General features: G+C 43.0%; 1 protein-coding gene and 1 long non-coding RNA gene across 5 annotated transcripts in view; one reads left to right on the top strand and one right to left on the bottom strand.

Moving 5' to 3' along the window:
* LOC134358202 (uncharacterized) overlaps positions 1-312 on the top strand; it is a 20,081-nt gene extending 19,769 nt beyond the window's left edge. Inside the window, exon 3 of the long non-coding RNA XR_010020827.1 lies at positions 1-312. This exon is cut by the window's left edge and continues 2,058 nt beyond it. This is a non-coding gene — a long non-coding RNA (uncharacterized LOC134358202).
* Positions 313-16,103: 15,791 nt separating this feature from the next.
* marchf8 (membrane-associated ring finger (C3HC4) 8) lies at positions 16,104-63,243 on the bottom strand. Of its 4 annotated transcripts, none has more exons than XM_063070749.1 (7): positions 63,038-63,243; positions 30,314-30,388; positions 26,087-26,166; positions 24,514-25,338; positions 20,664-20,844; positions 18,981-19,128; positions 16,104-16,483 (listed from the first exon to the last, which is right to left on the bottom strand). In XM_063070749.1, exons 1-7 carry the CDS (start codon positions 63,065-63,067, stop codon positions 16,179-16,181), a joined length of 1,644 nt encoding a protein of 547 aa, XP_062926819.1. In that variant the 5' UTR covers positions 63,068-63,243; the 3' UTR covers positions 16,104-16,178. The 4 variants fall into 4 exon arrangements, with proteins under 4 accessions (XP_062926819.1, XP_062926820.1, XP_062926821.1 ...); XM_063070750.1 differs by having other exon boundaries at positions 30,338-30,388; positions 63,038-63,241; XM_063070751.1 differs by lacking the exon at positions 24,514-25,338 and having other exon boundaries at positions 63,038-63,233.
* Between the last annotated feature and the right edge of the window lie 8,846 nt (positions 63,244-72,089).

The raw sequence follows: 72,089 nt of genomic DNA, 5'->3' as shown, positions 1-72,089 counted from the left end.
GGGATAGACACCTTTCATGTACTTATCTTCTCAAGCTCTCCAAGTAATTTCTCTTTCAGTGAGGTCACCGCCTGCTGTTCCAACTCTAGAATTCCAGCTCAGTCTCTCTCCTCAAGTGACAGACCAACCACCGAAGGAAATAGTCTGGTGGATATTCTCAGCATCTCCTCTGTAAAATGATTTCCCACTTTTAGGTGAGAAGACTAGATTTGGGCATAATTCTTCATCTGTGGTATCAGCAATGCCCTATATAAGTATGATAAGATACCTTTCATTATGTACTCAAATCCCTTCGCAATAAAGGCTTTGTTAATTACCTGCTGCCTCTGCCTATTAGCTTTCAGTAACCTGGGTACAAGAGTATCAAGATTCCTTTGAATGTCAGTATTTGCTATTCTATCTTCATTTAAAAAGTACTCAGAACTATTTTTTTTATTTCAATACAGTGGATAAACTCTGCACTTCCCTTACCAGTCTCCAGCTGCCGTTCCATTACCCACATACTCTGCTTGTCTGTGTCCATTTGAAGCCTCTTCACTCACATTCCCACTTAATTAAGTTTGGTGCTGACAATGAACTACGATATTTGGTGCCGTTGGCCAAATCAATGGCATAGATGTTGAATAGGTGTATCCTAACCACTGATGCTGCAATACCCCCTAGACACGGCCCCAAACTGCAGGAGAGTTTATTCCTACCTTTTCTCTCTGTTAATTAATCCACATTAGTATCTTACCTCAAACCTTATTCCATCATTGGAACTTTGCTGTGAATCTAAATACATTACCTCTACTGAATACCCCTCTCCTATTCTACTAGATCCATTCTTAAAGTACTTAACAAATTAGTCAAATGTGATATCCCTGTCATAAACAAACGAGAGAAAATCTACAGGGTTCTGGTGACATCATCGTCCAGAATGGCAGCCTAAAATAATAGCTCCTCCAGAAAAACACTTATATTGCCCCGCTAATCCGCTAAATACAAGATCTCTCGAAAATATCTGAACTGGTAAGGGGGGCAAGAATGGGGAAAAGGAATGGAGATTAAAAAAAAGCATCACTGCGGAGCCTGTGGATGAGGGAGGTGCAACGAGCGGCTCTCCTACACGAGCACGTGGTAGCGAGGCTGACGCTGGGCCTCGTTCAGGCGAAGCAGCAAATTTAATAAAAATTCTGGAAGAGATACGGGAATTCCAAAAAGACATAAAACAGCAACTAAATGATATCAAGTCAGAGCTCACCAACGTTAATCAAAAAATAGCGGTGACAGAGACACGAATTGAAAAGATGGAAGATCGCGTTCAAAACGTGGAATGGATACTAAGTAAGATGATAAAAGTGTTAAATCAACAAAATAAACTACTCAACCAAGAAAGAAGGTCACGATGGAAGAATATCAGGATATATAATGTTCCCGCAAGAGCGGAAGGATTGTCTATGGTGAAGTTTGTAGAAAAGTTACTACGGACACGCTGGAGATTCCCTCAGCTACGGAACTTGACAATGAGAGAACACACCACACGCTTGTCCCGAGGCCTTCTGGAGACAGGGAAGATAAGCCACAGTCAATCGTAATTAGATTCCTTCGGTACAAAACCAAAGCAGAGATTCTGCGCAAGGCCTGGGGAAAGAAGGTATTTTTGAATGGGAAATTAATATATTTTGATCAAGGTTACCCCCCAGTGGTCCTGCGGAAATTTAAGGAATGTTCTGAAGCGAAGCGAGTATTAAAGCAAAGAAGGATTCGCTTCCAGACTCTGTACCCTGCTAAACTGTGAGTGTGTTATGAAGACGGGACGCAGCTGTATCAGACAGTGGAAGAGGCGACTGCAGACATGAAGGACAGAGGGTTGCCCGTCAGTGTGATCAAACCAGGGGAAAGCCTGGCTGAGCAGCTATCCCACTCTGATTGGGAAATAGTGAGAGAATCGAGAAAGCAGGGGACAGGAGGAGGGCGAGAGAAGAATATCAGGAAGAGACTGTGAGTCTTCAGAAGACAGTCTTCAGAAGACGGTCCTCACCCCCTCCAGAAGAGCCATAGGGTCTGACTAATTTCAAAAGTGTTGATAAGCTAAACAGAAGCAAAAATAGACGGTGCTATACTTATCCCAAGAAATACATATTATGATGTGGATTTTATATTACTCAATTATTTTTCATTCATTCATTCACTCCTTTTTCCCCAACTAAATGAGAATATATACATGGGAGGTCTACACAAGGAAGTCTTTTCTGTGTAGTGGACATAGATTTTTTCACTTACTTTTATGTGTACTGCAGTGGGGGTCCTCAACTCACAGGTAGGAGGGGCTATCCCCCACGGCTAGATGTTTCCTCTAGCTCAACCCAGGGTCATCTACTAGAGACCTCAGCCTTGGAATCACACCTTTGCTACCTTTTTTTTCCATTCGCATTTCTTGGTTCTTATTTGTTCAGGGAGTAGATCAATTAAGTTTTATTCTGCTAATTTCAATGATATACTGACAGATAAATACACATGGCTAAGGACAAAGTAAAATTAATTTCTTTTAATGTCAATGGGCTGTTAAATCCAATCAAACGCAGTAAAATTATATCAAAAATGAAGAAAGAACAAGCCCATATAGTATATTTACAGGAAACTCACTTAAGTGATAATGAGCATGGAAAACTAAAGAGAATGGGCTTCACTAATTTGTTTTTCTCCTCATATAAATCAGGACATAGGAGAGGAGTTGCTATTCTCATCTCAAGCAAGCTAAATTTTGAAAAAGTATTCAAAATGGGAGATAAGGAGGGCAGATATAGTCTGGTAAGGGGGAATATAGATGGAAATTCGGTTACTCTGTTGAATATATACGCACCCCCAGGAAGTGATATTAGGTTCCTTCCAGAAAATTACTAATATTATGGTAACGGTCTCTTGATATGTAGGGGAGACTTAAATTTACAATTACTACCAAAGTTAGACTCTTCCAATAGAAAACCTATGAAAAAAAGTCCTTACATAAGAAAGTTAACATACTTTTTGAGGATGTTAGTTTAATTGATATATGGAGGAACCTTTTCCCCGATAGAAGGGATTACACTCATTATTCTGCCCCCCATTCTGTACATACAAGAATAGACTATTTCATAACATTTGGAAAAGATAGAGACAAAATAAACACCTGTGGAATTGGGACAATAGATGTAAGTGACCACACATATTTATCTGTTGATTTTGACCTACAACCAAAGAATACTATTTGGAAACTAAATTCAAGTCTACTCAATGATGCCTATTTTAAGGAACAAATTAAAAAAGAAATTGGTCTTTACTTAGAATTCAATGATAATGGAGAGGTTTCACCTCCCATTCTATGGGATACTCTGAAGGCTGTCTTAATTTATATTATATTATAATTATAGCAATATCTTCATATGAGAAAAAATAAGGAATAAAACATTAGAGGAATTACAAAATAAGCTGAAGGAACTAGGAAAAAAACACAAATTGAGTTTGGCGCAGGATACATTAGAGGAAATTTTAAAAATTAGGAATGAAATTAATAGTTTGGCTAAACAAGAAATCAGGAAAAATTTAATGTTTCTGAAACAGAGACACTATGAAAGTGGATCTAAAACTAAGAAAGTACTGGCATGGAAACTGAAAAAAAAATAGCAGAAAATACAATTCATAGAATTCAGGATCCAAGAACAAAAATGATAAAAAAAAAATAAGCTAAGTGAAATTCAAGAAACTTTTGAAGAGTTTTACAAAACTCTATATTCCAAAGTTCCAGGGGGAAGCATAACCCAAATTGACAACTTCCTGAATTCTTTGGTTACCCACTTTAAGCAAAGAACAAAATAGAACAATGACTTCTGACATAACTGAAGCTGAACTAAAACCTGCAATTGGTTGGCTTAAATTAAGCAAGTCACCAGGATCAGATGGATATAAGGCAGAGTGGTATAAAAAATTTAAAAATGAGTTAATTCCTGTTTTACTCCCCACACTGAACTGGGCTCTAAGAAAGACGCAAATGCCACCCAACTGGAAGGAGGTGATAATCTCAGCTATACCGAAAGAAGGCAAGGATAAAATGGAATGTGGGTCACTTAGACCAATATATGTTCTTAATGTGGATTATAGATTATATACCTCCATCATGGCCAAGTGATTAGAAGAGTTTCTACCCACACTGAAACATAATGATCAGACAGGTTTTATAAAACAACACCAAACACAAGACAATATACGAAGGACACTTCACATTATGGATCATATACAAAAAAATTAAATTGAAGCAATGGTGATAAGCGTGGACGCTGAAAAGGCATTTGATTCAGTTAATTAGAATTTTCTTTACAGAGTTTTATATAGATTTGGTCTACATGACACAATTATTAAAAGTATACAGGCACCATACAACAATCCTACTGCTAGAATTAAAATCAATGGATATTTATGAAATAGCTTTACCGTAGAAAGGGGCACAAGACAGGGTCACCGCTACTCTTCGCATTATATCTGAAGCCATTAGATCAATACATCAGACAAAATGAAGATATCAGGGGATTTACTATTAAAGGGACAGAGCATAAATTGGCCTGTTACGCGGATGACATCTTGACCTATCTAGGGCAACCAACATATTCTTTACCTAAATTGATGCAATCCTTTGAACAATATGACCAATTATCAGGATACAAGATCAACATAGATAAAACCCAATTACTTTCATATAACTATAGCCCACCAAGAGAAATTGAAAGTAGATATCCCTGGGCATGACAAACAGAGTCTTTCAAATATTTGAGCATCATTATGCCAAAAGATTTGGCAAAATTATCAGAAAGCAATTATCCGCCTATATATAAAAAAATTAAGGAAGATATAACAAGATGGAACCTAATTCATTTTTTTAGTCTCAGTTCAAGGATTGAATCCATTAAAATGAATATATTGCCCAAACTATAATATCTATTTCAGACCTTACCAACAGAGATTAACCAAAATCAATTCAATGAATGGAACAAAATGTTATCAAGATATATATGGCAAGGTAAAAAGCCTAGAGTTCGTCTCAAAACTTTGCAATTAGCCAAGGAAAAGGGGGGATGGGGCCTACCTTCTCTTAGAGATTACTAATTTGCAGCACAGTTGAGAGCCGTGATATGCTGGTGCAACCCATCATATGATGCTCAATGGAAAAACATTGAAGAGAGGAAACTTTCCATCCCCATACAGGCAATTTTGACATAACAACCTACAAAGTTACATAAATACTATTGATAACCCATGGGTGAAAGGGACTCTTAAAATATGGAAAACTATTATAAAAGAATATAAACTAGAGGGAGATATTGCAATTCTTAAATGGTGTGCATATGACTTGGATTTTACACCGAATAAACTGGATCCTAGATTTAAGGGCTGGACAGCTAAAGGAATAACAGTTCTTTGCAATATAATGAAAGAAGAACATTGTTCAGTTTTGAAATGCTTAAAGAGAAACACATTAGAAAAACAAGAATTTTATCGGTATTTACAGATGCGACAGTATGTTAATAGGAGGGTTAAAAATGTAACCAAGGCAAGTACATGTTTGATAGAGCTATTTAGAAAAGCATATAATTCAGATAACGGTAGTAGAATCATTTCAAGCGTGTATAAGGGTTTGTCAAATCTTAAAAAACATTCGACTTCATACATTAAGACAAAACGGGAGAAGGAAGGAGGGATAATTATATCTGAGGAAGAATGGACAATAATATGGAGGTATCAATGGAAGTGTACCAGTTCACAGAAATGGAGGGAGTTTGGATGGAAAAAGTTGATAAGATATTTTATTACACCCTCTCAGAAATCTCATTATGATAGTAAGCCGCCCTGCTTGCTGGAGAAATTGTGGAAATCAAAATGCAAACCATAATCGTATTTTCTAAGATTGCTGCATTATTGAAGACTATTGGAGTGGGATACACAAAGCCCTACAAGACATCTTTAAATGTGAAATACGGTTAGAAAGTAAGACCATATATTTTGGGTATATACCTCAAGAATGGTTGAAAAGAGATAAATATTTAACAAATATTCTGCAGTTGACTGGTAAAAAGACTCTTACCAGGAAATGGTTATCACAGGAGAGCCCAATTTTAAACACATGTATGGAAATTACAATGGACATTTACAAAATGAAGAAGATAACAGCATCTGTTAATCATAAGTTGGAACAATTTGAGTCATACTGGGAAAAATGGTTTAACTACATAACACCTCATAGGCCTGATTTTATTCTCACAAATCAATGAATATGTTGTTAAAAAAGATCACTCCCTACTTGTACATACTTTTCTCCTTTTGCTTGTTCTTTCTTTCCTCCCTTTTCTATAAGTGTATACCTCAGATAAATATTATGTGGAGATTTGTGGCACATATGAATATATTATATATACACACACATACACACACACATTATCTCAAATACATCTTATGGAAATGTTTGTTTGATGATGAACTTCAATAAAAAATAAATTACAAAAAAAAGGAAAATCTACAGATTTTCAAATCTGAACACACACACACACACACTAAGTGCTGGAGGAACTCAGCGGGCCAGGCAGCATCTATGGAAAAAGGTACAGTCAATGTTTCAGGCCAAAACCCTTCGACAGGACTGAAGAAAAAAGGCTGAGGTGTAGATTTAAAAGGTGGGGGCGAGGGGAGAGAGAAACACTCGGTGATAGGTGAAACCTGGAGGGGGAGGGATGAAGTAAAGAGCCGGGAAGTTGATTGGTGAAAAAGACAGAAGGCCGTGGAAGAAAGAAAAGGGGGAAGGAGCACCAGAGGGAGGTGATGGGCGGACAAGGAGATAAGGTTATAGGAAATGGCGAAGGAGGGGGCCATTACCGGAAGTTGGAGAAATTGATGTTCGTGCCATCACGTTGGAGGCTACCCAAACGGAATATAGGGTTTTGTTCCTCCAGTGAAGGAGGCCATGGATAGTTATATCGAAATGGGAGTGGGAAGTGGAATTAAAATGGGTGGCCACTGGGTGATCCCACTTTTTCTAGCAGACAAAGTGCAGATGCTTGGCAAACTGGTCTTCCAATCTACGTCAGGTCTCACTGATGTACAGGAGGCCACACTGGGAGCACCAGACACAGTATATGACCCCAACAGACTCACAGGTGAAGTGTCACCTCACTTGGAAGGACTGTTTAGGGCCCTGAATGGCAGTGAGAGAGAAGGTGTAGGGACAGGAGTAGCACTTGTTCCACTTGCAAGGATGGTGCCAGGAGGGAGATCAGTGGGGTCAGATGAATGGACAATGGAGTGTCATGGTCCGGTCCGTGAAGTCCGTATTCGGTTCACGGTCTGGTCCATCGACCCTTGCTCCAGGTTTTCCTGTTTACCCTGTTTCTGTTCTTGTTTAGCTCTAATTGAGGCAGCTGATGCTAGTTGGGGCTGGCTGCATAAATACCTCCAGAGACCAGGGCGTGGTTGCTGGATTGTTCTTGTCCTTACTCCTTGTATCCCTTCCTCTGCCTTCAGTTTCCTCGCCTGAAGCCCTGCTTTGTCTTGCCAGTAACTCTCGCCTCACCTGAAGTTCTTGTCTCACCTTGCATTGCCTGAAGCCTTGTCTTGTCTTGCTGGTAACTCTCGCCTGCAGTCTTGTCCTGGAGCCACCCTGTACCTAGCTCCCTTCCTGTCCCTTTCCTCCGCCCAGGTAAGCCAGGCCATCTTGCTGTTACCTGCGGTTGGTTCTATCCCTTCCTGTTCCTTGCCTCTGTCAGGTGGTGATCCGCGCCCTGCCCAGGAGGAGCCTGCCTAGCCTCAAGCCTGAAGACTCCAGCCTCCTGCCTTCTGACAAGCTTCGCCCCAAGCCTCCTGCCTCCTGACAAGCCTCGCCCCAAGCCTCCTGCCTAGCCTCGCCCCAAGTCTCCTGCCTCCTGCCGAGCCTCGGCCCAAGTCTCCTGCCTCCTGCCAAGCTTCGCTCCAAGTCTGCTGCCTCCTGCCAAGACTCACCTCAAGTCTCCTGCCAAGCCTCACCTCAAATCTTTAAGACTCCAGCCTCATCCTTGCATAGTTCTGGGGTCTGAGCCAGAGGCAAGACCCAGGTACTGGGTCCTTGTCCAGTCTCCAGCTCAGAGTCCAAGCTCGGACTCCTAGCTCTTTTGTCCAGTCCTTTTCCAGTTTCCTGGTTTTCCTGTCTATGTTCTTGCCCTCAGCCTGTATCCTAGTTCTGTCCCTAGTACTTCAGTGTCTGTGTCTTGCACTTAGGTCCGTTCCTAGCCACCTCCTTATGACATGGAGTTGCACGGGCAGCGATCCCTGCAGAAAGCAGAAAGTTCGGAGAGGGAAAGAAGTGCTTGGTGATGGGATCCCGTTGGAGATGGTGGAAGTTCCAGAGAATTATGTGCTGGATGCAGAGGCCGGTGGGGTGGTAGGTGAGGCCAAGAGGAACCCTATCCCTGGTAGGGTGGCAGGAGGATGTGTGAAATGGAAGGGATGAGGTTGAGGGCAGCATTGATGGTGGAGGAAAGGAAGCCCCTTTCTTTGAAAAAAAGAGGACATGCCCTTCGTTCTAAAGTGGCAAGCCTCATCCTGAGAGCAGATGTGGCAGAGATGGAGGAATTGGGAGAAGGGGATGGAGATTTTTACAAGTAACAGGGTGGAACGTGTTATAGTCCAGGTAGCTGTGAGAGTCCATGGGTTTATAAGATACCAGTGGACAAGCTGTCTCCAGAGATTGAGACAATAAGATCGAGAAAGGGGAGGGAGGTGTCAGAAATGGACCAGGTAAATTTGAGGGCAGGGTGGAAGTTGGAGGCAAAGTGGATGAAGTTGACAAGTTCAGCACTAATGCACTCGTTAATATAGCATAGGAAAAGTGCGCGATGGTCACCGGTGTAGGTTTGGAACAAAGACTGTTCCACGTAGCCGACAAACAGGTAGACTTAGCTGGGACCCATGCAAGTGCCTGTGGCTACCCCTATTGTTTGAAGGAAGTGACAGGACCCAAAGGAGAAATTATTTAGAGTGAGGACAAGTTCTGCGAGGCGGAGGAGAGTGGTGGGGGAGGGGAACTGCCATAAACCCACCTTTACTTTACACAGTGATGTTTTCTAAGTGTTTTAATATCATTTCCTTTATTATATATTTTAGTATTTTACCTGATATTCCCAAAAAATTCAGGGGCAACCATTCAATAGTCACCAAGTGCATTAAATTTTGAAGGATAGCAAGGTACTGAGAAGAGGAAATTCATCTCTCCACAGAGCATAATCCTGAGAATTATAGGCCACCAAGTGAGAGGATTCGTAGATACAGGATGCATGAGGTTTTGAAGAAGCATAGTCCAATTAGGAATAGTTCACATGGTTTGTGAAAGGCAATTCATGCCTCATGAGCCTGATTGAATTCTTTGAGGAAGTGACAAAAAGGTAGAGCGGTGAATGTGATGCATATCGATTCTAGTAAAGCATTCAACATGGCCCATTCAGAAAGTCAGAAGCATGGGATCAGGGGAATCATGGCCGTGTCAATTTGGAATTGGCTTGCCACCAAGGCAGAGGATTGTATTAGATGGGGTGTATTCTGCCTGGAGATCAGTGACCAGTGGTGTTCTACTGGAATCGGTTCAGGGAGCCTGCTCTTTGTGACTTTCATGAATGACTTGGATGAGGAAGTGGAAGGGTGGTTTTGTAAGTTTGCAGATGACAATAAGGTTAGTATTGTGAATTGATGACAGAGTACAAAATTAATGGCAGGATCCTTAGCAGTGTGGAGGAACAAGAGACCTTGAAATCTGTCCATAGATCCCTCAAAGTTACTACACATGTTGATTGGGTGGTTAAGAAGATGCACGACGTTGGCTTTCGTTAGTAGGGGAATTAACTACAAGAGCGGCAAGGTAATATTGCAGCTCTATAAGACCCTGGTTAGACCACACTTAGAGTACTATGTCCAGTTCTGGTCACCTCACTATAGGAAGGATGTGGAAGCTTTAGAGAGAGTGCAGAGGAGATTTACCAGGATGTGACTTGGATTACAGAACATGTCTTATGAGGAAAGGTTGGGTAAGCTAGAGTTTTTCTCTTTGAAGCGCAAGAGATGGGAAGAGACTTGATAGAGGTGTGTAGGATGGTAAGAGGCATAGAGTGGACAGCCAGCACTTTTTTCCCCAGGATGCAGTGGCTAATACAAGAGAGCATACTTTTAAGGTGATTGGAGGGAAGATGTCAGAGGTAGTTTTTTCTTTTTAAACACAGAGAGTGGTAAGTGCATGGAACATGCTGCCAGGTGGGGAAGGAGGGGAGCAGGTGGCGATAGAGGAAAATACATTAGGGACATTTGAGAGACTCCGAGACAGGTACATGCATGAAAGAAAAATGCAATATGAGAGGGAAGGGTTAAATTGATCTTGGAATAGGTTAAAAGGTCAGCACATCATAATGGGCTGGGTCCTGTATTGTACTGCACTGTTCTATGTTCTAAAGCCTCTGTTATCAACTTTGTGGTGAATGTCCTACGAATTAAAAATGTCAAGGTAACCTGAGGCAGTACTAGTGCAACAGCCCCACCAGCTGCCTGAGGAGAGTATTGCAGCCATCTCACTATTACACACTCTCTCTCTCTCTCACTCACTCACTCAGAGTGTGTGAAAGGGAGAGAGTGAGTGAGACCGTGGGGGAGTGGGGACTTGGGAAAGTGGGGGAGAGGGGTGAGGGGGGAGTCAGAGAGAGAGAGATTGTGAGCGAGTGTGACAGCGAATGAGAGAGACAGAGACAGAGCGAGTGAGAGGGTGAGGGATAGTTACAGAGTGAGTGCATGAGAGAGAGGGAGATAGTGAGCAGGAGAGTGGGGGAGTAGGACGGGGGGGAAGAGTCAGAGAGACAGAGAATGTGAGAGAGCAAGAGAGATTAACAGATTGTGAGGTAGAGAGCACGGGAGAGCGAGCCAGTGAGAGAGTGGAAGCGCGAGAGAGGGAGAGGGATTGGGGAGGGAGAGGAAGTGGGGAGATTGTGGGTATGAGGGAGAGAGCGAGAGGGGGAGGGAGAGAGAGGGGGAGAGAGGGTGGGGAGAGATGGGGGAGAGAGAGGGGGAGAGGGAGAGAGAGAGCAGGGGGAGAGAGGGGGCAGCAGAGCCAGAGGGGGAGGGGAGTGAGAGAGTGGGAGAGTGAGAGTGGGATTGGGGGAAAGAGAGTGGGAGTGACAGAGAGAGGAGTGAGAGAGAGAGGGGAGAGTAAGAGAGAGAGAGGGGGAGTGTGAGAGAGAGAGGGTGAGAGAGAGGGGGAGTGGGTGAGAGGGGGGAGTGGGTGAGAGGGAGAGAGAGTGGGAGTGAGAAGGTGGGGTGAGAGGGAGGGAGATAGGGATTGAGAAGAAAGGAGTGAGTGAGAGGGGGAAGGGGTGAGTGAAAAAGGGAATGAGAACTTATGAGAGAGTTTGAGAGAATGTGAGAGTGAGAAAGAGGGTAGTGAGAGAGTGAAAAAGAGGGGAGTGAGAGTTAATGTGAGAGCGAGGGTGAGAGAGACAGAGTGTTGGAGAGAGTGGGGGAGTGACAGAGAGGTTGAGCAAATATGAGAGAGCGAGAAAGTATGAGAGACAGAAACAGAGAGGGGGATTGTGTGAGAGAGTGAGAGTGCGAGAGTTGCAGAGTTATGGAGAGAGAGAATGAGAGTGTGAGAGTAAGAGAGGGAGAGTGCGTGTGAGAGAGTGAGGGAGTACAAGAGTGTGTGATGGAGCTTGAGAGAGTGAGTGAGTGTGACAGAGCATGAGAGAAGAGTGAGTGAATCTGAGAGAATGAGTGATTGTGAGTGTAAGAGAGTGCGGCAAAGCGAGAGTTGTAGAGTGGAGAAAGCAAGAGACAGAGAGTGGGAGATGTGGAAAAAGTGTGAGAGAGTTAGAGAGAGAGAGAGAGAGTTAGAAAGAGAGAGAGAGAGATAGAGAGAGAGACACTAAATAAGCATGAGTTGTAGAGAGAGAGTGTGTGTGTCAGAGTGTGAGAGTCAGTGTGAGAAAGAGTGCGGGAGAGTGTAAGAGAGTGTGAATGTATGAGAATGTGACAAAAAGTGTGAGAGTGACCGAGCAAGAGTGACATTGTGAGGGAGAGGGAATGCGAGAGTGTAAAAGACTGGCAGAGAGTGACAGTGAGAACGAAAGCGAGAGACTGAGGGAGTGCGTGAGACAGCATGAGAGTGTGAGAGTGCGAGAGTGAGAAAGCAAGCGCGACAGAGAGAGTGAGAGTGCGTGAGAGAGCACGAGAGAGAAGCATGTAAACGAGTGAGGGAGTGAGACAAAGCACGAGAGAGTTGTAGACAGTGAGAGTGAGTGCGAGAGACAGAATGAGAGTCAAACGGAGTGAGAACCTGTGAGAGAAAGTGATAGAGTGAGTGTGAGTGTCGGAGTAAGAGCGAGAGAGGGCGAGACTGAGACAGTGTGAGAGTGAAGAAGTGGGAGAGAGGGTAAGAGTGAGAGAGAGACGAGTGTGAGAATGTGAGAGACTGAGGTCGAGAGCGTGTGACGTGGCCTGTTTTGCAGTTGTCATTGTTTGTTGTTCTGGTAGCAGTGTGACCACGCTATATTGGCTCACGAATGTGTGATAACTCTTGTAGATGCCCCCTGCACTTCCTTAGGCTGCGTTGTTCGTAAACACAAATGACACATTTCACTGTTTTGATGTACCTGTGATAAATAAATAAAATCTTAATCTGAACTACTCACAATACCTGATTGTACTAGTCCCTGGTTCATTCAAACTTCTTCCCCCCAACCGCACCAATACCACGTAGCGCGTCTTGAGATCATATGTTCCAGTGGTATGCATACTTCATAATGACATTACACGTTTTATAATTATAGAGTTTGACCTTTTAAGCAAGGTTGTGTGTTTCAGACAAATTATGTTAAGTACTTTTAACCTGTTCTTGCTTACACTTGCAGCTAATTTTGAAATGAGAATGGTTTCTGATATTACCAGGTATAAAACTACTTCAACAGGTAAAGATTGAAGCAAAGGTTAAAATATAACTCTTGTTCCATCATGTGTGTCTGCAAACTGGTTGCTTAATTTATGACAAATTAGTTACTGCGGAGGAGTTCTTTGCAAGCACAGCTCGGCTGGGGCAGTTCCTCGGACGCCAAGATTGTACACAAGGTGCCTGTCACTTCGCTTGTTTCTACGTGGCGTTGCATTTATCAGCACGACACATCCTCATCCCAAGACCAGTACCATCACTGAGCATGTCAAGGATGGCCCTGTTTGTAGTTTGAACTTTTCTTCATTATCTAGTGAATATAGATATGCCTGGTCAACCCATCTCTCCTCATGCAGCAGTCCCAGCACACAGGAATCTTTCTCACTTCCTCTCTGGCAAATATACCCTTTAGCCTACTGAGACTCTATAACAGCAGCAGCAAGACTTCTTTATGCCCGTATACAAATCTTGTGTTGAAGGTCAAGCACAGCATTCCCCCCTCCCACCCCCCCAAATGTTTGCTGCACCTGCTTTGTACCACTAACAAGCAAAGTTGTCAATATCTGTAAAAATGTATATTTTCCTTTGAAGTGACAGGATCCTTTATGCCTCTCCATTTCCCAATCTATCCTGATTTTAATAAAGCCAACTTGCTGATTTCACATTTATGCGCACTATTCCCTGTTAATCCCGTATTTACATACTCATTCAATCTGCCAAACCAAGTGTTCTTTAAAAAAAAGCAGAAGGGATCTTTTACTTTAAACCACGGAGCAGATAGGGCTAGCCTTGGTGCAACAATTAGTGGTCTTCACCAACAATGTCCTGGGTAGCACACAGGCTGCAGACCTGGAGTGATAGTCCTTTTCTCCTGCACCTTTGGATGAGAGTTGGAGCTTCTGCTGGTAGGGAGAAGATTCAGAGAAAATACAGAGGAACTCCCAATCATGAGGCGCTTGGTAGGATAAAGAAACTCCTCCCGTCAGGACAGACATCCAGAATGCAGCCATTTCATGCAACTGTCAACAAAACCAAAGACATGAAATAATGCTACTTTGATCCAGTGAGTCTGTACTGACTGCATTGGAACCAAATGGAATCTTCAAAAGAGAAACAGATGGGTACAATGGGAAACAAAGGGTACAGGAACTCAAAAGTAATATCAGCTGAAAACTGTCAAAGAACTAGTGGGGTGTAATGGACCCACTAATCCTGTATTAAGACTTGATAAGAGTTTTCACAACCACTGTTGTAGAGGGCAAAATTACAAGGATAGTCCCAGCAGCAGACAGCACAGATGGTGGAATGTGAAGACAGAGCAAGAGTGAATTGTGATTGGCTGAGACCTTGAGTGCATATGCCAGAATGTGTACTGGTGCCCATAGCACCCGAAGAGCCTGTACCATTAAGCAACCAACAATCTGCATGAAGACCTCAGTGGGTCGAGCAGTATCTGCGCAAGGAAAGGAATTATCAATGTTTCCAGTCGAAATCCTGCATAATTGCTTCCATCCCTACAAAGGACAAACCAGAGGGAGTGTGAACAGATGCCAGTCTTCCATCCCATGTTGAAAAGCAGAAAACAGCAATACAGGGTCCAAAAGTGTGCTCTCCCCATGAATGCTACCTGACAGGCTGAGCATTTCTAACTTAGATGCTGACTGGCTAAGTCGCACCAACATTTTGTGTGCGTTACCTTTTACCCCAAATTCCTTTTCCAAGCCATATCAATTATACACATACAACAAAGTCAACATTTATTGGGAAACTATGCAATAATATAGATGACACATTTAATACTGTACTCTGAAAAAGAACACAATGAAATACAAAACTATACATTTGAAATACAAGTGATGCACCAAGAAAACCCTCTTTCCCAACTAGTTAACTAGGTGGTGTTTCTACTTCATGTGGCACTGCTCATAAACAGCAGTAGGCAACAGTTCAAAAGAATCCTCCAATTTAATTTACATTTTTGTTTCTAAAAGTAAAAGCACAAAGTTCAAGTCTAGGCTTGTTCCACTTGTGGTGACGTTTCATCAAGGACTGTGTCCTCTGTCTCCAGCCTTTGCTGGCTGCATTGTAGTTAAAAAAATACAACTAAGTCTTTTGATTTTGATAGGTCATTTTCCAAATGAGTGTAGAATGGTCAGACTAAAAACAGAATATTAATCCAAGATTACATGAAGCATTTGCTAATAAACAGAGACACTAATTTTGTGGATGTTGTGGGAAAATGAGCAGAGATTGATCCACAAAATGTACTAGGTACAAGTCCTATCCTTGGTAACCAAACTGGCTACAGTCACAACAGCTTCCTGGTGGCTTGATAACACACCCACCTGGAAAATGCTGGCTGCTGAAAAGATCCTGTGCCTTGGGTTCAATGGTCAGCATTAACATGGTCATAGTGGGCCCATAGTTCCAAAGTCAGTGTTAAGCAAGCATACAGATTTAGAAACTTTCGATGCAAAAAGCTGATAGTTTTATAAATAGAAATAAATGGTATTATAAAATTTATATTAACTTCTAGAAGCAGTAGTATTGTCCCTTTCTTTGCTGCTCAAACATGCAGATAAAGGAAATCCGGTCTGATCCAGATTCCCCAAGTGCACCTTCTTAGACATTTTCTAATAAATAATTTTATTCCAAAAAAAAACAACAGGAGCTTGTTCCTAAACATGGAAAACATAAATCACTTAATAAAACAGGGAAGTAATTGCACTTTGCGATGTAGCCTGTGTGCAAGTGCCTTGGAGATTTGATAAGAATCCTCTAAAATAATAATTAAAAATGATAAATCCTAGTATCCTGTTATTTAATTGTCACTGCTCCATGTGTATTATTATTTTCTTTGAAAACTAGTTTTGTCTCTTCAGTATAAAGATAATTAGCAAAGGGATTTTTATACATTTTAATTCCCAGCTAAACATTTTGTCACAAAACATGGAACTTTAGAAGTTTAGTTGAAAGTGCTCATTTGCTACTGAAGTTAAATATTTCCAAAAACATTCGTCGTTTTTTGCAGTCGGTCATTGTATGGGATCACACTGATGTCAGCAAGAGATCGTTGGTTCTCAACGTCTCAGTCAAAAGTGGTTTCTAAATATCAGAAGACCATTTCAACCTGTGCTACCGGCTGTGTGAAGTCTTCAGGGTGGGGGTGTGGGGGAGACGGGGAGACAGGGGGAGGGCGAGACAAGAGACACCCCATATTATGTAAACTTCAGACATTCAGTATTCCCATCCCATGATCCTCAGGCTCTGTACAACGCAGAGAGTTGATATCTGAACGTTGAACTGATGGAGCTTCCTTGTTCTCAAAGCTTTGCTCCATCAATGGTGGTTTCTCCACTATGCTCTTCCTGCTGGTCTCTGGGCAGTTCTGTACATAAATCACTCTGTTGTATGCCTTCAGTCTCTTCCATAGTTGTATGTATACTTTACATTGGACGTACATAAACACAAGTCCTCCAATGAATCCAATCGCCACAACCACCAGCTTAGTCCAAAATGGCCACTCTAAAATACCTGTGAAAATATGTTCGGAACATTTCAGTAACATTACATCATTGTGCTTTGTAGCATCACTGTACCAGAGAAAAAGCACGAATGTTTCTTCTTGCATATGACACACATCTTTAATAATGTTCAGATAATGCAGTTCTCACCTCATTCCCACTGTGACTATTAGCCCATCGATTTCACAATAGGTACACTGACCACATGACAGCAGCTATAACCCTACTGGCAGCAATAGTTCAAAACTGACAGGTGTTATCTGTCATTCAGAAGAGGATTAACTGAAGTAATTAAATGACAAGTGTCAGGATTAAACAGCACAGAGTCAAACCCTTCAGCTCGACTCATCCATGGTGGGATCTTTCTGAGCTAGTCCTACTTGCCTGCATATTTCCTCCAGCCTTTCCTATTTGTTGCAAAGACCAAAGCCAGTCACTCAATTGTAGCCCAGGTTTTGAACCTCACATCACTCGTAAACAGAGATCGCCTGATTCCATCTCTATCAGCAGCTTTCTGCACCCTCGACACAGCCTAAACCACTACTGGAGCTGTCAGCCATGGCATGATTCAGGCGGGGCATCTACTCCACTACACTGCTGTCTCAGCTGTCTGTTCTGTTCTCTGCAAACAATCATTCAGTGTTTGCTGTTCCTTCCCCTTACACCTCCCTCCTGTCCAATGGCAGCCATTTAAGCAAGCTGTCAGTGTTAATACAGTCGGCCCTCCTTATCCACGAGGGACTGATTCCGGGACCTCCCACAGATATCAAAAAATGCGCATGCTCAAGTCCCTTATATAAAGTGACGTAGTACTTGCATATAACCTATGCACATCCTCCCGTATACTTTAAATCATCTCTAGATTACTTATAATACCTAATACAATGTAAATGCTATGTAAATAGTTGTTATACTGTAATGTTTAGGGAATATTGACAAGAAAAAAAACATGTTCCTCTCGCTCACAACACAAGCAGTGAACGAACGAGACGCAAGGCGAACAATGATCAAACAACGAGTAAAACTTTTAATCATCTCTAGATTACAGAACTTATAACACCTAATACAATGGAAATGCTATGTAACTAGCTGTTGCACTGTCTTATTTAGGGAATATTGACAAGAAATAAAAATGTACATGTGCCTCTTGCTCACAACACAAGCAGCGAACAAACGAGAACCCGATTCTCCCGTGATCTTTACCTTCTTGAGGCTGTAGCGCTTTACATAGCCAGCCATCCATCCCTTACTAGCGTTAAACTCTTTACTCTCGCTCTCATCAACCCTGTCACAGTAGTGCTCATAGAGATCAAAAGCTTTTTCACGTATAATTTGGCCATCGACAGGGATATGCTTCTGTGACATGTCCTCTAGCCACACACTTAATGCTTTCTCAGTCTTCGCAAACACTTTATCACAAACCAGACAGACCATTTTTGCCATTGTAGGGGAAGCACTAACACTTCCATGAATTGCAGCTTCTTTCTGCTTTATTGTGCCAATGCTCGATTCATTCTCACCGACCTTATGGCCCACTTCGGAAAGCAACATGCCACTTTTCAAAAGATCTAATATTTCTACTTTCTCAGCAAGAGATAGCACTTTCCGCTCGCTCTTAGCCTTTGAGGAATTGCTTCGACCACGTAATTGCTTCTTAGGAGCCATTTTTTCACAAGAACAACGTAACGAATGAGATTCAAGGCGAATAATGCTCATGCAATGAGTGCTGGAAGAGCACTTCCAGGTTTTCTTGATTCACCGTTGATTGAATTCGCGCATGCGGAACTCACGGATAAGGAGGGCTGACTGTATACTCACTACTTTCAACTCCCTAGCTTATACCTCCTGCACCCTTCTGAATACTTTTCCAGTGGAATCTGCTTCCACCTCCCTTTAATGCAGGGAATTCTGAATACAACACAAAAAAAAATCCACATCTCCTTTGCAAGTCCCTGAATGTAACAAAAATAAACACTTTAACAAGCAAAAAACAGTTTTGACTTCAGTTCTGCAAACTCCCTGTATTCACACATGACCACCAGTGAGCAGCTGGTCAACCACAACTACAGCCGCTTGTATTAACTGCTCACTCAAGCACCTTGAACTGCCACCTAGGATTTTATACACTTCAAATCCCCTCTCAGTCTAGCTGGGCTTAAAGGAAGCCCAAAAACGTTGCCCTGCAACAGAGCCAGAGGGAGACTCCACTGGGGCCCCCAAATGGGAAAGCAGAGGTCCCCCCGGACAACAGGCATTCCATCCCTCCCAACATACAAACTGCACAGGGCTCTGTTCCAACCAAAGCATTTCTTCATCCGGCTAGCAATTCAGCCAGGTGGCCCATGACTCACACAGCTACTCAATCACCAGAAACAAGCCCAAGAGATTGAAAGATGTCCACCCCATTAAGAATATTTAAGTTAATTCATCCCAGATGACAGATTTCCAAATGAATAATGGATTTTTTGAGGATCATGTACACAAGAGGAGGAGAGAGCTGTACCTACCGTTCGTCTGGCCTTGCTTAATCTCTTCAGCTGTCCGATCAATCAGGACGTACAATGACCACACCACACAGGTGATTGCAATGATATGGAATGTAACTGAACACAGGATCTTTCTCCTCTCACTCGCAGTCATCTGCAACTTCTCCCACTGTGTAAGGAAGGTGAGCATTATAAGACAGTGCAAAGCATCCGGCTAGAAATGGAGCCACACTGGACACGTGACCTGATCCCCCTCAGCTACAACAGGAGACAACTGCGAGCCCCACTCCTGAACTGAACTTGCTCAGGTAAATGCACACGCTATTTCACTGCACCCTTAGAATCAGATACCTCTTCAGCTGCTCTAGGACAAATCTCTCTCCAACAAAACATTAACTTGGATTCAACCTGAATCAGTAGATATGGGCATCATGCCAAAGACAGGTCTTGAGTGTGGCGATCAGCTTCAACCTCAGTGAATGTTAGATCGCCTCATGGGGCTGACATTCTCTTCCTTCCCTCCCTCCCCATCTTACCTGGTACTACAGCTGATTCTTAATTTTGGGAGCTTGCTGTGCACAACACCAGCTGCCAGGATTGCATTGTAACAGTCCTTCGCCAGCCACCAAGCCCATCTCAGAAGAAAGATTAAACAACAGGGATAGGTGGAGCCCTGGTTTAGCACCCACCACAACTCGGGATGCCCAATACAGTGTCCATATGTGACCCGACAATGATACTGGCATCTACAGCCAGTTACAGCACCATTAGTCTTTGGCAAGATGAACCCACCACTACCTAATGCAGCTTTATCTTTACCCAGATCCCCCACCCCACCAGTGGCAGCACTGGAATTGCCCTCCACTCTGTGATTCGGCCAAGCTTAGAACAGAGGAATCCTGCCATCCTCTGCCACAATTCCCCAAGTGTGAAGCTTCACACTGAATCTGCTGGCTTTCTACAATCCTCTGACTCCTTTCAACTAATATTTCAGGATGAATGTTGCTGCACAGAACAATCTTGTGGAATTTCCAGTATACACAAGCTATTCAGACCAACTTCTCTATGACAGCCCACTGTCTCCACAAGCCGCCTTCCACCTTCTAGACCTGCTAACCCCCAACCTCAGGTACTTATGGAGCAGCACCTTCGATGCATCAGCCTTATTTGCCCCTGCTATTCTCTGTGGTGGCGAGCTCTACAGTCCAACGTCTCTCTTATGACAAGAGAGACCATTCAGCCCATTTGACCCATGCCAACTCCCAACAGAGCAATCCCATCATCCTGTTTTACCCACTTTCCTAAACTTTATAACTTATTCCCTCTTGAGTGGCCATCAACTCCTCTGACTCTTTTGCCACTTAAAGATGATCTATAGCAGTCAACGAACTTACCAAGCATCAAGACCTTTTGGAAGGTGGAAGGAACCAGAGCACTGAGAGGAAACCCACATGGTCAGAAGAAGAATGTGCAAACTCCATACAGACAGCACAGAAATAGTTCATTTAGTTCAATTCCCCCAAGCCAACCAAAACACCTGGTTGAGCTCGTCCCATTGGCTTGTATATGACTATATCCCTCTACACATTACTTGCATTGTTGACCGTCTCATAATCATGGCCATACACTTTAAACCACAAGAAAGACTGGTGGACATTCCACAACATCAGGCATTTACCCAGCAACGCGCCATTCCTTACGTACTTTCCGCAGTGGTTTTAATTTGGTCTCCATAATGAACTCGTATTTGCAGAGCTCACAGCACCGTGTGTCTGAGCTCTTGATCCACTGCTGCAGACAAGCCTGGTGTACATATCGGAGGCTCCCAGTGCAGTGACAGGGCGTAATGAGTGGACCTTCATCATCTCCTTCACAGTGACATATTCTGTATCAAAGGAGAACAAATTAATTATAATCTGCACTGCCCAGATCAGTGAATTCCATCTGATATCAATACCCAAACAAAGCAACAACTCAATTCATTCCTAACATAAGCCCTGTGTACAAAGCTCCTTCTATCTTCACTGGGACATGGGCATAAGCTTGAGCTACAGTACAAGCACAGGAGTATGTTGCAGCCTCTTTCATCTAGTAACTCCCTTAAATGAAGCAGCCATTTCAAATTAATGGACCACTGCCTGCTGCTACTTGACATACAGATTTCCCCGGTTTCCCCAGAATGCTGAGCCAGGGGCATGTTCCCAAAACTCTGACACAGTAGAGAATATCCTAGCTGGTTGCATCAACTCCTGGTACGGAAACACCAATGCCCAGGAACAGAAAAGGCTGCAGAAAGTGGCAGACACAGCCAAGTCCATCACAGCCAAACTCCTTCACAGCACTGAAAACATTTACATGGAGCACTGCCACAAGAAAGCCGCACCTATCATCAAGGACCCCCATTATCCAGGCCACGGTCCCTTCTCGCTACTACCTCAGACAGGAAGTACTGAAGCCTAAGCTCCTACACAACCAGGTTCAGGTCCAGTTATTACTCTACAACCATCAGGCCCCTGAACCTCATGGATAACTTCAATCATTACTCCTCTGAACTGATTCCTGACCTAGACTCACTTCCAAGGACTCTTTACAAGTCAGGTTCTCAATATCTTTTGTCTGCAAGTTTGCTTCTTTTACACATTGGTTGTTCATGTGTAGATTTTCAAAAATTCTATTGTATTTTCTTTTTTCCTCCTGTAAATGCCTACCAAGAAAATGAATCTCAAGGTAGTTTACTCTGAACTCAAACTTTGAAACCAAGCCTATGCGGAAGTGATTGAGAAATGGGAAGAGAAAGCTGACAGAGTGACTGTTTCAGTACAAATGCTACCAGTTGGCAGAGGCAGTGTTTGCTAAAGCATTGGATTCTCACAACTTCAAGGCTGGGGACTCAAAGCCCAAGGGGAACAGCTTCTCATAATTCCATACACTATTCCATCCATCAGGGCCATGCTAGATCTCAGAGCAATCTCTACCCCCTCCCGCATCTTGATTCATCCAAAGTTGAGGTACCAGAGGATACAGGGAACCACCACTGGTTACCAGAAGAAACTGGAAACTGCACAGAGACCGCAGAGTTTGGACACAAGCCTGGCCCACTGGAATGGTGAGACAGCAGCTGTCACTCTGCGCTAGCTAGTGTCACTTGGAATATCACTCCCCTGCTCAACTGTTTTCTTGGTATATCTTCTTCTGCATAAAGTAAGTCCTCTGTAGTTTGTACAAATGCAAATGCAGCCACTGGGTTTGTTGAGAACATCCCATTCATTCTTGCAAATCGCCAAAGCTACAATTCTCAATGTTTCTCAGGAGATCCCAATTCCAAATTATTCTGAATTATCCTCAATCATCTTGAATGCCAAGTGAGGTTATAATTGCAAATGATGTTACAATCCCCAATAATTGGCTGAGTGCGGGTCGGTGGGACTAGGTGAGAGTAAGAGTTCGGCACGGACTAGAAGGGCCAAGATGGCCTGTTTCCGTGCTGTAATTGTTATATGGTCATAATTTCCCAAATCACAGATTTCTCAGGGTCATTCACTCTTGGGTTTTTTAAAGGATTGCTTCCTGAATTTGTTGAATCTTTTTTGCCATGTGCACAAGTACGGTGAGGTACAGGCACAGTGAAAAGCTTCCACAATGGTTCAAATTCACTTGGACAGTTGTACGTTGCTAGGATACTGTTGTACCTTGTGTCTGGACCACGAGGATGTTATTATAATTTCTGTCCTGTACACTAGAGACCAAGGCCAGAACTCTCCTCTGGAAGCATGGGCGTTTCAGCAACTCTGAGGTGAACCACTGAGGAAATGTGACAGGAAGGCACCTCACCAAATCCCACAACTGTAGAAACACCATCTCCTGAGTCATGTTCCTGGTCCCACTTCAGGGAATAATATTTCCATTATTTCAGTGGACATTAGATGGCTTCTTCACCTTTCTCTGTTACTTCTACCACATCGCAGGCACAAGAATTTGGTGAGGTCCTGAGTTACCCTGAAACTTGGTAGGAAATACGACCCTTGCACAAAACCCTCAACATTAGGCTGCACGCTGTGCTGGAATCCACACCCCATTGTTCTTGGCAGCTGCAAGTCACATTCCAAGCCATCCCTGCTCACGTCAGGTGGGATGTCACCACAAGAAAAATCCAGGCTTCAAAATGCTTGTGGTCCCAGGCAGAAATCACAGTTGGGTGCTTGGTGGTTGTTTATTCAGAGTTACAGTGAACAATGCCTTCCTCCGGCAAAGCAAATACTAAAAATAAAACCATAACCTCACCTCTGTCCTCTGGGACACTGTCAACCCACTTGCAACTAAACAGAACCACAAAAACTTTACATACAGGCTGTCACCCTGATTCAATGTCACCGCTTTGTCATCTCTTTCTCTGTGTAATATCTAGTTAAATGTATCACCATTATCACGTGATTCAACTTCATCATTCACACTCCTCTATGGGAAGAACATCCACCAGAGATCCTTTCAGATTTATTACTAATAATTCTATACTTTGTACACTCCAGTTTGTGTCTCCCTATGTGGAAGTGTACTCCTTGTATCCACGTTACGTCAAACTCTGACTTAAGATTCATACAGTTAGTGGGGATAGACAGGCCCCATTTTTATCACGTCCCAAGGCCAAACCCAATCTACTGTGACAACGGTTTTCTCAGCAGAGATGCAAATACTCAGCTGCGGCTGACACTGGGAAAAAGCTTAAGTACTGGGCTCAAACTACAGCTGGACTGTTAGCCCACTGGGGTTGGCTTAGAGAAGATGAGGACCAGCTAAAGTTTTGAAAATAAAAACCAGAAACGATAAAACCCAGTTGCTAAATATTTCTCACCCTCCTTGCAACATTGCATTTGGTCAAAGTTCTAGACTTTTTTTTTAAAAATGTCATAGACCAGTACCATTAAGCAAGGGGTCCATGGACACCAGGTTGGGAACCCCTGCTCCAAAGTGATACAGCATGGAGAGGAGCCCATCAAGCCCACTATCCACACCCACCAAACACCTACCTTTACACTAATCCTACCCGCTTTATTCGCCCCGTATTCCCCCCAACCCAATTCTATCACTCATCTGCGCACTAGGGGCCAATTAACCTACGAACTTCTGGGAGGAAGCAAACAGGGAGAACATACAGACTCCACACTGACAGCACTGCAAACCAAGGTCAAACCTGAGGTGCTGGAACTACATTGCAGCAGCTTTACTGGTGTGGCAATGTGTCAGTCTATGATGTTCACCCCAGGCCAGTGTCCAAGGTACATAGATATAAATGAGCCAAAACAGCCAGGTTAACACTACTTGGTTTTCACTTGGAAATGAGGCAGGAGAGAGGACACAGTGAGATGCAATACAACACAAGGTCAGTAATAGCAGACAAAGTGGTGTGTGCAAAAACAAGCAGCTACAAAGCAGAACTGTAGGCAATTACAAAGCAACAGTGCAGCAGAGGGGTGGGGGCAGAGGGGTTCCAGTTCAAGTTGGCACCACTAGGAGGATTAAGGAAAGTATAGGAGGAGCTATTATCTGAGGAACCAACCTGCACACCTCCCAGGATGGCGAAAGACACCATTTTACAGATGTAAGGGAGGGACCTTCTAGGTCACTGTCACCTTCAAATGAGCAAAGGGGGGCTCGCTGCTCTTCCTCGGTTACTTCCAGCCCAGGCACTCTGATTGCAGTATCTTTCTCAAACACATCATCGTCTCCAATTTCCTCGGAGCAAAAGGAGTCACTGGACAGCTTGGTAACGGGAACGTGGGCACCACTCCCCTCTGGTTCAGGAAGCCTCTTCAGAACACACAAGCTCGAAGTGTGCAAGGAAGGGAAGAAAAGTCGGTACAGGTAGGATCTTCTGTTGCTCTGCTCTGCTTCAGTGACCGTGACTTCAACCACACCAAGGCCATCTCTAGGCCCCTGGTTGTCTGAGAAACCAGACACAAAGGGCTGCATCTGAGAACTTAGGATATTTTGCAATGGTTTGTAATAGTCTTCTCTCTTCTTAATGTGATGTTGTTTCTTCATCTTTGAGCTCTTCGCTTGGACTGGTGTTAATTTTCCATCGGAGCAAGTCCTCTCAATGAAGCTCAGACTGCTAGCTGATCGATCAGGCTTCATGTGGACATCGTTGAGGGATTTGGAGTGCTTCACCTCTCCACTGTCTGTGGTTTGCTTCCCAGGCCAAAGGAGTTGAGCCAGATCTTCTCCAAATAAACTCTGCTTCCTTGTACTTTGTGGCATGTCTTGACAGGCACACGTAGCAACAACCTCGTGGACCAGAGATGATTTGCTTTTGGGCCTAGTCAGGACAACAACAGTCTGCAGTGGACTGCTTGGCACATGCTCAGATGGAATTGCATCCGAACTGCATGCAGAGAGAGTAAACAAGGAGGAAAGAAAGGGAGAGGGTAGTGGGGGAAAGAAAAGAAATGAAAATAACTCAGGATGAATCAATTCCACACAGGAATGGTTGTTCATAGTCATGGAACTTTATTAGGTTTTTGACAACAGAGATAAATAATGCTATAAATGTGAAAAGAAATGCAACTATAATTAATCAATGAACCCAAGTTATTCCCATTCCAACACAGACTGTTACTGCTATATGTGCCTTGTGCATATCTTGTTTGTGCTATATGTGCCTTGTGCTATGTATAACTGTTAGTACTGTGTTTGGCACCTTGGACCCAGAGGAACAGGGTTTTGTTTGGCTGCATTCATAGTATTCATGTATGGTTAAATGGTAATTATATTTGAGCTCAAAGTTTTCCTTTTACTTCTGAAAGGAGGTGATGAAACTATTCAACTGATTTAACATCACCGTCAACAACAATCTGAACCCTTGTACTATCTTCATCACTGGATTGAAGAAAAACAAGAGCCTTGCTCTCTTATCAAACACTTCAAATCCCAATCCCACATCCAAGCTCAGTCAGGCTGATCTTAACCATAATGTTGCCAATGTTAAGTTCCACCTGATACTAAGCATGGAAGAGTTATAGTTCATATGACAACCAATTCACTGGTCCCTCCTCATGCCCCAGTCTATCAGTGGTTAATTCTGTAATTGAACAAAAGAGTCTCGATGAAAGATTTGCCAAAGTGGGGATTACCTGCAGATATCCTGGTCCGAGGGGCTGACTGAAGTCCTGGAGAAGCTGTGAGGAGCCGTCACTGAGGTTGGACTGCCTACCTGTCAGCACAACACACAAACCACATTAGCCAAATTACTTTCAATATACCACACTTCAGCCAAACGTTCATACACAGATACCAGCAAATAACCATCTCCAACACTGGCATTACCACTGTCTAATCACCAACACCCTGATGGTGCAACACACAAGATGATGGAGGAAGCATCTGTGGAGGGAAATGGACAGTTGACTAGAAAGTCAGTGACAGACCAACTCACCCAATGGGATTTGGCTGATAGCATCAGGTCAATGAAGTCCTAAAGGTACTGGAGTGTTCTAAGCTGAGACAAGGCAGGCATCTCCAGCTGGGCACATTCATGGAGGTTCAATCATGTGACACCTTGACTCAAACTCATACAACCAAACTACCTTTTAAATGTTTTCCATTTAAAGAATTTTTTAAAAAATCAGATTCCAGAGTAATTTCCAAAAGAGAGCAAGATAAAGAGGGGGGCTGCAAGGGGTGGGATTAACTGGACATTCATGCAGTGAACACAGACACAGGCAAAACAGACCTTTCTACCTGTACAGCAGGATTCTGCACATTGGTTGGCAGCAGTAGATACGCACACGGCTATTGACGATTGGTGTAACTCTCAGCTCCACGTTCTCTCCCATTTATTTTCAGTGGTGGTTGGAGGACCAGACGTTCGCAGCTGATGTTCCCCTGCTTGCCAGTCAAGCATCCTTTGTTTCTAACAACCCTCCTTCCCCAGTAATTTACTCTCAAATTTTACCAAGTAGATTAACATTCAATTGCTGGAGAATCTAGGACAATCTGGATAATTGTTTTAGATAAATCAAAAATAACGGTTGTGTTGGGATTATAGCAAACACTCAGAAAAGAAAATCTCAGCCTGATCTGGAACTCGAAACACTGAGATATTACATCAGGCTGCTTTTAAACTGCTTGTTCTCCCCTTGTCAGTGAGATCCTGTCACAACACCCAGATCTGCCAGCATTGGTAAATCAAAATGTTAGCAAGTCTTTCACAACACAATCACAAATTACCACTGTGGGAGAGGAATGGCACACACTTCACTTCATAACCATCTCTCCATTATCCTTTGTCTCACTTTCCCTTAAGGTTTAAGCTGATTAAGTAAGGGAGGCTACTGGCAGATTTTAGGGTTTTAGGTTGATTTTGGTCTTACATTAAAGCCTCACCATTTCTAGTTTCTTTCAAGCAGCTCACACTCTCTTTGGGAGACAATCTGGATATGACCCAATGACACTTAGTAGGAGCCAATGCTCCTGCATTGCCCTGGGGATCAGTGGGAGTGAACAGGGAGTAACATTGATACTCGACTTCAGAACTCACATCACTCACATCCCTCTTTACATCGGCGGCACAGCCGTGGAAACTGCAAGCTGCTTCAAACTTCTGGGAGTGCCCATCTCGCACAAACTCTCATGGTCCCGAAACACATTCTACATAATTAGGAAAGCTCACCGACACCTCTACTTTCTGAGGAGGCTGGACAGAGCCAGACTATGCACATGTATACTCATGTTCTTCCACAGATGTGCAATAAAGAGCATCCCAACATGTTGCATCACTGCATGGTACGGAAACTGAAATGCAGCAGACAGGAAGCCTCTACAATGAGCAGTCAAAACTACCTAACCCATCACCAGCACCATCCTACCTGCCATTAAGGACATAAATAGAGAAAGGTGCCAGAAAAGGGCCAGTAACATCATGAAGCATCCCACCCACCCTGCTCATAAGTATGTGCAATATTTTCTCCGCTCCCATCCCGGCCTGGGGGTGGGGGGGGGGGAGGCTACATGGCATCAACACCAGGACCCACCAGACTCAAAAACCAGTACCTTCCACAAGCAGCAAGACTGATCAGCAACTCCACCGCCACTATATTATCATTTCTTGTCAGAGTCATCTTATGCACAGACACTCCTGTGCCTAGCTTCACTTTACAATATTTTAGTCCAACTATTTTCATCATTTCTTGCAGCTGTTGTCAGGTCAATGAAGTCTTAAGAATTGCAGGTGTGAAATTCACAGAAAAAAAAACACAGGTTCCTCACATTGACAGCTATTCCCAAGAGTCAACCAAACCATCTGGGGATGTTCAAAAACAAGTCAATCCAGTACACAATGCTTCAGGTCTGAGGCTAATCAGCCAGGGACAAGTTTTAATGAACTTAAGGTCAGAGCAAGAAGCGAAATGAGTGGTGGAGAGTGTGTTACCATCAGTATTTACAAAGTATCTGGACATGCAACTGAATCATCCAGGGATCAAAGGCTATGGACCAAGTGCTGGAAAGTGGGATTAACACAGATGCGTGCCCACTAGTTGGCATGTTACCATGCTGTACAAATCTGTGAGACAACATTCTGCAGATTTCCAGATTTTTAAATCTAGAATTCCACTGGTGGACCACAATCACCGTTCAAGATTTGATTCCTGCTACTGTCTATAAAGAGTTTGTATGTTCTCCCCGTGATCACAAGGGTTTTCTCCCACATTCCAAAGACGTACAGTTAGGGTGAAGGTGAGCAAGTTGAGGGCTTGCTATGTTGGTGCCAGAAGTGTGGCAACACTTACGAGATATACAATCCTCACCGATTTGATGTGAGGCAACGCAAACTTTGTATTTCGCTGTATGTTTCAACGCACAGGAGACAAATAAAGCTAATCTTTATTCTTATCGTTATATACTGAGAAACCTGCAGCAAACCATAGGAAACAGAAGATCACTTCGAAAGAGTGAGCAGTCTGAAACACACACACACATCCCTGTGGCCAAAGATTGTGGGACTCAGTGTGGTATTGTAGCAAGCAGTTTCTATTAGTCTCTGCAGGGTCCATTAGGTGGGTGTGCAGACAATGTTTCCTCATGCGTGGGATTCTAGAAACACAGGTCGCCATTTAAAATATACAGAGGTTCACTGGGAATTGCTGGTAGAAATAGGGTCAGCTGATGGTACCATGGAGAACTTGCACAGGAGCTAGCCCGGTTCACAGTTAACGTCCCAACAATGCAGCAGCAGAGAAAGGTTCCTGGAGCATTAGGGTAGGGTTTGGCCACCCTAAAGGAAAATGGAGGAATGATGCACCTCAGAAGAATCGACATTTGTCTTTGACAGTGGATTTTTCAACAACAGCTTTAAATGAAGTCAGTCCCAATGAGGAGACAACATTTGCACCTTCCTATTCCACCTGCCTGCTTGTGTGGGTCATTCACTGTGACATACAGCACTCTCATTCAAACCTTGCAGCACCAGAATGAATACCCTAATAGAGAATTCAAATTCCCAGCATGAACGATGCATGCACTTCTGATGGACACTGGGTGCCTCATCACAATTAACAACTGGTTTTGCACTTCCATTCCACAGCAGAAAAGAATATGCGCTGTGATGGAGCTCTAGCCAAGTACATTAATGTTACAGAACCATGGCAAAGAAACAGGACTTACAGTACATCTCAACCATTAAATCTGCCTTTTCCTGAATTTACTAAAAGAGACATGCTCTTGAGAAACAGTTTGTTAATCAAAACTTCAAAAATCAAAACAGCTGAATGAAATGCATTATGGGTCCTTTGCTGTTGTGAATTTTTATGCTCAAAGAGCTGTTCCCTATATTAAAATATGTTTGGTAATTCAAATGTTTCAAGATGCAATGACTAATAGCAAAAAATTGTAAACTACAATTGTAAATTGAAAAATTACTGTAACTAACTGGCAGAGCACACTTGACAGACTGGAATATTCTTTTGTGTTTTAATGAAAAACAGATCTCCAAATATGTCTTCTGTGCATATTTCACCAGCTGTATTTAATATGTGAGATATGTCAAAACTTCAGCTACTTGAGCAAGCTTCAGAAATTTCTGAAACTGCGCAACCTCGAGTGACATTTTTATTTAATTATACTAATGAAATACTGCCTCAGTTGGACAGTATGAAATTGTAAAGTAATTTTATCCTGCAAGACTATTGTGGCTTGCCTAACAGATCAATCCGCTGGACTCTTAATAGTCTAGTCTATTCTAATGAAGGGGGCAGTGTTTAACAGAAAATAAATTGCAGTTTACATGATGAGACAGCTCCATGCACAAATCAGTTGAGTTTAGATAAAGATTATCTTGTAACAGCATGTATTACCATCCTTACCGCATTTTCTGATTCAGCACGCACCTTAGAAATATTGCTGGAACGGCTGGTAGAATGGCCCAGAGGCTTCTCATTCTGTAACAGAAAGGTGAGGCATATTAACCTTGCTAACCAACAACACACTCAATGTAAAATAGCACTGCTGCTAACAAAAGCTTAGCATCTATAAAGCAAAATTAACTGTAGACTCAAAAGTAATTTGCACAGTAATATTTCAGCGAGGGGTGGGGGGGGGTAGAAAAGCATCAGAGGCGTCCAGCATCCACTCAGACTTAACAATTTACACTGACCAAGTACCCAGTTACACTGTTGGTCAGATCAAAAGTGGTGACAAATAGGTTTATAGGAGGGAGATTGAAAATCTAGTTGAATGGTGCCACAACAAAAGCTCTCACTCAACGTCAGCAAAAACAAATGAACTGATTATTGACTACAGGAGGAAGAAACCCAGGGGTCCATGAGCTAGTGCTCATTAGGGGAATGGAGGTGGAGAGGGTCAGCAATTTTAAATTCATTGGCATACTCATACAAGAGCATCTGTCCTAGGACCAGAATGTAAGTGACACAGAAGACACTACAAATCCTCTACAGTCTTGGAAGTTTGTGCAAATTTGACACGTCATCCAAAACTTCAACAAACCTCAGTAGATACGAAGTCGAGAATATCCCGACTGGTTGCACCACGTCCTGGATATGACATACCAATAACTGAAGTATTTATAGTGGAAGGGTTTCATGTGTTCAAAGTAGTTAGCTTCACATTTTTCAGAGACTTAGCTGAGATCTAGGTCTCCAAAATATCATATGCATGTGAAGTCACCCACGTGGGAGAAAACGGGTATATAATGAATATTATATTCATTATAATATTCGGAGCGTGGCCACTCCAGTGAATGATATTTGTTATGTGTCAAGTAGGGTACCGTGCACAATTCTGATTTGATGGAGACAGACATGAGAGTACGGAGGAACATCTGGAGAAACTTCTGAAATGCCCACTTCGCTGCCACTGCTACTGTGTGGTCCGGAATCTCCGGAGAAGGCCCCGAATCCTCGGCTTTGCTTGTTTCAGCGGCCGAGGCGAGGTCGAAGGCGCTCAGCAGGGGATGGCACTTGGGAGGCTGTATCAGAGGGGCTGGTCGGAGGCTCGAAGTTTTCGGACAGACGGACTCAGTGTCGGCTGTGGTCAGTTGCTTCCAATGCATCGGCAGTAGTCGATGCCTGGAGGTTTACGGCAGGGAGTTTCTCCCTTTTGCCACCTGCTATCGAGTACTCGGGAGCCGATTGGGACTTTGAGACGTTTTTTTACCGTGCCCATAGTCTGCTCTTTATCAAATTATGGTATTGCTTTGTATGCTGTAACTATATGTTATAATTATGTGGTTCTGTCAATGTTAGTCTTTGGTTTGTCCTGTTTTTCCTGTGATATCACCCTGGGGGAACATTGTATCATTTCTTAATGCATGCATTTCTAAATGACAATAATCGAGGACTGAGTGTTCTCATAATCTAAAAAAGTTCAGGTATATTAGGAATATGGTTGGAACATCAAGGAGAAACATGAAAGAAACACAAGGTGAAGGAAAATTAATTCACCCAGCTTCAGTTTCTGCACCAGACAATTTGTTTACAACTTACACTGGACAACAAATTTTTCTGTAAGTGTTGCTTCCCCCCGCAGTAATTTTTTTTTGTTTATGATAGGTCACGAAGCTGTACACAAATATAATTCCAGACCACTTGTATCATGTAGGAATTTGGAGAAACAAGAAATTAACTTTATTTGAATATAATGTGTTTAATTGCATAACAGCGCTAACAGTTTGCAATAGCTTAAGCTAAAAATGTTTTGTTGATGATTTTCGTTTGCATTCAGTGTCTGAGGCTTCTCACTTAAGTGTTCATCACAAGTCAGCCAGCATTAATGGATTCCAATTGCCCTGATACTGCTTCTCCATGACCACAATATCCTGGTGAGACCTTTCACCATGCTCACCAATGCCTGTACCAAGATTTGCAGGGAAGAAATCTAAATGGGAATGCAGAAAGTGGATCTTTAGTGACAGGTTGAATTTCATGGTTTTGTATGCTTGAAGCATGCTGTCAGCCAGCTGTATGTAGTTTGGTGCTCTGTAGTTACCAAGAAAATTTTCAACAACATCCTCGAATGCCTTCCATGCAATTATCCCCAGTCCCACTAGGAGTTCTTTGAATTATCTGTCAGATTTGCAGATCACAAAAATGCCTTGCTTAATCTTGGCATCAGTTATTCTGAGAAATACCTGTCTCAAACATTGAAATTCTTCACGGAAATGCTTGTGTCTGGTGACAGCAGATCCTATCTTTGCAGCCTTGAACCCAAGCCTCTGACCAGGTCATCTAACTCAGATTGAGTTACTAAATGAGGCTTACTCAACAAAGAGTCCAAAAATCTATAATCAGTATCAGTATGGTTTTCCCCGTTCCTGGCTCATGCGTCATGGCATCTTAATTTTCCTCCTCTAGACTCCAAATCCTGTTTTTCTTAAACCTTTCTTACCATACAGCATCTGCCCTACCTAAGCATGCTCAGGCATGCCTGGACAAGATAGAAAACTTTTCAGCTTACATTGTGGGCAACATTTAAATGATGAATTATGAATTGAAATAACAAATATTGGTGATTTTTTTTAAATGGTGCCCCAAAGTATATAGGAACAAAATCTTTATTGTCCAATGTTATTGGTATGTTCTTTAGTTAATCAGAATTGTACCAGTATTTCTGAAAATTCTTTGAATTTACGAAGTTCTTTGAGCTTTATATTTAAGAAATGCTTTGTGCTTTGGATATGTTTAGTGTTTTAGAAATGGCTTGTAATTTGGAAATGTTGAAGATAAAAGTCCTCCAAATATTAAATGTGTTTTTAAGACACATTTAAGACTGTTGTTTGGATTTAAGTGTGTATCACTGAAAATAAATGAACTGTGTTAGTCCTGACGAAGCATCTCGGCCTGAAACGTCGACTGTACCTCTTCCTAGAGATGCTGCCTGGCCTGCTGCGTTCACCAGCAACTTTGATGTGTGTTGCTTGAACTGTGCTCTGTACCAGTTTGTTAGCTGGAAGTACCTTGGCCTTAATGGGGAGAGAGGATTCACCTTTCGGATAGTGAGAATTGGCAGTTAAACTCATGGCAGAGAATCAACAGGGAAGTAAACTAGTTTTTGAAGGTTGGGTAGTTACAATATAATCTCCCTTTAGCGAGGGCCCTCATGGCAAATTATATCTGATAGGGCTTAAAGTCTGTTTGAATTTAGAACTTCGTGGCCAGCAAACCCAGTACCATCACAAGACAGCCTTCGATGCATCTGTAAGAAACATTCTTTGCAAGTCTAAATTATAATTAGCAGCAAATGCAGCCAGAAGGAAGAGCTACATTAGAACTGGCGTCACAGCATTGGCACAGGAATAAATTTAAGCTGACCTGCCAAGGTTGATGAATTTACTGCCTCAGTGTTTGGTTGTTTTTAAATCATAAATTAGTAAATTCTAACCCTACCCAGCAGCTACCAACCCCCAATCTCTAAACCTCAATCTAGGAGACTGATGATCCAAGTCACTGTGATGTCAGCAGGGATTCCATGTGGCCACAGCGTCAACCATCACTAGGACAATACCAATGAAGGGTTGTACTGCCAAAATTCCCTTTGCCAGCTGGCTCAATGACAACACATCATTTGTCTGCAACAAAACAAATGCAAACAATGCTTGCAGTATTTAAATCATTACATTCAGATGACTTGCAGATATAGTTGGCGAGTGAGAGGGGGAAGGACAGGAATAGAATTGGTTTGTGAGAATCAGGTTTAATATCACTGGCATATGTCATGAAATATATTGTTTTGTGGCAGCAGTACATTGCAATAAATTAATCTAAATTACAATAAGAAATATATATATTAAAAATTAAATTAAGTAGTGCAAAGAAAACTAAAAAAGAAAAAAGTAAGACCGTGTTCATGAGTTCATTGTCCAGTCAGAAATCTGATGGCAGTGGGTAAGAAGCTATTCTGAAAACGTTCCTTGATGGTGACAATGAGAAGAGGACATGTCCTGGATGATGGGGGTGGGGGGGGGAGGTCCTTCATTAACGATGGATGCTGTCTTTTTAAGCATTGTTTTTTCAAGATGCCTTTGATGCTGAGGAGGCTAGTGCCCACGATGGAGCTGGCTGAATTTACCAGCTTCTTCAGCTTTTTCCCGGATCTTGTGCAGTGGCTCCTCATACCACACAGTGATGTAACTAGTCAGAATGCTCTCTATGGTACAACTGCAGAAATTTGCGAGAGTTGTTGGTGACATGCCAGTTCTCCTCAAAGTCCTAATGTGCTTTCTTTGTAATTGCCTCAATATGTTGGGACCAAGATAGATCTTCAGAGATGATGACACCCAGGAATTTGAAATTGCTCACCCTTTCCACTGCTGATCCCTCAATGAGAGAGACTGGTGTATGTTCTCTCGATTTGCCCTTCCTGAAGCGCACAATCAATTCCTTGATCTTAACGACGTTGAATCCAAGGTCGTTGTGGTGACACCACTCAACCAGCTGATCTATCTCACTCCTGACCGGCGCCTCATCAGCATCAGAATTCTGCCAACAATGTCACTGGAAAATTTGTAGATGGTGTTTGTGCTGTGCCCTCCCACACAGTCGTGGGTGTAGAGTGCAGAACAGTGGGCCAAGCAGACATCCTTGAAGTGCGCCAGTGTTGACTGTCAGCGAAGAAATGTTATTTCTGATCTGCCATCATTGTCGTAAGTACCACAGTACAATGAAAACTTCGTCTTGTAAAATTGTTCATACAGATCAATTCATTGCACAGAACACTGAAACAGCAAGGTGAAACTTCAGGAGTGCAGAATAAAGTATAACCAACTACAAAGTGCAATGCAGGTGACAATAAGCAGCAAGGTCAAAAACGAGATCGAATGTGAGGTCAAAGGTCCATCCTATTGCACTAGGGAACCATTTAATAATCTTATAACAGAGAGGAAGAAGCTGTCCTTGAGCCTGGAAGTATGTGCTTTCAGGCTTCTGTCATTTCTGCCCGATGAGAGGAAGGAGAAGAGAATGCCCAGAGTGGCTAGGACTTTTGATTATACGGGCTGCTTCACTGAGCCAACAAGTAGAGACAGAGACCATGGAAGGGAGGCAGGTTTCTGTGATGTGTTGAGCTGTATCCACACACACGGCAGTTTCTTATGGGCACAGGCAGAGCAGTTGCTGCTCTAGTTGGACAGATGGCAAGGGAGCCCTGATGACGGAGGCAGACACAATTGAACAATGTCAGGAAGTCTTCTGTAAAAATCATGGTGGGTTAGAGTTTCCCCAAGAGACTCAGAGCGAAGATAGAATACCAAAGGCAGGAGAGGTATTCATGAAGATGATAAATAGGATGTTTGAGCTGGTTTTTGGATTGAGATCTGGACTCTGACGGCCACTCCAGGACATTAACTTTGTTGTTTTAAGCCATTCCTGTGTAGCTTTGGCTTTACACTTGTGGTTATTGTATTGCTGGAAAACAAATCTTCACCCAAGTCGCAGTTGTCTTGCAGACTGCATCGGGTTTTTCTCCAGGAGTTCCCTGAATCTTGCTGCATTAATTTTACCCCCTACCTTCACGAGCCTTCCAGAGCTCACTGCAGTGAAGCATCCCACAGTACAATGCAGCCACCATCATGCTTCACGGTTGGGATGGTGTGTTTTTGATGATGTGTAGTGTTCGGTTTATGCTGAACATGGCATATAGTCTGATGGCCAAAAAGCTCAGTTTTGGTTTCATCACACCATAGAACTTTCTTCCAGCTGACTTCAGAATCTCCCACATGCCTTCCGGCAAACTCTAGCAGAGATTTCATGTCAGTTTTCTTCCCCCCGCCACCCCAACAGTGGCTTTCTCTTTGCCATTCTCCCATAAAGCTGCAACTGGTGAAGCACCCGGCAACAGTTGTATGTGCAGTCTCTCCCATCTCAGCCACTGAAGCTTGTAACTCCTACAGTTCTGCTAGATTATGTATTGCATTGAACTGCTGCTGCTAAGTTAACAAATTTCACGACACATGCTGGTGATAATACACCTGATTCTGATTCTAATTTGGCACATTCCAGGAGCTATGTACTTGTACCCCTAGGTGTATCCATTCACCAACACCACCTTGGACCTTGATATTCATTATGTATGGCTTGCCCTGATTTAACTTCGCAAAATACATCACTACACATTTGTCTGAGTTAAATTCCACCTGCCATTCCTTTGCCCATTTTCCCAGTTGATTAATACCTTGGACAACCTTCTTCACTGTCCACTATAACAGGAACTTCGGTGTCATTGACCAACTTATTACTCGTGCCACTTATTGTACAATCTTATCCAGGTCATCAGTATACATGACTACAGAGAAGCCAGCAACAATCCCAATGGCACACCACTGGCCGTAGGCATCCAGTCTGGAAAAAAAACTTCCACTATGTTCTTAATTTCCAGAATTGAACACCGTCTGATATATTTGATTTGTTTTTCCAGTTTCTCTGAGTTTCTTTCTAATGGTCTGTGGCCAACATACTGACAGAGAACGATTACAAAGAACTGGCAGCACAGAAACAGGCCAACGAGTTCCTGCCAATGATTATGCTTCACGTAAATCTTCTCTCATCTAACCGAATATGGAATATAACCATTCCACATTTCAAATGAGTGTTAGGTGGACTTAAGTAACTGGCCTTGGGTTGTGCCTGTGTTAAAGGAGAATTATCTTATAAGTGCAATCTTGTTTCCCAGTGCAAAATCATTCAGGAACTGCTTACTGCAAATTTCTTTAGACCTGAAATCAAACACTAAATGTTGGAACTGCTCAGGAGATTAAATGAATTTCAAAGTTTCATTTTATTGTCAAAGTATGCTTGTATAATACAACTCTGATATTTGTCTACTCCAGATAGCCATTAATTACAGAAAGACCGTGGTGTTGAAGAAAGACATCACCTTCCCCCTCCCCCCAACCATCTCTGACCTCCATGAGGCAGCTCCCTGGACACAGCATAGTGCTGGATCCTTCAATCAAATTCAAACTGTACATCACTGCTGCAGTTTCCAAAATGCAAACAAGACAAGAAGAACAAGCAGAAGGCGTAGAAAAAGTGAAATGGGAATCGTTCGCTGGCACCATCCTGACTGGAATTTGACCTAATCCTCTGGTATTCCAACATTTCTTTTCACATTACTGAAGTTTGAGGATTCAAAGGGTAACCTTCAGAACACTATTTCAGAATAAAAGTAATCTTCTTTGTTGGACTTCCTTTACTAAAAAGCAGCTGACTCTCAGCTACCAGCAGTGGTTGGTACAGCAAGGTAGCAGCAGGTACACAATTCTTAAACATACAGTAACTATGTTACTCCCTCTGTAAAGTACTAAGCCCATACAAACATATCAATTGCAACACACACACACACAAAAAATACTGGAGGAACTCAGTAAGTCAAGCTGCATCTATGGAGGAAAATAAACAGTCAACATGTTGGCCAAAATCCTTTAGGATTAGAAACGAAGGAAGGAGGCAGAAGCCAAAATAATGTTCATTGTTTGCATATATAAAACTGTATAATTTCATATACATTAAGTTAACTGGTACAATCAACTCAGATATGTATGGTAAATGATGTATTGATTCATAATTTCATAAGAGCTTTTAATCCAATCCCCAAATATATATTTATTCATTCTTATGAATTAAAAGTTATTCACTTCGAGTAGGAGGAGTTGTTACTGCAGCATTCATTTCCAAGAATCAGTAATTCAGTTGACCACTTAAAGTCAGTCACTTACATGAAAACAAGCTCTTGGGCCCACACTAACCACGAAGCACCTGTTTACACAGTTACCACACAAATTATATTCACCACTCATCTTTATCTGGGACCAATTAATTGAGAGTCAGCAATTGATGCAGCAACCAGATCTTCTGATAGCAGGAGGAAACCAGAGCACCATACTCCTACATGTTTACAGGGAGAATGTGCAAACTGCTTACAGACAAAACCCGAGGTCAGTTTCAAACTCTGATCCCTGGCACTGTGAGCCACTATTTGCCATCTCCACCTCTACAGATAGGCTTCACACAAAACTGTCCTTACATCCTGCACTATAATCGTTAGCTTTACATAATTATTTCCATAATGCGACATTACAAGAAATACATTGCATTTTATATTTGCTAAATATTCTTGGATCCTGGTGACTCTGTGATCTATAGGTTCTTCAGAAGTCAAAAGATTGATATAAAACTAGGTGGTTACTGTTATGTTTTGTAGCCCCAAAATATTAAACTAACTGAAAGCAGAAACAGAGCTGGGAATAACGTATCATAGCTTAATTTTTACTTTAAGCGAGACACACGTGTATGACGCAGTGCTGTGATGACACGTCATTCACGTACTTTGTACATATAACCATAATGAATTATATAAACAAAGAATGCTTAATCAAATACATTTACAAGATTACACAAATATTACTTAAATATTAAATACAGTGCTCCTCCCTGCTGTTATAAACTACAATTTAATATAGAATGCATCTCAAATTATGTACATATATAGACAGATCCTAGATTTTTTAATGCAAATTTTATTTTAGAGATTTATTTTTTGTTTCCAACATTAGCGTCAGTAAAACGAAAACTTTAGATTTCCAAACATTCATTTTACAAAAATTTAAATGTTAGAGAAATTTTTGTACCATGTTAAAGAAAGCAACATATTAAGTAATCGATCAGTTTTCAAATAAAAATGATTACTTCGCACATAAATAGCCCAGTGCATGATCAAAGATAACAAACAGCTGCTAATGATCAATGACATGAGGAGTTGAATGAATTAAATTAAATGACTGAAACAGAAACCAGTATAGAAGGAATCAAACTAGGTAAAAGGTGAGGATGTGGCAGATGTGACTATTTTAATTCTTACGCCATGCCAGGAGAGAGAATAGCAACAAGACGCAAGGTGGTCATCCTGCATCAGCAAGGCCTCTCCCAAGCAGAAGTTTTGCAACATTCCAAAGTTGAGATGTGCTGTCCAAGCACTTCTGGAGGAGGACAAAGAAACAGGCAAGGTTGAGGACCAGAACCTCAGTGGCTGACCACGGAAACTGCAGATAAGAGATACATCAACTGACTTCTCTTCTAAATCGGAACAAGTTCAGCACTGCTATCAGCTCTGAACTCAGAAACCACTGCTACCCAAGTACACTCCTGTACAATCGGGAAAGTCTTGTCAGAAGTGGTCTTCGTGGAAGAGTTGTTGCCAAAAAGCCATTTCTCCAAAGTGGAAACACAGCCAAGAGACTCACCTATGCACAATAACACAAAGACTGGGGTGCTGTACAATGGCAGCAAGTGCTCTGTTCCGACAAGTCAACATTTGAAATTCTTGGCTCAAACAGGATGCAGTTTGTCCATAGAAGTACTGGAGAGTGCTACATGGATGAGTGTCTGCAGACAACAGTGAATCATGGCAGAGGTTCCCTGCAGGTTTGGAGTATGCATTTCTGCAAATGGAGTTGGCGAGCTGGGCAGAATTAATAGAACCCTCAATACTGAGAATCGGAAATGTTGATGATTAGAAATGAGGGTAAGCTCTCTCCCATACAAGTACCAATTGACATTCCAAACCAGACTCGAGGTGTCTCTGTCAATACGTGCACAATTTTTCTCTGCAGTTTTAAGGGAGCATGATGCAAAGGCTATGGGGTGTCATGACTGCACTTATTCCAACAGGAAAGCCATCACAGGCCAGCTTCACTGGATGTAATGGATTATGAGTAGTGTCTGACATCAATGTTTCTTTTACCTTTTTGAAAACCACCTCACATTACTTTGTCCATTCCTATTTCTTCTCTCTCTCTAGTAGAGTTCAAGAGATGGAGCACAGTAGCCAAGTTTGTAAGAACCTGTTACAGTAACTGACAAATCCTAAAAATGACCATAACTGACATGCCCTTTGGCCTTGGGGAAACTACCACCGCTTGAATTTTCTCAGCACATTTGTGTAATCCTTGTGCATCAATGATGTGACCACAGTAAATGATGCTTGGTTTAAAGAATTCACACTTGAGTCGTGCCCCAAGCCCATAATCTTCTATTCTTCTTAATACGGTCTTGAAATTTTGGAAATGTTCCTCGTCACCCTGACTGATAAAAAATGACGTCATCCTGGTAACACTGAGTGCCTGGGTAGCCTTGCAGCGCCTAATCCAGAGCTTTCTGACAGAGTGCAGGTGCAGATGCAACTCCAAAAATAATCCTATTATAGCGATAAAGCCCTTTCTGACTGTTTATGGTGAGAAATACTTTGGACTCTTCTTCAATCTCCATCTGTAGGTAAATCTCAGTCAAGTCCACTTTGCTAAAGTGTTTTCCTCCAAAAAGACTTGTAAAGATATCCTGGGCAGAGAGTATTGATCTACTTTCTGTTCTAGGTTGATGGTGACACTAAATTGCAACAAACCCTAACAGACCCATTCTTCTTGGTTACTGAGCCTGGCATTGCCCATGGACTCCACTCAAACTTGGAAAGAATTTCTTCAGCCTCTATGCAATCTAGCTCACTGGCTATTTCATCATGGACGGTAAAAGAACGCTTTGCAAAAGTTGGTTGTGGCATTTTCATTTAACATTTTTGCTCTTGATATATTTGAGTTTTCCAATACCATACTGTGCAGCATCTAGTACATTTCTTAATTTGCTTTCAGCTGACTGTTGAAGGGGATGTGGTATGCAAATGGTGGATGGAGCTCCAATCAAGTTGCAATTGTCTCAACCAATTATGTCCCCACAATGCTAGCCCTCCTGTTTTTACGACATACAAGTCCAATATGGCTTGTTGGTTTTCTATTTCACTGTTACAATGTCATTCCCACAGGAGTTATCTTTTCTCCACTATAATTTCAAAGGAGGATATCTGTAGGCCTCAGTTCAGTATCTTTGAAATGCCACTCAAACTTATTTTCTGGAACGACTGAAACAGCCGAGCCAGTGTCCAACACCATTTTAATTAATTTACCATTCACTTCTGCTGCACGCCATATTGCTTGTTTATTGTTAATTTTCACATTGTAAGTCTCAAAGCTACCAAGTCCTGTGTCCGTCTCATCACCCAATTTTTCATCAACAGCATGCAGCACGCTCTTTGAAACTGCAAATTGATTTTTTTTTATATCTTTTTCTCTTCCCTGTACAGTCCATTTATTTTTGTCTGTCTGACATGCTCTTTGTAGGTCTTCTACTTCGTTACATTTTCTGCAAGTTTCGCCTTTAAACTTTCATTGGTTTGGTGTATGTGAGCCCCTACCACAACGGTAACACTTAATTATAATTTTTCATATTTGATACATTATTAAATAGCATAAACTCCCATACATCCTCTACTTTGATTGTTTCTTAATGCTCTCCATTTTCTACATACTAACTTCTACTTGACTCCTATAGACCCTAATGAAGTCATACAGCTTAGAAAAAACCCAGCACATTCATGCTGTCCTTTGAATATCTCTGAACTAATACAACTTATCCGCATTAATTCTTTAGCTTTCTACATCTTACTAATTCACTTATCTGCATGTTTTGTAAATTCTGTTACTTCTCTTTCCTGCTGCCATGGTCAAAGTCACTAATCTTCTCAGACCACCACTCAGCACCTCCTCCAAAGTTACCAATTCTGCTATGACTGTTCATTCTCGTCTCTCTGTACTGGGCTGACGCAAGCTCTGCCTGTATAGAATCTTCAGAAATTTGAACTACTTCCACATTGCCCAACACCCTGCTCCAACTGACCTGGAGGCATGCCACTCAATTATGCTGTAAACAACACAAGGTTTGTGGATGCTGGGCTCTTTCCCAAAACACAGTCTCTACTTCTGCAGCAGAATCACCCAATTGAAACAACCCGTGCAGAGCAGACAGTTTTCTACACCTCAAATTATCTAGAGACTTTTAATGGCCACTCTCTACCCTGAAGCTCCAGTGATCCAGCACTGACACACTGCCCACTCAGATTCAGGACATTTCCTCAAACTGCCCACTATCAAGGTTGTGACTATTGCTAAAAAGAAGAAATTCTGCACATGCTGGAAATCAAAAGGCTGGAGGAACTCAGGTCAGGCAACATCCATGGAAATGAAAAAACAGTTGATGTTTTGGGCCAAGACCCTTCTTCAGGATTGGAAAGGAAGGGGATAAGAAGATGGGGGAGGGAGAAAAGGACAGCTAGAAGGTAAAGCTAGGTGGGTGGGAAAGGGCTAGAGATGAAGGAATTTGATAAGAGAGGAGAGTGGGCCATAGGGGAAGGAAGGAGCGATACCAGGGGGAGGTGAATTTAACAAAGGAGTGGGGGGGCGGGGCGGAGGAATTTTTTTAACTGGAAGGAAAAGTTGATATACATGCCATCAGGTTGGAGCCCATTAGGTGGAATACAAGTTGTTGCTCCTCCACTCTGAGGGTGGCCTCATTGTGGCACAAGAGGAGACCATGGGCTGACACATTGGAATGGGAATTAAAATGTTGGATCAACAGGAAGTTCCACTTTCGGCTCCAGTCCCCCAATTTATGACGGATCTTACCACTCTAGAGAGGAAACATTGGGAGCATGAGACAAAACAGATGATCCCAGCAGATTCAGAGGTGAAGCGTTGCCTCACCAGGAAGGACTGTTTAGGGCCCTGAATGAAGGTGAGGGGAAACATGAATGATCAGATGTAACACTTTGGCCATTTGTAGGGATAAGTGCCAAGACGGAGGTTGGTGGGGAGGGATGAATGGACAAGGGAATCATAGAAGAGGCCTTCCCGACACACGTGGTCCTCAAGGAGACTCAGAAGATCCCACTGCACTGTTTAGAGAACAAAGCGGTTCTCTCAGTATATTGGCCAGAGGTTATTATGCAACCAACACTCAAATATTGAGCACCTGGTCATGACCTCAGCTCTACTTGTGACAGCTCAATCCAGTTCCTTGGAAATTTTAACCCTTGCATTGGTGAGGCATGTGCAATCTTGATGCCGGAGTCTACATCTGTGAGCACACTTCAATGCAGCTCATTGAATGTACAATTTACTGAAACATTCAGATGTCATGAAAGAGTACAGATTGTTATCTTTTCACACAGTTCCCCATTTTGGTAAAAATGTTCCCAAGAGGTCACATTTGGGGAGATACACAGATTTAATTCCTGTTAAAATGTCGTAGCACAGCAACCTATTTGTCAAAATGAAGACAAGTATTCATCAATAAGCTAACCTTTTACTCATTGCCTACATAGGCCATACTAGCATTTAATACCAGGAACTCAACAGTACAAGTTCTTAACAAAATATGAAAATACAAAGGACAAATAAACTCTTCTCGGGATTCCAGCTGCGTACGGGCATTGATTTTAACTGACATTTCGATGACAAACTCTGCCATCTTCATCAGGGATGATGCCTGGGCATGTCTAGTCCAGTGGTATTTAACTAAATGGCAGAGTTTGTCATGGAAACATTGGTTAAAATCGATACCTATATCAGGCTAGAAGCCCGACAAGAGCTTTCTCGTCGTATAAACCACTGCTGTAACTTGCCTCGTATGCGGTTCCCCACTACGTCAGAGAGGCGTGGAGGGAAATCGTCCACTGGAGAAACTCCGGATACGACGTACCTTTCCTACTCTAGAAAAGCACTAGATTCTTTTCATACAAGACAAGTTCAAAACAAGGTTATCCCCTCTTTATTCAAGATATCTTTGCCATGTGCCCCCCGGAACTATTAACCCTTCTGCAGTTATTCACAAGGCACAATCCTTAAATAGCCATACAGCAATTTCTGCTATCAACAATTAACACAAACAGGTCAACCCTGTGTTACAAACACCTATGATTTACATTTTGACGGTGTATTTTTGGGCCAATTCTGCAATCTGGCACTTTGCTGTCTCCAAGGGTGTTCGGTGAGGTTTGGAGCAAAGTGTGCAGCTTGGAAGACAAGAAGCCTGGAGATAGGGTGTGAGCCCATGATCAACTCCATTTCTCGCTGATCTCACCAACTAAGAGCGTCAAAAAAGACAAAAGTCAATGGGAATGAGAGCAGAAGGCAAGCAGGTATTCAACGCCGTCTGCCTGTGTTTGACTGATCTCTCTCTCCTTCCTCTCTTGCCCCAGAGGAAGGTGTCTGCATTTGACAGTTTCTCCCTCTCTCTCGTGATGCTGCCAGAGCCGTAGCTCTCAGCTCGGACTCCGCAGTTCATGTCATATGTGTTTCTGGGAACTCTCCTTTTTTTGCTATTTTGTGCAAGTTTGATCAGCGCAGACTGGCTCAGCTGCCAACAATCTGTGGTTTGATGTTTTATATTCACTGTTTATCACTCATTTTCTGATGGTTGCGCAGTTTGGGTATTTTTTTCTGCATGTTGGGCTCTTTGAATGGGTTCCATGGTGTTTCTTTGTTTACTGACCATCTGTGGGAAGCTGAATCTCAGGGCTCCATACTGCTCACACTTTGATAATGAATGTACTTTAAACTTCAAACTTGCAGGCATCCCTACATACAAACTCATAATATTAAATTCAAAAGTCTGACATACTGGTACACAGCAGACAACCAGTATCCTCTCTCTCTCTCCTTCCAGTAATTGCTCTTGTGTCTTACATTGATGCCATTCATTACGATAGTGTGGAGGCATGGTTGCTATATTAAGTGACTTCTGTGTATTTTCTGACATATGGACAAAATCAGCTTTGGGCACCTGTAAAAATCAGAACCCATTCTTTCCCTGAGACGGTACATACAATGCAGTTACAAAAGGAACCCTCAACACTACAGTGTTAATGTGAATGCCGTCTGAATCTGGAATAGACCTTCAAGGAAATCCTCTATGCAACAGTTGCTAGGAGACGGTAAATCCCAGGAGCAGTTATAGAGATCACAATATGAATACCACAACTTGCTAATAGGCTTAGTAATTCCTCTAAAGTTTCCAAGGGGGTACAATACCTTTTGAAGAAAAAGCACTAAGCTGATTACCCTACACATTTTTTTCCTGCCTCTGAAACTGATATCCTGTCTCCCTTGAAGATACTAATATCAAGATCTAGATGCAGTGCTTCACAGACTGAGGCAATAAGCCATTTGACCACAGGATGCACATCACAACTCTTCTCCTTCCCAGCCTAGACTTATTTACTGAATTTGTATACCCTTAATAGTTGCTGTAGGATTTGAAGTCATTATCAGACCACCAATCTAGCCATCTGGATTGCTAGGTCTGCAAGCTAATATTTTTCCCAGTACAAAAAGGATACATAATTCAAAGTCCAGGAATGTAAACTGATCTATGACTCATTCCCATGTGGAGCATTGTCCATTGAACCACGTTAAGGGACAGAAAAAAAAGCTTCTCCTTTGCTGTCCGCTCTCACGACCACAGCTTGTTCCACAGTAGTCTGCAGCCAATGATGTACAGTTGAAGTTTAGTCACTGTGTGCCACAGAAAAAACAGGATAATTTGATTCCAGCAATTCCTCTGAATAGGCACCAGACAATCGGCTTCAGCCATGGTGGCTAGCAGACATCCGGCAGAGAGCTAGCAGATCTCTCTGATGTTGAGCTGTGGGATCTTTCACACCCACTCAGATTCCATGGCCAAGGTTTGCCATAGCACCAACAGATAGCACCACCAGGAGCAGTGGGGCTCAGACCAGGCAGATAGTGAGAAACATATCCCCATGTTACAAGCATCTAAAAGCAGCAGGCACAAGTTTAAAAGGGTTAGTGGGGACCCAAAGAAGATCTTCCTTCCCCCAGCCAGAGGGTCGTTACAATCTGAAAGAATATGGTAGGTATTCTCAACATTTAAGGAGCATCCTGAATTAAAAAGCATAGAAAGCTATGGACCAAGTTTATCTGGATTAGTGCAGATAGGTATTCAATGACGGGCTGAAGGACTTATTCTGTTCTGTATGGCTCTGTGAGCACTCCACTGGAGTTACACTCCTCCCACTTTCTAATCACCCTCCTCCCCTTCTTCTGCCCCCTTTTCCTCTTCCTCTACTGCTGCCCACTCTCACCCCTCCCACCACCATGCGGAATCCTTTCCACTATTCAGGAGTGCAGGTATTAAACAACTGTTGAACAATGTGACTAAAATTGCAATTAAATTAGGTTTTAATTTCACAATTAACTGTAATTGTTTCAATTGTGTGATGGTCTCATTATGAGAAAGATGTTGATAACATTAAATTATGTTGCAATATTTTACTGCACATTTCTTTTTACAGATTGCAGACAAAAACAAAAATCAACATTTTCACCTTTCATATTATATGTCATGATGTTACATTGCTATATTATAATATGTAGACTTTGCTTGAATCACAACCAATTTTCTTAAGGGTTTAGTTCTTTAGAGATTGAAAACACACAAGTAGCAGGTATCCCAGTCTAGAGTTGACATGCTTTGAAGATGTCTGTCACAGACTGATGAGCCTTTGATCTGCTCTGGAAGCCAATCCATCTCACTGGCTCTCCAGTTCAGTTTCTCATCAAGTGAGACCTTCGTCTCATGCTGCTAAAAGATTTGGCATCAGTTCTAGACAACGTGTTAGCTTTTTAAAATTCATTTCAAGGACACCAGTGGCAACTCCAGCCCTTAACTCACTACCCCTTAACTAAGTGACATGGACTTTCAGAAAGAGACCATAAACTGTAGTCTTTGAGTCACATGATAGACAATAGATTTCCTTTCCTAAAGGGAAATAATGAATCAGCTGTCTCATTACAACAACTGGCCATTCTGTGGTCACCACTAATTTCCTGCTTAGTTACCGATCATCAAACTCACAGTTTAAATACACTGGCTGCACGAGAGATTGAAACAAAACTACTGACAATATCAGCAATGTACCATCACCCACAGAGACCCCAGCATCTTACAGATATCCAGTGGGAAGGGATCTAGTACATCAGATGTACCATTGCAACAGCTTCCACTAGCAGAGCTGACTAAAGTTACCACAAGCCACTAGGAGGAACACAGACCTGAAGGCCTAGACTAGAGGCAATAATGTCACATTAACAAAGTACTGTATGGAAGGATCACTGCTTAGGGTGTTAGGGTGTGCAACCCTTGTGAATGGTGGGGTTAATAGTCTTGATGTTGCATGGGGTGGGGGGGGGATTGTCCTGTTGGTTGTGCTGACCATTACTGTAGGGCCATCACAAGGGCTCAAAGCCCAGCCCTGTTGCTCAATGACTTCCCTTTAATGAAGCCACAACCTTTGACCCAAGCTGCCTGCAGACTGAAGATTAGAATCAAATACAGCACATTGTGCACAGTGTGCCAAACCCATTCCTGACAAATATAAACACAGGCTAGCACTGGTTAGCATTAGAACCTGGAATGGTAGGTCGGTCACCAGAAGTTAGGACTCTATGACAGTTTGAGTGCAAAGAGTCAGAAACACGGAGCTAATACCCTCATCCCAGCTGTTCCATGCTGACAGATGGTTCAACTTATCTCATCACCTTATTTCTTGACAACTACAAAAGTCTTTTTTTTAAAAAACACAAACACATGCAAATGACACTATTTAACAGTTCAGTCTAATCACAGTGTAGCGTGTAACGGCACACAGGTGTGCATGACTGACACCAGTTAGAACCTGCTCAGCTATAGTCCTGCCTCAATCAAGTGGCATAGTGTCCCAAAGAAATGAAGGGAAGCTCAGCTATTTTCCCATTTAGCTTTTGTTTTTTTTTAAAGAGTTGTCCCAAATAAGCAACTGCCCCGATTACTCGATAGCCCAATTATCCAGTAGCCACTGTACTCACCAACTTTTGTGTAAAGATGCCCCTTAGGTCCCTTACAAATCTTTTCTCTCTTACTTAAACCAAGGCCCTCTAGTTTTTTAATTTCTTTTCACTGGGGAAAAATTCTGTTTGTTCACCCTGGCTATGCTCCTCGTGCTCTGAAACACTTCTATGCTACCTCTCAGTTTCCAAGGAATAAAGCCCTGGCCCACCCAGTCACTCTCCATAACTCAGTTCTCGAGTCCTGACAACATTCTCATAAATCATAACCAGACAGTGTGAGCTTTAGCTTAGCGTTGATTCACAGAAGACATTCTTCTCCATAGGACAGTAAGTCACAAGTTCACATTGTACTCCAGAGATCAAGCTAATAATCCAAGTTAGGAGCTGGGATGTTAAACTGCTCGCTCCAGCCCCCAGCACTCATTCAAAGAAAAGTATGAGCAAATTTCCTGTTTTCCTAGAAAACATTTTCTCCCCCCGAACATGACATTGCTGTACACAAGTTGGTGGCCTCATGGCCTCATTTCCCATTCTTAAACATAGACTACACCTCTACAAGAACTTCACAGTTACACGCTGAAGCAGCCCACAAAATGCAACTCTTTCTCTCTCTTGGATTGAAGAGAGGAATATCTCCACAATCTCCATGCTGATGTTTGGTGTAATTTGAGATAGGATGCAAATTTTCATCAGTCTAGTCAGAACACGAGCCCATTTACAAATGCTTCTGATGCAGATACAACCCTGTTGCTATTACGCTTACAGACAAAAATACGATTGTCACCACAAACTTCTGGATTTAGATAATAATCCAATCAACATCAAACATCTCACTGCAATCAAACTTCTGAAGTTAGATAATAATCCAATCAACATCAAACATCTCACTGCAATCAAACAGCAGAGGTGGGGTGTCTCATGTGGTACCAGCCATGGGATTCTCCAATTACCTGGCTGCTTATCAGCTTGCATCAAGAGGCCGCTTCTTTGCCAAGAACTTACAGTATACTGCACCTAAACCTGTACAGGCATCATTGGTTTCGCTTTTGACATGTGGGGGTGTACTGCAATGAGAATCAGATGCCGAAAAGATCCCTGTGAAACCACAACAGAATTCTAGCCCCATCATTGCCAGTGGGTTGGACATTTCACTTAGAAAGTCCCTAATGAAGAATGAGTGGGGAGGGGAAGTGGTGTTGTGAAGACCTCCCCCCATTTCCTATTGCATAGTGTGAGAGCTTTACTCTGGACCTAATCTTTCACATGGGATGCTTGCTGCAAGGGTGGTGAGTAATGAATGAGTTGCCTAATACCCAAATGTATCCTATCCTTGGCTTAGTAAGCACAACAATCACGGCCAACACAGCTAAAGAAATGTAGGAAGTTATGTCTATACACAACAAATGCTTCCTCTGAGAATCGTTGCCATAACTTGGCCCTCTTCCATCTGGACTTAGGTTGACCAACCATTTGAGGTGGGAATATCTGTTGCTGTTTCACAGATCTCTCTGGGAGTTCTGGTTTACCTCCCCCTACCACAGTTCCAGGAACCAGCTTGTACCATTAACTTGGGTCATATGACAACCAGACCAGATTTTTTAAAATAAGTTACTAGTCTCAGAACTAAAATAGAATAAAGTATAATATTTTACATGTTTTAAATAAAAATTCTAACCTAAAATTACTGATGGAAATACATAGTAGTAATATTCAGGTAATTCCACCAGTCTGTCCAGTCCCACAACATTCCTCTGGGCTTTGGGGCACACCCTCCATAACTCCTATCCCGATGTGCACATAGCAGGGCAAACTACTTGATGGTCACCAAGTGAAAGCTGGCTCGCTGTTCACTGGACTGTTGCTCTCTATCACAGATAGTTCACAGGGAGAGGAGGAGAAGACGGCGGCACAACGCAGCGCGCGCTGCCGCTCCAAATTGATATCGTATTTGTTAAATAGGGGCCATGCACAATCCTGATTTGGAGACGGACGTGAGAAGCCCGGAGGAACATCTGGAGAAACTTCTGAAATGCCTGCTTTGCTGCCGCTGCTACTGTGCAATCGAGAATCTCCGGAGGGGAAGGCCCCAAATCTTCGACTTTGTGCCTATTGCTGGGCCGGGGTCAAAGCGCTCGGCAGAGATGGTGCTCGGTGTTGGAGGCTCGAAGTCTTCGGACAGACTCAGAGTCGGACTGTGGTCGGGTGCTTCCAGGATGTTGCATTGGCAAGTTTGTGGCGCTGGAAGCTCATGGCAGGGAGAGTTTCTCCCTTCAACCGTCTGCGTGAGATGATGGGGCTTTCGAGAGATTTTGAGACTTTTTTTTTACATGCCCATGGTCTTGCTCTTCATCAAATTACGGTATTGCTTTGCACTGTTGTAACTATATGTTATAATTACGTGGTTTTTGTCAGTTTTTTTTTGTCTTGGTTTGCCTTGTGTTTCTGTGATATCATTCTGGAGGAACAAATTGTATCATTTCTTAATGCATGCGTTACTAAACGACAATAAAAGAGGACTGCATGTCCTCATAATCTAATCGACCAATGTCCCATTCCAGGGATGTGTTGTGTCCCCCAAAATGCTGCACTTCAAAAATCATCTCGTCAGCTGCAGAACCCTTTGGGACGTCCATAGGTCGTTTTATGAAGGCAAGCTTTTTCCTTTTGTCATTCTACTTCTTGCCCATATATTCTGGACGAATGAGCTGCAACCATTAATCATCCAAAAGCAGCACTGATACATAGCAGAACTCCCATCTGCTTCTTATTGATCAGCATGCCCACCGCAAAGCTTCAGTTCTGGGAAGGAGGGGCCATGGGCCTTTCAAACAATTTCTCTCAGTCAGCTTCCTGACATTCTCTATAAAATGGGCCTGGATGCAGGAATTCCCGAGGGCAGATTTAGTACCTTGACTACTGACCCAGCTGAAACAACAGGCTACTGTAAATCTCAACAACGTAGGAACAGCCGGCAGGGTTCCTGGAACAGTACGCAGCCCTAGTCACTGTGAATATCAGAAAATATCAAGGCATCAGAGTGGCTGCAGTAGATCTACCAGCAGCAGATGGTTCCATAAAAATCAGGAACAGGTATCAAACAAAGGTGATACAAATCCCTGAGATGTTAACAAAGGAATCCTGATGTAGGGTCTTGACCTGAAACAGACTACCCTCCACAACACCTCCATCTCACACACTGAAACTGCTCAACCTGCCGAGTTCCTCCAGCAGTTTTTTTTGCTCCAGATCCCAGCAGCTACAGTCATTTGTGTCTCAATGTTGCACAGCGTAGACAGTTCAGGAGCCTATTTCTAGCTTTCCCTGTGTACAACCAGGGCTTCTGGGGAACCATGGGATTTTAAAGGTCAGTACCCAAAGTATTATAGCAATTAGTGCAATCCCTTTCAAAACATCGTGGGCTATCCCAAAGTGTCTAAGAATTAAAGAGCAACTGCTGAAGGATGAAAATCATTAGACACTTTAAAAAGTGAGATTACAACATTTTCCTTTTGCATAGTGGCACAAAATTGTCAATGAGACAAAAGCCATTTGACAGTTGAGTCATTGAACCAGGAGACACCAGAGTCAGCAAACGCTGGGATCCAGAGCAAAAAAATTAATTATGAACCATGAAATGAAAAGAACTCAGTGAGTTGGGCATCACAGAGGGAAATGTACAGTGGATGTCTCCGGTCAACACTCTTCATGTGGACAAAGAATAGAGGGCAGATAACCAGTGTAAAAAAAAACTCTGCCATGAATGGCCCCAAGCCCAGCTGCAAAAGGAGGGTTGGGCATGGAGCTAGAACCCCATGCCATAAAAACCCAGTGTTACAGAAACAGCAACAGAAGCTCCAAAGACCTCATTCCTGGGAGAGGAAGGGTCTTCACTTGGCAGATGTATGAAGTCGTGTGGTGAAAGCCAAAGCCACAGGGCTAATCATCCTTCTGTTGACCCAGGACAGAGGACTCTGGTAAGCTGCTGCTGGTGGCCTGTGCCCCACTAGGAGTGACGGGCTTAAGGAGGAACCAGTATAAAGAGGTGAAGGGGAGGAGTGGGACAAGAGTTGATAGGCTGATCCATATGAGGAGGCAATGATTGGCAGATAGAGTCAGGTAGGGAAAAGAAGGGTGGAAATAATGACAGAGATGTAAAGGAGAAGGGGGTTGTTGGAAAGAAGAGGTTATGTGAGAGAACCACAGTAGAAAAGGAGAGAGAAAGAGAAATGAGAAGCAGTTAACCTGAAAGGGGAGAACTGAACCACTGCCTGCTTGGATTTCAATGAATGCAAGCAGGCAAGAAGATGAGGTCAAGTAACCAATTGGGGCAGGGGGCAGGGCAGATGATGGCAGGCAGACTCAGCCCCAACACATTATGAGCACACTCCTCCCTATGATCGGTAGTATCTGCAAGTGGTCTAGCTTCAAAGAAGCACCATTTTTGTTCTAATTGTGTTCTTTCTTGTATAATTTTGTATGTTTTACTTTTCTTGTGAACGTTGTGTATCTGATGCCATGTGCCTGTGACGCTGTTGCAAGGACATTCTTCATTGCACTCGTGCATATGACAATAAACTCGAATTTTGCCATTTTTGTACATTCATCACATACAGGCAATCAGACCTCACTTTCATTACTTCTGCTTTTGGGCATCAAATGTTTGAGCACTTACTCAGTTAACAACAGATTTCTCCATCCCCCTCTCTGCTGCTCATTTGTTCAACGCACAAGAGCAGAAAACATAGGAGCAGGACGACTCTGGTTGCCAGCAAATTTCATCAGGAGGCCACCTGCCACCAACTCCCCACGGCCCTCTTTGCTGCCTCACCTTCTGTTGTTGATAGGGTGGTGACGCAGAACCAACCAGGCCTCAGAGCTAACCCAGGCTACAAACACCAGGCCTCCAGCGGCAAAACACCCTGACCAGTCAAGGCAGAACTCAAAATAGATCGGTGTGAATTATTTGGGGTTTTGACAAGTTTTCAGTTTCAAGTGAGCATGTTAGCTCATAGAACAGATGCAGTATCAGGAAATACTGTTTACTGGTTCGATGGTTTTGCCATAGTTGTCTCCTTTTAAGAAACTTTCTACTTTATACAGCTCGTGAGTAATACATTACTGGAAACTGGATTTTATTTCCCGAACTGTTGTTTACATTTTATTTTAATTCCTTGTGGACTTCCAGAAGCGATCATGCTGAAGGCTGTGATGTGATGCCCCTTTTCATGACCAACTGAATCACACAAGGAGCTTAAACCATCTGGGTTATATTTTGTTGCTTGTCTTCAGTTATTAATGTGTAGCAAAACCCAGGTAATTTAGTTTTTTTTAAACAAAGTTCCCTAGGCAAGTGCATTAACTTTCAGTATTGGTAATACAACGCAACTGACTGATAACAACAAGCACAAAATTAGTGTCGCCGCCCACATTTGTATTATTCTGGGTTCACCTTCCCTAAGTTACCTAGTCATTCACCTACTAGTGCATCTACAGACAAAACAAACCTTCGACTGAAACATTCAGGGTTTCATCATCTGTGGTTATCTGAAAACAGAAAAAAAGAAAAACAACAGGAATTCTGCAGATGCTGGACATTCAAGCAACACACATCAAAGTTGCTGGTGAACGCAGCAGGCCAGGCAGCATCTCTAGGAAGAGGTGCAGTCTACGTTTCAGGCCGAGACCCTTCGTCAGGACTAACTGACATGTCTTCCTTGCTACGTAGGAGGCCATTCAGTTCATCGAGCTCTCAAAGCAACCCCATTCTCCGCCATTTCCCATTCACCTCCTTGTCACCAATTCTCTCACCGGCTCAGCGCCTCTCACCTCTATTGCTCAACCCACACATCTTTGGGACATGAGTGAAAAATCAGAGTGTCTGGGATGGGGAGCTCACCTAGTCACAAAGAGAATCTGAAGACTCCCTAGCGACAATGTCTCAGGATCATAGCAGATCTGCCCTCTCTGAAGATCATTTTCATGCCGTGAAAATATTCATAGCTTTCAAGATTGTTTATGGCCTCATCCCTCCACAACCCTCCACCCCCAACCGTTCACCCCAGTTTTACAACCCTCCACCTTCTTTATAGGGCCTCTGCCCCTTCCCTCTTCAGTCTTGACGAAGGGTTCCGGCCCGAAACGTTGACTGATCGTTTCCACGGATGCTGCCCGACCTGCTGAGTTCCTCCAGCGTGTTGTAAGTGTTGCTTTGACCCCAGCATCTGCAGAGTATTTTGTGTTTACAACCCTCCACACTCGCTGTCAGTGCAGGAGGAGGTGCACAAGAGGCATTCTCAAGATAAATTAAGGTTCTGATTAAATCTAGACCACAACAGAAGTAGAATCTAACATACAAATAGAAAATTCTGGGAACACATTGTAGGTAGGAGTCAACATAACAGGCTGATTCCCATTAGTACAGTGGTCACATTACTGGACAATTAATCCAGAAACCTGGAACAACAAGTTCAAATCCCACTATGGCAGTGGAGTAATTGAGTTAATTAAATAACATGGAATAAACTCTAATACCAGGGCTGCCGACTACAAACCTACCAGATTGCTGTAAAGCCATCTGCGACACTAGGAAAGAGCATCTGTTGTCTTGAGTGTGGGGTGAACTCCTAAACCAATGTGCTTGGCTCTTAACCAGCCGTTGAGGTGGCCCAACATGCTGCTCTGTTAGGGGCAGGCTGGCAGGGATGTCAATATCCCATGACAGAATCAAAACAGGGTGCACGGGTGTGGATGAAATCACAAAGGGATTATAGAACACTGACACCATTACAGGCCAAGTTCTCACAGGTGAAATGGCAGCAAATAATAATTTGGATGAGGTGCGTTAACCATGGTTATTAGCAATGGTTTCCAGGCAACAGAGCAGGAGATTTAAGACTAGATGGGATCCCCGCGGAGATTTGCCTATTGTTGCTGAGGAGCACTGACTGACACAAGCACATCAACTCCATCTGAGCCATGGCACCCTCCCACAACATTCAATATATGCAGCAGTTTGTAAGACACAACTCCATTAACATCTTGCCTTTAATGTACTTATGCTCATTCCAAAGATCTTTCAAGCCAATGAACTGAAGTGCAATGTCTGGTGTAGAGTGGGGAAATTTCAATTTGCGCACTGCTAGATCCCAAAAGTAGCAAAATGATATAATCAGGTTTTTTTAAATATTGATTTATGAATAAAAATCAGTCCTGTCACACTGGGAAAGAGACTAAAGTAGGTTCTTTAACCTACTATGGTTGATTTTTTTGATTTTCCTTATCCGGACAGAATTACAAGTGAAAGCTGCATTTGAAGAGGCCTCCCCAGCTCACCTCAGAACCACATTGACGAGACACCCTGCAGTGAGATGTGTTCAAACCTCCCCTGTTGGTACCGTTTGAGCAATAGCTAACTCCTAAAGTTCAACCATGACAGATCAGTCGTGCATTTGGCAGTTTGACAAGTTTCACCTCCAACGCCCAAGATCAAGGGCCAGGTCAAAGACTGCAGACGAAAGATCACAAGCTCCTGCCTCCCCCGCATAAAGCTAACACTCTCACATCCCAGTCAGAGGATTCTGCATTCAGGGTCCACTACAGAAACAGAGTCCAGATCATCATTATCAGCCAAGACCCTTCATCAGGACCGGAAGGGAAGGGAGTAGAAGCCAGAATAAGAAGGTAGGGGCGGGAGGGGAGAGAGGAAAGGAGGACAAGCTGGCAGGTGATAGGTGGGGACAGGTGAGGGGGAAAGTGGGTGAGTGGGAGGGTGGAGATGAAGTAACAAGCTGAAAGGGGACAGGTGGAAGAGGTAAAGGGCTGAAGAAGGAACCTAATAGGAGACTACAGTGGACTGTGGAAAAAAAGAGAAGGATGAGGGAAACCATAAGGTGGTGATTAGCAACTGAGGAGAAGAGAAGGAATGAGAGGGTAACCAGAATGAAAAATGCAGGGAGGGAGGGAGAAACTACTGGAAGTCAGAGAAGCCAAACGTTCATGCCACCAGGTTGGAGGCTACCCAGGCAGAAGATGAGGTGTTGTTCCTCCAACCTGAGTTGGGCATCATCACTGCAGTAGAGGAGGCCATGGACAGATATGTCAGAATGGGAATGGGAAGTTGAACTGAAATGGGTGGCTACCAGGAGATCCTGCCTTTGTAGCAGAAAGAGCAATGGTGCTCAGTGAAGCAGTCCCCAACCTGCATCAGGTCTGGTCTACTGTCAACAATTAGATTCCTCCTCTTTCAACCCTGTGCCATTTCTACCCATCACTTCCAAGCTTCTTTTCATCCCCCGCTTCCCCTGCCTCACCACCTATCTCCTTTCTCACCTACACCAGCCAGTTTACACTCCTCCTCCTCCCCCCCCACCTTATTAATCTAGCTTCTGTCCCCTTCCTTTCCAGTCCTGATGACAGCTCTCAGAACAAAATGTTAATTATTTACTCCCCTCCATAGATGCTGCCCGACTTGCTTTGGGGGGGGGGGGTGTCTGTCTGAGGATTTCCAGCATCTGCAGAATCTCTTGGGTTCAACATTTCAAGTGTTCAGGGCGTCATGTTTTGCATGAGAAATGGCCCATACCCTCTCAGAGGGATGCAGAAGATTCTGTGCCCCAAAGATTTCAAGTAGCATGGACACCGTCTGCCCAGGTCTACCAGTCACCCAACACCGCAAACCAGAACAAGGCAATTGTTGATTTCATACCTGTATTCAGAACATGACTATACCCATCAACAATAGTGATGAATGGGTGACAGCCCTGATAAACCTGTCAAACATCATGCTTGTCCAAATAACTCTCCTCCGCTGCTGCATTTCCTGGGAAACCACCGTATCATAGAAGGGGATTGCTGTGGTTTCAGTCACAAGTTCAATTCAATGTAGACTAGTTAAAAAGAGAAAATAAACTATTTGCTGTGTGGCACAGTGTTTGTTGACAGACCTTCCCCGCTTAAGTGGTGTCAGTGGACACTACTGCATCGTCGTGTGTGGAAGCCTGCAGTGTAAAGTGCATTGCTGCACTTCCTACAACAGCGACTGCACTTCAAACAAAGCTGCGGTGGCAGTGGGCTCTTCATGAAACTCTACAACTTAAGGCAGTGCACTTTCTCTGATCAGAATTAGCCATGTTGGCTGAATCTCACCCACCTCTGACAGCCAGCTCTATTTTATCTTACTCCAATAGTAAACCTGGCCCGTTGGGTATGCCCTGCACCCTACATTTGTAAAATGTTACAACATCTTCTCTGTATTGCTAAGTGCTGCCATTAACTACCAAACACTACATATTCCCTATGGCAACAGTGGCTTCACCCCATCACATACATTCCTTATCTTTGCATTTCTTCTTAGAAATAAAAGAGATTGCAGATGTTGTTTGTGTGCTGTTCCTTTTCATCTTGCCTGACTGTGAATAGAATTGTTTGTGATTCCTTCCACAAGGTGCTTTGGGAAATTTTCTATAGTTCTAGTGTGGTAAATAAGAACCATGTCAACTGTTTCTCTTTTTGCAAGATGCTGTCTGACCAGCAGAGTGCTTCCAGGATTTTCTGTCCTACTCCAGATTTTAAGGATGTACGGATTTTATTTTTGAAATGATCAGACTTCTGAAAGGCAAAAGTGTGATACAGAATAAGGGACAAAGGAGGGTGATGGAGACAAAAAGAAGCAAGGCAAACTGTGAAGATGGGTGATAGGGGAAAGAAAATCAACTTCGGCAACGAGAAGCTAGTTGGCTAAAACAAAAACTGCAAATGGCAGAAACCCAAAATAAACACAAATAGTATTTGGAATACCCAGGAGGTCAGGCAATATTTGTGGAGAGAGGTAGAAATTTATCAATTTGTTTCTCTTGTCTCAGATGCTGCCTGGCCTGTTAAGTATTTTTAGTTTTTTTAAATACATAAATTGCCTGCCCACATTGTTTTTAGGTAACATAAGAATATGCCTGTCTGTTATTATCCTTATTAATCACCAGCTCAAGAATTCTAATAGCCTTCTTGTGTGAGGAAATGCATTTACAATCTATGGACTAGAAGTGCTAGAGATTTTAAGACTAGAGAGTTAAGACAAAAATATGCCCAATCATCAGAATGGTCGTTGGATGAAATGGCCCATTTATGTGCTGTAAAATCCTATCTACTTCACCAGAAGCACAGAGAAAATGCCCAAAACATTAATGAAGGGATATCAAACAAAATTCACCAGAGTCAGGGAAAATAGTACAAGGGCCGAGCTTGGTCAAAGACTACATTGTAAGGTGTGCCAGAAATCCATTAGCACTGGGCTTTCTCCCCATTATGATCCGTATTTGAATTGTGACTCCATCCTGCAAGCTCCCACTCTTCAATAACACGAAGATTTCAAACTGAAGGAAATGACAAACTGCCCAACAACTGACCATCCAGAGGAACGAACTCAGCACTCATTAAAATAGCTCATCAGTGAGAGCACCAAGCTACAGGTTAATGAATGTGCTAATTTTACTATAAGTTGGTTAGAGTTATATTAGCAACTACACAATAAAACTTGATATTGCTTTATCAGTGTCTGAACCAACAGTTGATTAATGTTATATTAGCAAAAACAGGTTAATTATCACTGTGCTTGTAACACCTGTCAATAAATTGAGAGATGGTCAGAACTACCAGTTAGTAATATACTAGAATCGAAGTAACATAACAGCGATTACAAGCAACAGCAATGGCATTTACATCCTAGGATATCTACCAATATCTGAGGGTTGATTTTCAATGTTTATTAGGGAACACAGGTCCTCCCCAGCTTACAAACACCTTACCTGTGTACAACCCATATATATGAATTCGGGAGTCCGGCAAGATGGATTTGCCAGTTACTTCAAGAATTTTCTGCCATGTCGGAACTCGGTCCACAGCCGCATTTCTGACTTGTTCAGATTATTAACAGCTGTAACCAGGGGCAGGACCTGTAAAGCATTGTGACTATACATTGCTATTTCAAAAAAAAATTACTGATAAGTCCAGATACAAAACAGGGAACTATCATAATATTATAAGAACCCAAGTCTCCCACTCACTGGCTATGGCTTAAATTAGTGCAGTCCTGGCAAGATCAGGAATAAAAGAAAATCCAGGTTAACCGGTGATGATCCCAAAATACCAGCTGACTGACTCCATCATCCCCAAGAGACTCCATGGTTTAGAATGTGTTTATTAGGAGTTGGCCCTGTCATTTCACCGTGCAAGCCTGCTCCACAATTCATCAACAACTTGGCCAATCTTCTACCCCAAGGCCATTTTCCAACACCATTCCCATATATCTCAATTCCCTTAATATCTAAAAATCTACCAACATCTGCTTTGAATGAACTCAGTGACAAAGTCTCCACAGCTCTTCAGAGTGGAGAATTCTGAAGATTCAGCTCCAGGACAAATTCCTCAGACGTATGGTTAGGATTAGTGAGTCACGGGAATGCTACACTAGCACCGGAAATATGGCAACTCTTACGGGCTTCCCAGCACAATCCTCGCTGATTTGATTTGATGCAAAAAATGCACTATTTCACTATGTTTTGATGTATGCCTGACAAATAAAGTTAATCTCTCTTTTACCCCTTGTTCCAGAATTCACAGCCAGGGACACATTCTCCCTTCATTGATTGCTCAAAATCTTTGTTTCAACGAAATCTCTCTTCCTTCTAAACTTCAGAAAGAACAGGCCCAGTTGATTCAATCTCTCTTTATACAGCACACCCATCATCCCCCGACCAAAGTCAGTGAAACTTTATTGCAAGTATATCTTTCTTTAGGCAAGGAGACCAAAACTACGCAGGCACCATCCACAGACATCTGGACAACAGAAATTTGTCCTTCCAGAAGTCACAAATCATTATCAAAACATGCAAAATATTGAACAAAATTCTCCTTCACCAAACTTATGTGAAGAACAGTAAATAAACATTTTTTCAACTTGTATTCTTGATACAAAAAAAAAGATAACAGGCTTGCATTACAGAGAATTGTGATACAGACAATTTTCTAGGAACACAAACCACACCCCCCCCCCCCACAACAAGAGGCTTGCCTTTAAGATACTCCAGTCTTACCAAGGCCCTGGATAACTGCAGCAAGCCACCTTTATTTTTTAAATTCTAATCCTCTCACAATAAAAGGCAACATACCATTTGTCTTTTCATCTATTTTTGCATATTTGCTGGCTTTCAATGACACATTTAAAAAGACACCCAGGCAAACTTAAGCATTGTCCATGACTGCATCTCAGCTTTGAATAAATACTCCTTTCTTTTGTACAGCAAAGTGGATAACTCATTTGCCACACTCCGTTATATCTGTCTTGTTCTTATTCATTCTGTTGAAACCATGTGACCAAAAGACATAGCAGCAGAAGGAAGCCATATGGTCCATCGACTCTGCCCTGCCATACCATTATAGTTGATTTATAATCTCCTTCAACCCCATTTTCCTGCCTTCTCCCTGTAAACTTTGATCTCCTTACTAATTAAGAATCTATCAAACTGTTTTAAATATACCAAATGACTGAGTCATTTGTGGCAATGAATTCCAGATTCACCACCTTCTGGCTAAAGAAATTCCTCATCTCTGTTCTAAAGGGACATCCTTCTAATTCTGATTCTGTGCCCTCTGATCCTAGACTCCCCCACTATAGGAAACATCCTTTCAACATTCAATAAGTTTCAATAAGATCTTCCCCTTATTTTTCTGAATTCCAGTGAGTACAGGCCCAGAGCCGTCAAATGCTCCTCTAATGATAAGCCTTTCAATGTCAGAATCATTTTCATCCACATCCTTTGAACCCTCTTCCGTGTCAGCACATCCTTTCTAGTTAAGGGGCCCAAAACTGCTCAATACTCCAAGTGAGGTCTCACCAATGCTTTATAAAGCATCAACATTACATCCGTGCTTTTTTAGTCCTTTCAAAATGCTAACATTGTACTTGCCTTCCTCACCATAACTCAACCTGCAAATTAACCTTTAGTGAACCTTGTATGAGGACTCTGAAGTCCATTTGCACCTCTGCTTTCTAAATTTGTTCCCCATCTAGAAAATAATTCCTCCTACCAAAGTGCATGACCATACACTTCCCTACACTGTATCCCGTCTGCTACTTCTTTACCCATTCTCCTAATCTGTCCAAGTCCTTCTGCACACTCACTGCTTCCTCAACAGGACCTGCCCCTTCATCTCTGCATTTGTCCACAAACCCTTCAATTTCATCATCGAAATCACCGACATATGCACTGTGTAAAAAAAAGCAGTCCCCTGCAGAACACCACTGGTCACTAGCAGCCAAACAGAAAAGGCCCCCTTAATTCCCACTCTAAGCCTCCTGCCAATCAACCAATCTTCTATCCAAGCCAGTGTCTTTTCTGTAATTCCATTCTTGTTCTTGCTTAGCAGCCTCATGTGTGGCACCTTATCAAAGGCCTTCTGAAAATCCAAGTAAACAACATGCACTGACTCTCCTTCGTCTATGCTACCTGTTATTTCCACAAAGGATTCCAACACCTACTTACATCACCAGTAAAGTGATTGATGCGTAGTAGCTGATGTATGGGTGGCAATGGACAGCTGACCATTCCAAGAAAACTCTGAGCAAGCGAATCCCAAGGATTGGAATCAAGCAGCTACCCTCATTCCCTGGTGCCAACATTACCCAGTCCCACCACTGTGTCAACACAAGAGTTTTGAAGCTGTTGACTGGGACAGTGAGACACCAGCAGACCAGCATAGTGTCGACAGGAGCTCAACCTACACCACCCCAAAATAAAACGACTCTGGTTTTCTTCAATAGCACCAGCTTACCCAGACTGACATCCAGGGTGAATTCACAGCAGGAAGTAAATAACCAAAAATTATCCTGCCCCTGATCATATGACCTTTGCATATGCAAACTGTATTTTCTAATATAACAGAGAGCACTCCTATTCAGTGCTTTGAACAGTAGAATAAAGAAAATTACTAATATAAAGAAATCTAAAACAAAAACTGCTGGAGATCCCCTGCAGATCAAAGGTGCTTTCAGATAAAGCTGATCCTCTTTCGTTCCTTCTGAACTGAATTTGGCTCCAATCCGAAGGACTGCACAATCCTTTTCCGGGACGGGAAAGGCTGAGCTCAGGACACAGGCCATATACACTCTGAACCAGTTCAATCCCTTTCACTTGAAAGAAACGTTCCACGCACTGCACAGACGAAGCAATACACATTGAATGGTGAGACCGAGCACCGAAAGCTGATACGTTGTTTCGGAAGGGTATGGCCACTTCTCTCTCGCCAAAAGAACACAGGTACACCCGACTCCCAACTCAAGTCCACACAAACACACCTTAAGTGCAGGCTTACTGACTCCCCCACAACATTCCCGGCCAGAAGTGACGGAGAGCTCTCCCTCTCCAACACTACACTTCTGCCACAGAACTGCCCTACACCCTTCCCTCCGATGGGGCCAGGGTAACCCACTGCCGCCCCGGCAGGAGGTAAAGATCCTGCGCTCACAACAGAGCACAGCAGCGGATCCCAGCAGGGACACGGCCAGGCCGGGGCCGAGCCGCAGCCCTGACATACCAATTGGCCCAGACACCAGCAGCAAGGTGTTCGGCAACAACCCTCCACCCGGAGGGCGCAGAAACCAAATCCCACTGCCCAGTCAAACGGGAGCAGAGCGGGCCATTTGCAGAGAAGACCTGTCTTTATACAGATTACTAACATGAAAATGTGTATGGGTATTTCCTCCGCCTCCGCTCACCCTCTACCCCCGAAGCCGGTATCCCGGGGAGCGTAGCCCAGGACTTGCTTCCCGGCTACGCAGACAAAGGCAACACGGTACCTGCAGTTTCATCTTCCAGCAAGGCTGCATCGGCTCCAGGCGCCTCGGGCTCCCCTCCCGCTGGGCGCAGGGCCGCCCGCAGCCGGCCCCACATCCGCGCCGGCGGGGCTGCGCTGGACACGGCGAGGCAGGCGGGTGGTCTGTCTGCGAGCCGAGGAAGGGAGCGGACTATGCAGTTCGGCCCGCGATCACAGCAGACACGCAGGAGCAGAGCGGCTGATGAATTATTCATGAGCCCTCCCCCCAAAAAACAGCGCATAGCTCTGTCGGCGTGCGCGGAACCGCGAGAGTCATTGGGTACGTCCCGCTCCCGCCTTCTCTGGGGCGCGCTCGCGTTCGGGGCGCTCACTTCCTTCAACCGCATTCTCTTTCTCTCAACCTCATGCTCCTGCCTCCTTCACCCTCACACTCATTCTCCGAATTTACCCTTCTCCTCCCCCGTCTCGACTGACCACTGACGGATTTAGCCTCTACAGACTGCGTCACAACAACTTGTCGAGGCTTCTTGGATTATGGCTCCAGATCTACTGTTGTGTATTTAACATTTCAGTAATATTTGAGTAATCTTGAGAATATAGTGTTTGATTAAGCTTTCTTTGTTTAGGTTATCTGTTAAAGTACATGAATGGTATACATCTTATGCCACCAGGTCATATGTGCGCACCTCAAAGTAAACAAAGTACACACCTATCCCTGGGGTTTTCTTTCAGTGCGTTTTGGAGTTATAAAACTTAGCAGTGGCGACGAGGATGGCATTGTAAAACTCAAAATGTATCAAGGGTAAAAATAGTGTTAAATGAAAATGCCACACCCTAGTTTTACAGAACTAGTCTAGTTCCTTATACAATCTGTGATAAAGTAGCCAGTGAGAAAGATCACATAGAGGCTGAAGGAACTCTTTCCAAGGTTGAGTGGAGCCTATGGAGCTAGTGGTCCCAACAGCCAAGAAAGAGGGGCCTGTCAGGATCTGCCATAATTTTAAGACCACAATCAACCCAGTACTATAGATCAATAACTTCTGCCCAGGATTGAGGATATCTTTGCAAACCTTTCTGGAGGAAAACACTTAAACAAAGTAGACTTAGCTGAGACCTACCTAAAAATGGAGATGGAAGAAGAGTCCAAAATGTTTCTCACCATAAACTTTCACAAAGGGCTTCATCACTATAACAGGTTTTTATTTGGAGTAGCATCCACACCTACACCTGCACCTACACTCTGACAGAAAGCTATGGACCAGGGCTGCAAGGCTGCCCAGGCACTCAGTGTTACCTGGATGACATTATTGTTTCTGGTAAGGATGACAAGGAGCATCTCCAAAATCTTAAAGACCATTAAAAAGATTAGAAGATTATGGAGTCAGAGCATGATGCAACAAGTATGAATTTTTAAACTGAGTATCACTTAATGTGGTCACACCATTGATGCACAAGATTTACACAAATATGTTGAGAAAGTTCAAGCAGTGCTGCATGCCCCAAGGCCAAAGGGTGTGTCATGGTTGCTGTGCTTTTTAGGATTTGCCAATTATTATAACAGGGTCCTCCCAAACCTGGCTACTTGAACTCTACTACAGATCAGGAAAAAATAGCAATGGAAAAAGGTGTGTGAGGTAGCTTTCAAAAAGGTAATGTTAATGTCAGACACTGTATTCACACGTATGATCCACATTGTTCAGTAAACCTTGTCTGATGCTTCGCCTTATGGGATAGGGCAGTCATGTCACATATTATGAGTTGTGGAAATAAATGCCCCATAGCCTTTGTATTACGTTTCCTTATCACAGCAGAGAAAAATTATGAACAGGTTGACAGAGAGACCTTGAGTCTGGTTTGGGGTGGTGTCAACCAGTACTTGTATGGGAGAGAGTTTACCCTTGTTACTGATTATCAACCACTGGGGTCAATTTTCAATCCGCAGAAGGGTGTTCCACTAACAACAGCAGCAGCATGAAGGCGGAAGTGGGCTCTGTTTCTTGGAGGACACAATTACAAGATCAAATTTAAGAGGACAAATAATCGTGGAAATACTGAAATGCCCCATTTACCCTTGGAAAAAGGAAATACTTGAAAAATTTACAAAAGAGGACACTCCTCATGACGTATTCTCCCCAATAAAAATCAAAAGTCTTCCTATTACAGCAGGGATGAAAGCATTGGCTCAAGGCTTTGGTGGCCTGGGATAGATCAGCAGATTGAGAAACTTCCCATTCATTGTTCAGGATGCCAAAAACTGCAGCAGCAGATGCCAAGAGCATCATTGGGAATCCCTAGGAATGGCCTACATTGCCCTATCAGAGGATTCATGTGAATTTTTCCAGACCATCCATGGGCTCGATGTTCTTGGTAATAGAAGATGCAACAACAAAGTGGTGAGAAGTGTTACCAATAGCCTCCACTATAGCCTCCCACACTATTGATGTGTTGAGAAGCCTCTTCTCAAGGACTGGTGTTCTAGAGCACTTAGTCAGTGACAAGGGTTTGTTGCAGAACAGTTTCAGTCATTCCTGAAAATGAATGGAATAAGACATACATTTGCTCTGTGCCACCCAGCTACAGATGGCTTAGTGGAACAGTTTGTCCACAGTTTGAAGAATGCACCGCAAGCAGTATCAGCAGAATACAACTCACTAACACTGAAACAGAAGCTCGCCAACTTCCTCCTTGCATATCGCAATCCAGTACACTCCACAACTCACCAGCTATGCTGTTCCTGAGTCCTCCATTGTGCTCGCACTTGGATTTCCTCACACCCAATCTCGGAAGTACTATGCAAGACAAATAGCTGAGTCAAATAGAGGGCTTCCCAAACAAGGAGGTTCAATGTTTTGGTCCTGGACACGCAGTGCCAGTGAGGGACAATGAAAATAATCAAAAGTGGGTACTTAGAAAGATTAAGGACAGAACTGGACCACCCTCCTATTCAATGGAGATTACTTCTGATATCATCTTGAGATGATACATCGATCAGTTGAAAGGAGCAGAGTCAATTGCAAAAATAGAAAGGTGTCCAGAGCAGTCAGAACCACTTCTTGCAGTCCCAGAGTCAACTCCTACAAACACCACAGAAGAGGCCCCAACATCTGAGATTGCTTCACAGCTGCAAGTCTCTCCTGCCAAGCAGAGTGACCCACCCCTACTCCCCACCCCCTGTCAGGAAATGTGTGATTCCACAAGAGTAAAAAATCTTCCATAGTGATTAAATCTTTAGGCCTGTATGGGACAACTTAAAATGTTTGAGTTGAGATGCATTCTATACTGTGTTAGGGTTTATAATTAAGCAGGGTGCAGTGTTTTGTATTTAATATTTCGGTAATATTGTTAATATATTGTTTGATTAAATAATTAATTACGGGCGATCTGTAAAAGTACGTGAATGGCATACGTCATCACGCCACCACAACATATGTGTGCCCCTCACTAAAGTTAAAATAAAATGAAGGACAGGCATTTATTCCCAGGCTCCCTGCGTTTTTCTTTTGATTACTTTTGGAGATACTGAAATAACATCTACCATCTAGAAAGACAAGTGTAACAGGAACATCCAGCTTTCTCTCATGTTCTTCTTGAACTACAGTTCAACATTCAACACCATAATTCCCTCCAGGCTTGACAAGAAGCTCAGAGACCTTAGCCTTCACCCAGCCTTATGTAGCTGGATCCTAAACTTCCTGTCAGATCTCAGGCAGGTGGTAAGAGTGGGCTCCCTCACCTCTGCCCCTCTGACCCTCAACACAGGTGCCCCTCAGGGCTGTGCCCTAGGCCCCTTCCTTTTTTACTCTCTGTACACCCATGACTGTATCACCACCCACAGCTCCAATCTGATAATTAAATTTGCTGACGATACTACACTAATTGACTTAATCTGAAATAATAATGAGGCAGCCTACAGAGAAGAAGTCATCACCCTGACACAGTGGTGTCACAAAAACAACCTTCCCTTCAATGTCACAAAAGCAAAAGAACTAGTTGTGGACTACAGGGGGAATGGGTCAGGCTAACCCCCTATTGACATCAATGGATCTGGGGTTGAGAGGATGAACAACTTTAAGTGCCTCAGCATACACATCACAGAGGATGTCACGTGGTCTGTACATACTGGCTGTGTGGTGAAAAAGGCACAACAGTGCCTCTTTCACCTCAGATGGTTGAAGAAGTTTGGTGTGGGCCCCGAAATGCTAAGAGTCCTACAGAGGCACAATGAGAGTATCCTGACTGGCTGAATCACTGCCTGGTATGGAAACTGTACTTCCCTCAATTGCAGGGCTCTGCAGAGAGTGGTGCAGACAGCCCAACTGATCTGCAGTTGTGAACTTCCCACTATTCAGGACATTTACAAAGACAGGTGTGTAAAAGGGCCTGAAGGATCATTGGGGACCCGAGTCACCCCAACCACAAACTGTTCCAGCTGCTACCATCCAGGAAACAATACTGCAGCATAGAAGCCAGGACCAACAGGCTCCAGGACAGCTTCTTCCACCAGGCCATCAGACTGATTAATTCATGCTGATACAATTGTATTTCTATGTTATATTGACTGTCCTGTTGTACATACTATTTATTATAAATTACTATAAATTGCACATTTAGACGGAGGCGTAACATAAAGATTTTTACTTCTCATGTATATGAAAGATGTAAGGAATAAAGTCAATTCAATTCAATACTATTCCTGGGCAATGCACCATCTCTTCTTGGAAATACATCTCTGGTCCTTTATCATCTCTGGGCCCAAGTATTCGAGTTCTCTGTCCCACAGCACTGTCGAACTCCAGCAGGTCAAGGTGAACCAACCCTGCTTTCTCAGAGGTGTCTCGATGGCAATGAGTATGTGGAATAAGTGCTGGCCTGTCAACCGTACTCACATTCTGTGAACCAATGAAGAAGATCCCTCAAATTCACCACCGAATCTGGGAAATTCTCCTTAAATCTCTCTGCCTTGCACTCCCTGTTTCTTTTTCCCTGAACATCAGTTTCTTTGTGCTCTTGTATCTCCAACTACTGCTTTGACTGGGTTTTTGCTTACAGATTCAACAGAAGTCCAGTGACAGTATTGCCATCTAATGCTCCCATGAAGGACCTTGAGATGGCATATTGCATCAAGGTGCTGTTTCAGTGTAAGTTATTGGTGTAACCTTGCTCCAAATTCACTGGAGATGACTGGAGTTGAGATGTCCCCGTTTTGCTGTTTTCATTTCCCAGGCGAATCTTCACCGATGGTATTCTGGCTTTTTTCAGGAAGGTACGGTCTGAATTCTATGAATAGGAATTCTTGTGTGTAAGCTTCTCCTTAAGATGGTTTTAAATAGTTCCAGCCACTCCTCCTCCTTTCTATGCCCCACAAGGACGAATGTGCTGCCTGAGGAAGTGGAAGCTGATACAACAGCCATATTTAGGGGCATTTAGAGAGGCACATGAACAGGCGGGGAATGGAATAGTCCATGTGCAGGCAGAAGGGATCAGTTTAAATTGGCAGTTGTGGGCCGAAGGGCCTGTACCTGTGCTATACTGTTCTATGTTCTGTGGTGTGGTTTCGTGAGAGTTCTATTGGGCAGGCAGTGGAATGTCTAAATTATTTGGAGCTTAGGCACTCCTGATTTCGTACACGTTGGAATCCCAGCTGAAAGCTCCTCTCACTGCAGTGATAGGTAGCTGCTGGGTTCAAAGAGTGTAAGCCTGTGCCTCCTTCTAAACCACACGCAGACCAATTCAGAGCTCGCAAGGGAAGTAGCAATGATAAGAAGCATCACAGTGAGAGCACAGGATAGATTCTACACGTTCTGACTGTGCTACTGCCACAGGGACATTTACAGACTGCACACAAATCCACATTCCTGACTACCAGTTCCCATGCCCACCACTGAACAAGAGGGCAGAGAGCAATAATGCAAGATAAAGTCAGTGTTTACAGCTCCAGATCTGGCCCTTCAGCACAGCTCATCCACACCGACCAAATTGTACATCTGAGCTAGTTCCTTCTGATTGATTTGGTATATATCCTCCATAAACATTTTCTATTCACGTATCTGTCCAAATATATTTTAAACATTGTAATTGTACCTGCCTCTACAGCTTCCTCTGGCAGCTCGTTCCGTATACCCACCATTCTCTTGTGTGGAAAATGTTGTCCCTGTTCAATCTTCCTGCTCTCTATATATGCCTCTTGCTTTAGATTTACCTACCCAAGCTAGAAGACTATGACCACTGACATTCCCCATGCCCATACTAAGGATGCTACATAATGGCTCCTTCTAGGGAAGGAACAATATATTGCCTCCCTGCCTCCTGAAACCGGCTCCAGTGCAGTCCAGTTAATTATCAATGTCTCTGAGTAAGTATAGAGGGATTGAATATGTTTTGTGGTGGTACACAGCAGTTTTGGGCAACACCAAGTCCATTTAGTCATGAAGTTCATGGATGACACAACAGTGGCTGCTCTTATCAAGAACAACATTGAGACGGAGTGGAGCAGCTGGTGGATTGGGGTGAGAAGAACTACCTAAGCCTGAACGTGGAGAAGACAAAGGAAATCATTGTGGACTTCAGGAAGTTGCAGACAAACCTTCCCACTCTGCGAATACATGAACATTGTAACTCTCCGTAAAGAGGGTTAAGTGCACCAATTTCCTGGGAGTTCACATCACAGTTGACCTCACCTGCTCCCTTAATATCACCTCCCTGAACAAGAAAGCACAGCAGCGCCTCCACTTCTTAAGAAGATTGAGCCAAGCAAGGCTCCCCCTCACCCCCCGCCCATCTTAACTGCACTTTACAGGAACATCATTGAGAGTGTCCTGATAAGTTGCATCTCCATCTGGTATGGGAGCAGTTGAACATTGGACCAGAGATCCCTACAAAGTACAGTGAGAACAGCTGAGAGGATGATAGGAGTCTCCCTACCAATCATAGAATATAAAACTACACAGAACATAGCAATCTACAGCACATTACAGGCCCTTGGGCCCACCATGTTGTGCCAACCATTTAACCTACTCTGGAAACTGCCTAGAATTTCCCTCGTGCATAGCCCTCTACTTTTCCAAGCTCCATGTATCTATCTAAGAGGCTCTTAAAAGACCCTATTGTATCCACTTCCACTACCACCACTGGCAGTACATTCCACGCACCCACCACTCTCTGTATGAAAAACTTACCCCTACATCCCCTCAGTACCTATTTCCAAGCACCTTAAAACTATGCCCCCTCGTGTTAACCATTTCAGCCCTGGGGAAAAGCTCTGGCTATCCACACAATCAATGCCTCTCATCATCTTATACACCTCTATCAGGTCACCTTTCATCCTCCGTTGCTCCAAGGAGAAAAGGCAAGTTCACTCAACCTATTCTTATAAGGTATGCCCTCCAATTCAGGTAACAGCCTTGTAAATCTCCTCCGCGCTATCTCTATAGTTTCCACATCCTTCCCATAGTGAGGTGACCAGAACTGAGCACAGTACTCCAAGTAGGATCTGATCAAGGTCTTATATAGCTGTAACATGACCTCATGGCTCTTGAACTCAATCCCACTGTTGATGAATGTCAACACACCATATGTCTTCTTAACAACACTGTTAAACTGCAGAGCGGCTTTGAGTGTCCTATAGACATGGACCCCAAGATCTCTCAGATTCTCCACACTGCCAGGAGTCTTACCATTAATATTATAACCTGTCTTCAAATTTGTCCTACCAAAATGAACCACCACACTTATCTGGGTTGAAGTCCATCTGCCATTCTCAGCCCAGTTCTCTATCCTATTGATGTCCCGCTGTAACCTCTGACAGCCCTCCAGAGTATCCACAACACCCCCAACCTTTGTGTCATATGCAAACTTACTAACCCAGCCTTCTACTTCTTCGTCCAGGTCATTTATAAAAATCACAAAGAGGAAAACCACTGGTCACTGACCTCCATGCAGAATACAAACCATCTACAACCACCCTTTGCCTTCCGCGGGCAAGCCAATTCTGGATCCACAAAGCAAGGTCTCCTTGGATCCCATCCCTCCTTACTTTCTGAAGGAACCTTGTATGGGAAACCTATCAAATGCCTTACTGAAATCCATATACACTACATCTACTGCTCTACCTTTATCAATGTGTTTTGTTACATCCTCAAAGCATTCAATCAGGCTCGTAAGGCATGACCTGCCCTTGAAAAAGCCATGCTGATCATCCTATTAAAAGAAAAAAAGTTTTTAAAGTGTTCCGGAGACTTAAAGCACAAATTTTATTTTTACAAGAGACCCATGTACGGAGGGGGGACAGACTACGTTTTTTCAAATTCTGGAAGGGACAACAATTTCATTCGAACTCCAATGCTAAGATTCGAGGCGTCTCTATTTTTATAGATTCCTCAGTTACTTTTATACAACAGGATATTATCTCTGATCCGAATGGTAGATTTTTATTGGTTAGTGGTTTACTATTTAATAAAAAAGTAGTTTTGGTTAATGTTTATGCTCCTAATATGGATTGTCCGGAATTTTATAAATCATTGTTTGATCAGTTTCCGAATTTGAACGAGTTTTCATTGATTTGGGGCGGAGATCTTAATACCTGTTTATCTCCAGCTTTGGACCGTTCGGCTCCTTTACGGACTTTACCTAATAAATCTGCAAATTTGATTAATTTTTTCCTTTCTGATTCTGGGTCGACGGACATTTGGCGTTTTCTGCATCCTCAGGAAAAAGATTTTTCCTTTTTTTCACATGTTCATCATTCCTATTCAAGAATTGATTATTTTTTTATTGATTCTCGTCTCATTCCTTCAGTGATTAAATGTGATTATGATTCTATAACCATTTCGGATCATGCTCCACTTAAGCTTTCTATTAAAATTATGGCCAATATACCAAACAATAGACAATGGCGTTTTAATTCGCTGTTGCTTCAGGACTCGGACTTTGTTAATTTTATGAATGAACAGATTGAGCTTTTTTTTTACAATTAACCATACAGAAGATATTTCGGTTAACACTCTTTGGGACACTTTTAAAGCCTATATTCGGGGTCAGATTATTTCGTATTCCGTTGCTTTGAGGAAGAAACAGAA

This window comes from Mobula hypostoma, chromosome 18, assembly GCF_963921235.1.
Source record: "Mobula hypostoma chromosome 18, sMobHyp1.1, whole genome shotgun sequence".
Taxonomy (NCBI): domain Eukaryota; kingdom Metazoa; phylum Chordata; class Chondrichthyes; order Myliobatiformes; family Myliobatidae; genus Mobula; species Mobula hypostoma.
This window is presented reverse-complemented; position numbering and strand designations above follow the sequence as displayed.

Excerpts from the sequence above, each read along its gene's own strand:
- marchf8 (XM_063070749.1), bottom strand. The coding sequence starts at position 63,067 with ATGCAGCCTTGCTGGAAGATGAAACTGCAG. Across the intron at positions 25,339-26,086 it reads TCGGACCAGGATATCTGCAG|TTCGGATGCAATTCCATCTG; the intron begins GTAATCCCCACT and ends CTCTGCATGCAG. Across the intron at positions 19,129-20,663 it reads AATTAAAACCACTGCGGAAA|TGGGAGAAGTTGCAGATGAC; the intron begins GTACGTAAGGAA and ends TTCCTTACACAG.